This window comes from Terrapene carolina, unplaced genomic scaffold (assembly GCF_002925995.2).
Source record: "Terrapene carolina triunguis isolate 2854851 unplaced genomic scaffold, T_m_triunguis-2.0 Scaffold113, whole genome shotgun sequence".
Lineage (NCBI taxonomy): Eukaryota > Metazoa > Chordata > Testudines > Emydidae > Terrapene > Terrapene triunguis.
Genome location: NW_020664464.1, coordinates 21,483,702 through 21,544,302, shown reverse-complemented (window position 1 = coordinate 21,544,302; position 60,601 = coordinate 21,483,702). Strand labels below are relative to the sequence as shown.

At 41.6% G+C, this 60,601-nt stretch overlaps 1 protein-coding gene across 1 annotated transcript; it reads left to right on the top strand.

Moving 5' to 3' along the window:
- The first annotated feature begins 10,487 nt into the window (after positions 1-10,487).
- On the top strand, positions 10,488-40,956 carry LOC112112877 (cryptic protein-like). The gene is made up of 8 exons (XM_029911697.1): positions 10,488-10,523; positions 10,858-11,000; positions 31,264-31,297; positions 33,363-33,444; positions 34,172-34,318; positions 38,281-38,395; positions 38,498-38,607; positions 40,829-40,956. Exons 1-8 carry the CDS (start codon positions 10,488-10,490, stop codon positions 40,954-40,956), a joined length of 795 nt encoding a protein of 264 aa, XP_029767557.1.
- The last annotated feature ends 19,645 nt before the right edge of the window (positions 40,957-60,601 follow it).

Here is a 60,601-nt window from a genome sequence, read left to right as displayed (position 1 = left end):
ATGATCAGGCCAACTTCCTCTGTTACCAATTCATTCTCTGCTCTTTCAGTTCAGAACTCTAGTTCTCCAATTTAATTGAATCTCACGCCCACAATCCCAGCTGCCTTTTCACCACCATTGACTCATTCCTTAAACCTTCCCCTCCCCATCTCCACTTCTCTCTCTGCACAGGAGATTGCTGACTTCTTCCAAGAGAAAACTGACAAAATATAATGTAACGTTCCCCCTCCCCTTAGCTCACCTTCCCTTTCCCCATAGAATTCTCTCCTCCTTTTCCCTTATCACAGGCACAGAAATTTGTCATCTGCTCTCCTCCTCTAAGCAATCCACTTGCCCCAGTGACCCCATCCCAGCTTCAGATCTCCCTCGTACCCACTCTCAACTCCTCTCTTACTCTTTTCCTTAACCTCTCACTCTCCTCTGGTTCTTCCCACTCACAATACAAGCATGCTCTAGTCTCTCCCATCTTAAAAAAAAGCAAACAAAAAACTTGATCCCACTTGCCTCTGCAACTACAACCCCATCTCCCTTCCCTTGCTAAGCTCACTGAATGCCCTTTCTATAATTGCTGTCTCAAGTTCCTCTCCTCCAATTCTGTCCTAGACCTTCTCCAATCCAGCTCCTGCCTCCGACATTCACCTGAAACCACTGTCATCGAAGTCTCTAACAACTTCTTCCAATCTAAAACTCAGAACAAGTATTCCATCTTCATCCTCCTTGACCAGTCAGCTGCCTTTGACGCAATTGAACATGCTCCTCTTCTCAAAATTTTGTCCTCCTTTGGCTTTTGTTACTCTGGCCTCTACTATTTCTCCTTCCACCTTCATAATCACTCTTTCAGTGTGTCCTTTGGATCCTCCTCATCTATCCTCCAATTTGCTATGAGGGTTCTGGTTCCTTTCTCTTCTCCTTCTACACCTTTTCTTTGGGCAATCTCATCTGCAAACAAAAATTCCGATACCATCTCTATTCTGAGGACTCACAGATCTGCTTCTGTATTTCAGATCTGTCTCCTTCTGTCCAAACTATAATCTCAGCCTGTGTCTGACATCTCCTTATGGATGTCTAGTCATCGTTTCAAGATAAACATGGCTAAAACATAGCTTCTAATCTCTCTCTCTCACACACACACACACACACACACTCTCTCTCTCTCTCTCTCTCTCTCCTTTTCTTGATCACAGTGGGCAATACCACCATCCTGCCTGGCACTCAGGCCCATAACCTAGGCATCATCTTCAACTCAGACCTCTCTCTAGGTCCTTACATCCAGGCTATGTCTAAATCTTGCCAGTTCTCTAAGATACAGCCTTTCCTATCCATCCACAGAGCTAAAACTCTTGTCCAAGCTCTCCTCTCACATCTCAGTCATTGCAACACCCTCCTCTCTGACTTTGACAAGTGAAATGTTGCCCTGCTCATACCCATTTAGAATGCTGCTGCAAAGATCATTTTCCTAGCCCATTACTTTGGCCAGAGAATGTTTGTTTTTAAATTCCCACACTGGCTGCACCGTCTCTATTGTACCAAACATAAGCTGCTTGTATCTATTTTCAGGACCCTTCACAGTCAATCCCCATCCTAGCTATCATTTCCCTGTGATATCCTGGGTCTCAGACCCAGGCCTGTGAGTTCCCAGACAACCGTCGCATCCCAGCCACCAACTGATGTCTGCTGAAACCTGGAGGGCAGAGGAGCTAGCAGGACTATAGCCTCAGCCAAGGCACCACCCTTAGGAGCCGTGATTGGAGGATTGCCTGGCTCCACCAGTTGGTCCACCCATGCTATTTAAGCCAGGAGGTGGCACAGGAAGTTGTCTGAGAAACTAGATAATTCACTGCTGCTACTTGTGCCTGTTTTCTGCGTTCTGCACCCAACTCTGTGGCTCCAGCTCCGGCTCCAGCTCTGACTCTCAGCTTCAATTCCTGACTCTGACTCTGGCTTGACCTCTGGCATTGGTAATTGGCAGTTGACTCTTGTCCAGACCCTCAACTCCATTTCCCAACCTGGATGCCTGCTCCGCCCACTATATCAGACTCCTGGTCTGACCACTAGGCAAGACTACCTACATCCTGGTACCCTATACTCCCATTCAATATTGAGCTATCAAAGCTGACCTCCAGTTGGGGGACACCATCCTCCTTTGCCCACTTGTTACATTTTCAAATACCCATGTTGTCCTTCACACTTGGGAAATGCTCTCTGTAAACATCTGCAGAGCTACCTGATTATGCACATTCCAATCCCTCCTTAAACTCTCTTTTCCCAGGACACCTGCCAAAAAATTTGACAACGACTAGGCTGCTGGTGTGCAGAGACCACAGCCTAACACATTCACCAAAAGTGTCTCATTGTTTTCTTGTACTCCCCTTCTGTCTGTCTGTCTCTGTCTATTGTCTCATGTCTTATGCTTAGATTGTCATTCCCTGAGGGCAGCTAACATCTTTTTGTTCTGTGTTTGTAGAGCACCTACCACAGTCCATGACTAGGTCTCCTAGATACTATGGTAATACAAATAATAATGAAAGAAAAATAATAGGCCTTTTTTCTGTAACAACACTTAGGAAGTTGTGGCCTTGCTAGAGAGAAGACATTCACCAGAAGTTAGCAAGAAGAGCATGAGGTATTGCAGGGGCCAGTGGCCTCAGCAGCACCGGATTTGTAATACCATCCATGCAACATACATAAATTAAGACTTGCTTGGGTTTAGCCATTTCCGAATTCTGGCAGAAAACAACTTGTCGTTTATGCTGGTATAAGGAAAAGCAGAATCTGGACCACTCTTGCCCCCAGTAGTGCTTAATATCTGATGCCTCAGATGAAGGCAATGACCCATCAATTGCCCTAGACCAGAGGTTCTCAAACTGTGGTCCACATACCACCAGTGGTCTGCGAGCTCCATTCAGGTGGTCCATGGGTAGTTTCCCTTAAGGTGTGTGCCTGGGCTGCCGCACACAAGAAAATGAAGAGCCATCCATCTAATTAGTGGAGCCGCACAGGCGTGGCTCCACTAATTAGGTGCCTGGTCCCTGGAGAAGATGCACATGTAAGGTGAGGTGGTGGCCTTGGGGGAAATAGAAGGTACATGGGGGGAGCAGTGGGGGGAGAAGAGGGGGTAGGGGAAATTTGGGACGTGTAGGGCTGCAGTGGCCAGAGAAAGAGGTGACTTTCCCCAGCTCCAGAGCTGTGGCTGCTGGGGAGTGACCCCCCTCCTTCCCAGCCCCAGCTCGGGGGCTGCTGCGGCGCGGGAGAGAGGGCACATCCATCTCATTAGAAAGGTAAGAGTACGGATATTAAAATATGAGTTGTGTGCTTTCATTTGTAGAACAAAAAAAAAGTTAATTATTATTAAGTTTTTTATATATAGCGCTTTTATCCAAAGTGCTTTACAATAGTTAGCTAACGGTATAAACAACATTTGGAAAGATTATTAAGTGGTCTGCCAAGACCCTCAGCAATTTTCAAGTGGTCCGCGGGAAAAAAAAAGTTTGAGAACCACTGCCCTAGACAACAGTACTGTGATTTATACATGGATGGAAAATGCCTTTGTGACCCCTGCAGGTGACTATACTTATACTAAAACAAGATAGATTTAAAAACCTTGTAAAATATTGAGTTGTATCCCTGGATATCAACTTTCTATCTCTGCTCGCAAAGCCCCTTTGTATCTACGCTTTTCTAATATAGGAACTTGAGTTCCAATTCCTTATATGGAAAGGTATTGTTCTGCTGTTGGTAACTATGTTTCATAGAATCAGTGAGATCCAGCCTCTAGCTATTGATCTTCCACTTACAGAAAAGTCAAGGTGTCACTATTTAACTCATCTTGTATTCCACTTGTTAGTCCCAATAATATTACTTGTGTTTCCAAATAGCACTGTCAGTAACATAGTTTTCCTACCCTGGGAGGTATACCTTTGCAAATTAAATCTAAAAATAATCAATGCACTCTAATATGATTAAATCTAAAAATAAGCAGTCATATTAATCTTGTGTAGGAAAAACCCCTTCTAAAGTCATTCCAGCTATTTCTTTCATTGGGGAGCAGTCAGTTTTGGTTCAGCTTGTTTTCAGCCAGGGCTATGTCAAAAATGATTGCCTGTGAGTGAGTTTCTCATTGTTGTCCTTTGGAAGGATTGTCACCAGAGGCTTAAATTAAATCTCTTTCAGTCAGAACTATTGCAGTTATGGCAGGTCAGCTCAGGTCAGTCCTAACTCCTGAGATTTACAAGAGGGCTAGTTGGAGCTCTTTACATACTTTAACAAAACATTACTGTGTACACTTTGTATTACATGCAGAGATCCTGAGTTTAAGCTGTGTTCAGTGCCCACTTCAAAGTCAGTATCTCACTTCTCCCCTGTTCAAAGTCAGTATCTCACTTCTCCCCTGTTCTTCTCCCCTCTTCTCACTTCTCCCCTCTCCTTTATCTGAGAAGTTCTTTTATGTTTACTGTGTTAAACAAGAATTTTTAAAATGGAAATAGATTTTGTATGGAACACGGGCCCAATTTGTCTTTGCTGGCATAAAGGGAAAATAGGGCAGGATTAATGTCCCCCTGCTGAGTGAATAGAATTGACACAGCAACTAAACACCCATGCCCAGCCCATGCTAGCCAATTCGGGCTTGCAGGGCTCGGGCTACAGGGCGGTTTCATTGCTGTGTAGACTCCCGGGCTCAGCCTGGAGCCAGCCTCTAGGACCATGGAGAGTGGGAGGGCCCCAGAGCTCGGGCTCCAGACCAAGCCCAGAAGTCTACTACACAGCAATGAAACAGCCCTGCAGACCAAGCCCTGTGAGCCAGAGTCGGCTGGCACGCACCAGCTGCAAATTTTTCTTTGCTGTGTAGACATACCCATAGAGGGCTTCTCAGGTAGATGCAGATCCACTCCTTGTAGAAGCCCCTGGCACAGGGGCAGCATTCTGGGACAGGCCAGAGGTGGCGTAGCCAGGACATCCCATTGTGCAGCTGAATTCAAATACATGTGCATGTGAAGGACCAAGCAAAAAAAGAGGTCAATCATTTTGGAAGGTTTGGGGCAGGAATCCTATAAGCACGTATGTTAATTGAGGCAAACAGTAAAAGCACTGGAGTTTGAAACAGGTAGGAAGATTCAGTTTTCAAAAACTACTGCACATTCACATGCTAAAGTTTTCAAAGCTCTGGTGTTAAGAAGGGCTGTGAATAATCCTTTTATAGGGCCAGACTGTGTCCTGCATAGGTCGTGCTGCAGAGCTGCAATGCCCAAGCAGCACTGAGCCAGATTCTAGGTTTGTCTAGTTACAGGAATGGGGGAAAAAGCCTAACCGCAAATTAATCCACATTTGAACATAGCACATTAACTGCACTTCAGACTCCAGACTGTTCTAAAATTCCTCCCAGTATTTCTGCACAGAACATCAGGTGACCTAACAGTGACGACTAATGCAGAACCCCATATTGAGCAAGTAAAGAAGTAAGTTTTTTCACTGACACATTAAAGCATGAAACAAAAAAAGAAATAAGGAGATTTTCAAAAGCAACCAATATGTTTGTGGGCATAACTTTTAATCAAGAAATAATGGAGCCCACATTTTTCCTGCAATTAATCCCAAATACAAATGCCAGCACACATATACCTATCAGATTTACTTGCTCAACCTGTCACCTTCAGAAAAGCAACAACCACAGTGAAGTCTTTCTGAAAATCAGACTCAAAATGAAGAGCCCCAATAATTCAGGGGAAATGAGTTGGCAAATAAGGGGGTTTTCAAACTCAGAAACCCAAGAAGAACGTGAACAAAGTCACAGCAAAATCTCAAAAAGAAAATAAAACAATCCCTTCAAAGAGGCTATTTTTGTTCTGAGCTCCTAGTCTCTTTGTAGTATGTCTCACATTTTCTCATAAAACAACTGAATCGCTAAATAGAATTATATAAACATTATGAGCTCCCAGCTTTGCTTTTCATACCATGCCTGGCAGGTGAATGGCAGCAATTTCTTCAAGCTTTTCCAAGCAAGCCTAGGGGACTATTTTACTAGCTCTCTGCAGCTCTGATTAAAATAAATTACGAATAATTGCTACAAATTCACACAAGGCGTAGGAACCCTACATACTTGTTAAAAATTAAATGTTGTGGAAGATGGTTGTAATGACATTTTCATGCAAAACCACATCATTTGGAAAGCAGGATGTATAAGTATAATCTAAAACCCGTTCCATGCTTAATGAAGACAACAAAAGGATATTTTTGGAAATAATGACATTTTCTAGCTGTAACATGGGGCGCAGAGGCATTGCTATTAACCCATTAAAAGTCCCACTGAGAGAAAGAGAGAGAGAGAGATTATTATCTTATAAAATTTGCCCCCAAATTTATTTCTCAGGCTGATGTTGAATGTAAACTGCCTTGAAGGTACAAGATGACTATCAGAACGAAATGTAATAAAACAGACAAAATATATTCAATTAAGATTTTGTTTTGATTTTTTTTAATTAATTCATAGGCTTTTGCAATTTTGCATTCTGTATAATTTCTAACTTTCCCCATTTCTGAGTAAAATGAAGGTAAATGCTGTACTGATTAATGGAAAAACCAATAGAACTCTATCCGTTCAATACTTTGGTAGTGGCCTACTGGAGCCATTTTATGGTCTCTAGTACAAGTTCAACAATAACTCAACTTCACAAGGAATATCCTGCTGTCTCATTCCCCCATGCCGTTATTGGTGGTCAGTAGAGTTTCTCATTCTCTTTGTCTCAGGCTATGTCTATACTAGAAAGGGTTTGCTGATACAGCTATAGGCCATGTCTACACTAGCAAGTTTACAGCAGCACAGCTGTAACGATGGTGCTGCACCACTGTAAGATCGCACGTGTAGCTGCTCTTTGCCGACGGGAGAGAGCTCTCCCGTCCACATAATAAAACCACCCACAACGAAGCTCTCCCACCGACATAGCGCAACGCACACTACTGCTTATGCTGGCGACACGTAAGTCGCTCAGGGGTACGTGTTTTTCACACCCCTGAGCAAATAAGTTTTGCAAACATAAGTGGTAGTGTAGACATAGCCATACTGGGACAGCTATACCAGCAGAGCCTCCAGTGGAGATGCAGTTTATATCCCATCATAAGGCAATCTTTTGACCGTATAGTTAAACCACCTTCCCAGATGACATAAGCTATAATGGAAAAAATACTCTTTTGCCAATATAGTTGTGTTTACACAGGGGTTGCTTGGTGGTTGTTGTTTTTTTTTGCCGGCATAGATATGTCAGTCAGGGGTGCTTATTTTTACACACTCCTAACCAATATAGCTATACTGGCAAAACTTTGTAATGTAGACCTGGCCTCAAGGCTATGTCTACATTAGGAGTACTTTACTGGTATAGGAATACCAGTATACTATACCAGCAAAATGCTCCTAGCATGGATGCAACTATACTGAAAAATTGTTGCTTTGTATTGGTATAGTTACCCCCACGACTCCCCTGAGCAAAAGAAAAGCATGAGAAAAATAGCAATGTGGCCACAGCAACAGTACCCAGGAGGTCAGGCGGGTTTGTGCTCATGCAGGTAACCCATGCTGCTGCATATGCAAATAGCAATGGGGCCACCATGGCCCCACCCATACTGCTATTTTTAGTACATTAGCTCAAGCAGAGCTAGTACGTATCTGTCTACCCTCCCAGCTGCTGTACAGACTTATCCTACTGGCAGAGCCAATGCCAACCCCACAATGCTGCAGGAATACCCCTAAAAGAACCCTCCTAGTCTCTAAAGGCACATGCATGTGCCACTTGTAATAGTTGTCCAAGCTTGCGAGCCCCTGCACTCAACTTGATGGAATTTGTCTGTCGTGCCATAACTTCTGAATGCCACATCTGATCTATTCCAAAATTTCAGGGAACGTTCTAGATATCAATGGCCAGAACCCTCTTCATTTGGAGGGAAATCAGAATGCCAAAAGAGGGAAAAGAGGGACATGTAAACCTCCTGTCATCTCTTGATGGCACCCATTAACCCCTTGCAGCATAACATTTCCCCTGCTCATCTCTCAGGAGAGTTTAACATGTTGACACACTGAGGTTACGTGTGCACTTAAAACATTGCTGCAGCTGAGACACTGTACTGTAGCACTTCTGTGTAGACACTCCCTACAGTGACGGGAGGGGCTCTCCGATCGCTGTAGGTAATCTACCTCCCTGAGAGGCAGTAGCTAGGTCGACAGAATTCTTCCATCAACCTAGCACTGTCTACATTGCGGGTTAAGTTGGCTTATACATGCCGCTTGGAGTGTGGATTTTTCACACCCCTGAGAGACATAGCTATGCCAATGTAACTTTTCAGTGTAGACCTGCCTTGAAAAACATAAGAGAAATAATTACTCTCCCTGCTGGGGAGCAATGGGGCAGATTTCTTAGCCAGCAGGGACAGCCAGAGGGAGAAGAGAGAGAAGGCTTCATTCATTCCATCTTCCTTCCTAATGTCCTGTCTCCTCAGCCTGCCCCAAGTGGGAAGAAAGACGGCACTAGCTGTCCACCCCTTCCTTCCAATCAAGGAGAAAGAAAGGCAGTCTGGGGTGAGGGAAGAAGAAACACAGGGCTTCCCTGGCATGTTGCAGAGAATGGAGGATCATAGCAGGAATGGGGAGAGAGCAATAGGGGAAAACAGAGCCCTAGACATGGTGAGGAAAATGTGGTACCTTGATGGGGGCGGCGGGGGAGGAGAGACACATAGCACCCTTGACATGGTGTAGACTAGAGAATGGGGGACCCTGGCGTGGGCATAAAAGGGATTGGAGGGGAATCAGAATCCCTGACATGCTGGGAGAATGGAAGATCCTGGTGTGGGGGGGAGAAGGGAATGGAGATGAACAGAGCCTCTGGTATAGCATGGAGAATGGGGGACCCTGCTGTGCAGGGATCCACAGAACCATTAGTGGAGAAAACTGAGGGACCCTGGTGCAGGACGTTGGTATGGGGAAGGGAGGCGCACAGAGTTACTGGCATAGGGGAAAGAATGGGGGACTTTGGTATGGCAGGAAAGAGACTGGGGGGCACACAGAGACCCTGGCAGGGAGGAGATTGGGGGAGTTGCAGGAAGTCCCTGAAATAGATGGGGATGGGAGGATGGAACACAGGGAACATGTTGGGAGCATGAAGGAATGCCAGGAGCATGGCCAGCAGAAGCAAAAAAGCATGTAATCCTCTAATATATGTTGTGATTTAGAGTATGATTATGTTAACAAAACAGTAAAGACTATGCAAAAATGGCATCATCTTATTCTATGGGGCCTATCCAGGAAGGCACTTATTTATGTATGTAACTTTAAGCATGGGTACGTGATCCAATACTTTCCATATTCAGGGCCAAGATGTGTTGCCAAGTTATATCTGTTTTATTTTGTTGATTCAGGCCCCAGTGCTCCCATTGATGATTGCACTTAATCACATGCCTGGGCCGCCACAGCCCCACTGATGTTAATGGAGCTTTGGGTAGGCACAGAGGTATGCCCTCATAAAGACAATTGCAGGATCAGGGACTACAACAAGGAACACTTCATGAGGCTCCCCCTGAAGAGCTACCTCGATTCATTCCATCAGGCTGGGGGAAGGTTTTCACTCACCTCAGGTGTTATTGTTCCCCTTTGCCAACCAGTAGCAGATTTTGATTCCGACAGGTCAGTTTCCCATTTGTAGCAGAAACTGTGGAGTCAGGTATTTTCTAGGAGATTTGTTTCCTTACAAAATGTACACACCATCCTGTTTCCTTGAACCAAGATGGCAACACACTGCACAAAGGCAACTGTCTTTTGCATAAACCTTAGCTGAAGCACTGCTCTGCTCCAGCCCCAGATGTAGCTACCTCCCTCCAATCTGACTGCAAAACTCATGCTTAACACTTAGCCCTCAAGAATAGAAACAGCCCTAACCCAAAACTCTTACCAAGAACACCCTGACCAGAAAGGCGAACCCTTAACCCTCCTTTTGTGCACTTGCTTTGCAATACAAAAAGAAGTTCTGAAAGGAATAATAACTATACTGAAAGTGCTTTAACCCACACAATACCCTTATTGGTTACTGCCTGACACCCTTAACTCTTCCTCTGGAGAGTTTCACCAATGTGCAAGTCATTAACATCCTTTGTTACAACATTACAAAATGTATCAATATCAACTACAATCAGTGGAAATAAAGTGGAATGAAAGACTAAGCTATTGAGAGTGCTGTTAATTTCACTGTAAAGTCTTTCGCATGTGGAACTTTGGGGGACGTTTCTATTATCTTTGTATAAATAATTAAATAGTAAAATAAAGACATGCTTGCCTACATCTTGTGGAAGTGTAAAGATACTATGAGGACATACTTGCCAGAAATGGGTTTACTCATTATTGCAGGTGTTAAGATGAACTGGTAATTAGCCTGTTGGCAATTTACTTTCAGAGAAACTTTGGAAAAATCTTACAAATGTCAGTTACTTTTATATTATCTCTTTAACTTATGAGCATGGCACACGCAAAAAGTCTTCATCATTATGCTAAAGTGAGTGCAATAACTTTATCCTGAATTGTGTGCTAAAAGGTCACAACCACAGTTATATGGAGGTGAAAGATATTTTACCAAAGGCACTTTAAGGTGAACAATTAGGAATTGTAATTACTGTAGTACTGCATATACCTCAAGTGCCGCTTTCTGAATGAAGAAGTAGAAGCATGATTCATTCCCATTAAGTTCTTCTTTTGCTTCCACGGTAAAAAGACTGCATGTGAATTCAATATTGTAAAGATCTTCTAAAGCATGCTGCAGTAGCACCATATTCCAGACAGCAAAATAGAAAAGGACCGATAACTGGTCATTTGGGTTTTCTCCTTTACAGAAAATGAATAGTCAATATGTGCGCTTTGAAGTGTTTGGATGTGAAACTGAGGAACTAACAGACTTCTGGGAAAAGACAATTGAAAAACAAACTAAGCATCTGCAAATTGAAAAAGAACGTCAACAGAGAAGTGCTCTGCCAAAGTAAGTGGGGGGGAGGAGGAGAAGGGATGCTTGTTTCTGTGGGTTGATATTGTAATCCTTTAAAAAAATAAAAAATAAAAATAAATAAATATATTTAGTACATGCAATAGATGCCAGAATGACCACCAGGAAATTGGGGTTCTTTGTATAATATACAACAACAAAGCTTCATGCGCTGCCCCTCCCCCCTGTATGCCTCAACCATGACCTCAATGGCTATCTCAAAAAGATAAGAGAGGGTAGTTCATTCTTGGGCCCTGCTCAAGTCACTAATGCTACCTTTACCCCTCACTGTTTGGTGCTGTGTGGAGCCTCAGTTCAACCACAGCAGAGAATCTGGCCTTAGATCATTTAGCCTTTCTAACCTTGTGTTCGCTAGGAAAAAATGTATGTTCGTGTGTTCTTAACTCAGAGTAACTAACGTAACTAACACAAGTTCAATCCCTAATTAAAACAAGGCAGCTGTAGTTTCAACATGTGTAGGCAGGCCAAGGCAAACCCTAAACTCCCCTCTAGTCTTTACCTCAGCCTGCTAACCTGTGAAAACTATAAACTGCCTTGTCTTCAGAGGATCTTAGATTGTGCTGGTTACCCCGAGGTAAGAACACACCTTTTTTTTTTTTTTTTTTTTTTTTCCTAGTGAAGATGCACCTTTTCACATAAGCTGGTCCCAAATAAAGGAAGCGTTCAAAATTCACCCACCCTTTTCCTTTTTTTTTTTTTTGAAAAAAGGTTAAAATCCAACAGCAGAGGAAGGAAGGATGGTGTTGCATTTAGTGCCCTGGCCTAGGGCGTGTGAGAGCTGAGCTGAGTTCAGTTCAGTTCCTGGGTCTGCCTTAGATTTACAGTGTAACCTTGGGCAAGTCCCTTAATTTCTCCATCCTCAGCTCCCCACCTGTATAATTTCTCCTGTCTTTTGTCTGTCTTGTCTATTCGCTCTTCGGGCCAGGAACTGTCTTACTATGAATTTGTGCAGTGCCTAGTACAGTGCCTTGATCCTTATTGCGGCCTCTAGGTACTACTGCACTACAAATAAACTCCCACCTCTCACCTAACCTATCTGGCTAACAAGTAAGAAGCATTGCTCCTAGTAAGAAGAATCTTGTAGATTTAACTGTACACAGTCTCTCCAGTGCTATCAATCTAGTCGTGCCACCCAAAGGAAACTAAGAAAGTACTGTAAGAGGTTGTCCAGCAGGTGGCAGCAGCCAATCTTGAGAAATAAGGGATGACCTACAAAGTAGCTTTGTCAAGCCAGGAGAGATGAAAACTAGAGATGACTGAGCCCCAAAGCTCAGGTTAAGTTTCCTCATTATGCTAGAAGACACTCCAGATGAGCAGGATTTAGTAGATCTCCCACTGTTGCTACTGCTGGTAGAGCAGCACCAATGGTAGCAATGGTGGGAAATGTTAGGAAGATGAGTTTGGTGGTATCTCTCAAAGCCTGGAGATGTGCAAGACTGAAGTCTTTCTGGTGATATCGGTGTTTATGTTTCCTGTCTTAGACTCAGAACTGAATGGAAGGAGAGGTTGGAAAAAAGGATACAAATGATGAAGACTCAAAATGAAGAGCCAGCTAGTTGAAGGCTTCTTACACATTTGGGAAAAGAAGGAAAAATGTTTTGCAGAAGAAAACCATAGTGTATTGCAAACACCCAATTTATTTTTATTTATAAGTTTCAATGAGATTTATTCTACAGTACCATCAACATGTAGGGAGTTCATATGTGAAACCTCTATTACTGCTTATGAGACCTATTATCTATGTGGACCCCTCATTCAGTGAGGAGAGAATAAATGTGTATGGATCCTAAATTGTGGTTCCCTGATCCAGACAACTGTCTGGAAAAGGAATTTAGTATCATTTTAACTAAATGCTCATTGAAATAATCTCCTGTGTATTTTATTAAATACTCCTTAGGTTTCTATACATACTGATATTATAGAGCAATTTAATGTGGTTTTTCTTTGAAATTGTTTAATACATTTTTGTGTTTTTGACTACTATGAAACCACAAATATACACAGAGAACAAATACACTTAAAAGATATTAATTTATTACTAATACACTTTGGGAGCAGGTCCAATTCCTCCTCCTTATAAGACAGATTGTTTCAAAGTGTATCCATCTAACCCCTACCACAAATGTGCAATAACCTTTACTAAAATGGAAGAGTTTCAATGAAGTAATGCTATCAAGTTGCTTCTTTTTTAGTGATTGTTTCATTGCCACAGGAGTAATGCACGGCAAAATGGATTCTTTTAAAACACATTAAAAATCCCTTTCCCTCAATTGCTCAGCTGTCAGTCTCTTGCAATGACATCATTTGACTAGTTCTCCAGTCTCCATATAGTTCCAGGGTAGACAAGATTTTAATTACCAAGGGGGAGGGGGCGCAGAGGGGAAATCAGTAAAAGCAAGATTCTGTTTTTTAAATAGCTTAGGTAAACTGTTATCGTAAAGCATGTTTAAAATGTTCTATTTTCCTTTGTACATCACATTTCAAATATGCCACGTTGGAGAGACCTGAGGGCAAAAAACAAATCTGGCATCCAATAGGAGTTGTGCACATGGAAATGACAGGCTGATTGGGAGCCTGAAAAAAGCAGTTCAAACATAAAAAACTACCTTGGAACACATGCTCAGAAATCAAGTAATCAGAACTTTTGAAAAGAATTTCCCTGTGGGCTGAAACTGCTTAAAATATCCTATGCTCCATTTCTTCAATATGGTTTTCTTACACTGCTTTCAAAGTGACATAAGCTAAACTAGAAAGGCACTCTTATTCCACATCTACATAGGGAGTCATAACAGTATAACTATAACCACATAATTATACCTGTAAATTTCCCCATGTAGACAGGCCTCAAGGGAGTTAGGCACATGGCTCCCATTAAGTTTTAGTAGGAGTGAGCGCCTTTGAAAATCCCAGGCTGTGCAGCTCAATTTGTGCAGCCCTCACTTGTCTGTGCTCAGCACCTACTAAACCCAAGACCAAATTCTGCTCTCAGGGTTGCACTGGATTTTACACTGGTGTAGCAGAGATCAAAAATGGGACCCAAGGATCAAAGGTTATGGCTGCACTACAGTTTAAGTCAACATAAATTATGTCATTCAGGACTGTGAATTAGCCACTCCCCCAAGCAACATAATTTATGCCAATTTAAGTGCCAGTGTGGACAGCGCTATGTCAGTGGAAGAGCATCCCCTGGCAACATGGCTACCACTGGGGGGGCTGGAGAAATTAAGCCAATGGGAGGCCGATGGGAGAGTTCTCTCCCATCGGCTTAGAGCAGCTTTGTTAGAGAGCTTACAGCAGCACTGCTGCATCAGTGCAGCTGCTAAAACATGCAATACAAGAGAGACTCAGACTTACTGTACTGAAAATCTAGGAGTGAGAATTTCACTACAGGATTCAGATGGATTGACTGTTAGTCTTTAAGGTGCCACCAGACTCCTTGTTGTTTTTGTAGATACAGACTAACACGGCTACCCCCTGATACTTGACTACTTTCCATACATATTCTCTTCCAATGAAATGAATCATGGGGAGCAGACCTGTCAGAATCCACTAGGTGGCAAGAGTAAGAAACAGAACAGAGTGCCTGCTTTCCAAAGTATTTCCCCGTGATACTTCAGGCTCCTGACATCACAGGACTTTACTTCAGTGATGTCACAGAATGATACATTGTGGGATGTCTTTAGCAAATTAGGATGTGCCAATAGATGTGAAGAGAAGTGAATAAAATATATTTTTTAAAATAGTAAACTGAAATTTATCTTTGTGCTGAATGCATTCTCCCCAGCCTGGATCCTAGGGGTTCTGAGAACATATTTCTAGATTTAGCCCAGTGTTCAGTTTAGCTTTGCAATTTACCTTGAGTGTTTAAATGAATTATTCTGGGCTCAAGTTTCACAGTGTTAGATTTAGGACTTTGGGTCATGTTGTTATCTTTATTTATCCAGGGGGTAGCAACCCATTTTGATTACTAACTCAATCTCTTTTTCAGGAGCAATCTGACTAGTAGCTTTATAAATTACTAGTAACAAAACACTACATTCCCACAGCAATAAATACAATTTAAGATCAATCAGCAAAAACTAAAATACAATAAAACTGAAATTCAAATCTAAATGTCAAGAAACAAACAATCAGAAGCAGGAGCAGAATGCGAGATGAAAATGTTTGGGGTAAATTGAAAAGATGGGAGTATAAGTCTTTAATTCACCTTGATTGTCATTATAAAAATAAAAAGGAAGTGAAGAGAAAAGACAAACTTTAAGACAAGCCAAAACACTGAAAAATGTTCCTTACCTCTAGAGACTATAGGACTGAAAAGGTTGTGGTTTAGTAATTGATAAAACTACATGGGCACTGTAGGATCATTATTGCTTAACAGAATGAGCCAAAAATCCTCTGGATTATTTATCAGTCGCTCTTAGTAAAGGCAGAGCTTTTAGCAGAGTGGGATGTGCAACCAATACAGTGAGATCTAGGAATTAAAAAAAAAAACACTTCTTCAAAGGACAACTTCATTTAATTTGTTTTTTTCAAACCAAATTTACGCATTGGTTTTTAGTATAACAATGGGATATTTCAACTATGCCAATCCATTTTAATTATTTTTTGTGATTAAAATAGGATACGTTTGCTTATCCTTTCCAGCTTTCATTATTTTACCATTCTTCCTCATCTGGATAGTGTGTTACTAGAAGATGTACTATGTACGATGTACTATGCCTCTTTCATTACATAGGCACGATTAAGAACAACTGTGGGTGTGTGTAACACAGACAAAATCGGAAGTAGCATAGTTTTACCATCATCTAAAACAAACACTAAATAATCTGGATCCAATCCCTCTTAGGCTCTGTTTATGAGAAGTATATTCAATGCTACCATGGGAATGACAGATATTCCATTTTATCTGTATTGTATGGATAAGGTCTGACAACTTTGAAACTGTGTTTAAGGGAGAGTTTAAATACAGTTCCTTAACATTGTTCCTGACCATTGTTTTCCACAAACTAGGAAGTGTTGTTGTGCTTGTTTATGCAGTGCGTTGAACCTGAATGACTTACTGGAACCAGAGCAGAGTTCTTTCTTGCTAATACAGTAGTGTCAATTTTGTCAGCGGGTCCAAATGGGACTGGGAGAACTTTCACAAACCTGACCCAGCACAGTTTCCTTAGGGCTTGTCTACACTGGCAAGTTTCTGCACAGTAAAGCAGTTTTTTGCGCTCAAACTGCAGACGTGTACACACTGCCAGGCCAATCTGTGTGCAGAAACTCCTCAGTTGCAGTGCTGCAAAAAACCCACCTCGACGAGAGTTGTAAGGCTATTTGCGCAGAGGCTCCAACGCTCTATTGCCAGTGTAGACACTTGATTGCTTTCTGCGCTGTAATTGGCCACTGGAGCTGTCCCGTAATGCCTCAAGTGACTGCTCGGCTCATTGTTTTGAGCTCAGCTGCCCTAGAGACATGCGCCCCTCCCCTTTCAAAGCACTGTTTCTGACAGCCCTTGGGTGCTGTACTGATCTGCTCTGGGACACAAAGCAAACCATTAATGTGGAATGCTCATGCTGTTAAACACAGAGGCAGGTGTCTCTGGCTATGGCTACACTGGCGCTTTACAGCGCTGCAACTTTCTCACTCAGGGGTGTGAAAAAACACCCCCCTGAGTGCAGCAAGTTACAGTGCTGTAAAGCGCCAGTGTAAACAGTGCCCCAGCTAATCCCCTCGTGGAGGTGGAGTACCTGCAGCGCTGGGAGAGCTCTCTCCCAGTGCTGGCGCGCGACCACACTTGCACTTCAAAGCGCTGGCGTGGGAGCGCTCCCGCGGCAGCGCTTTGGACTTTCGAGTGTAGCCACGGCCTGTGTGTGTGCGTGTGTGTGTGTGCGAGAGAGAGCGAGAGAGAGAGAGATTGCTGTGTAGAGAGCCCAGAAAGGGAGGCAGGGGCTGATGTCCGGGTTTTCCCCTCCCCACGCCTCAGAACTGGTTGCTTCCTGCCACTGTGTGAACTTACAAGACAGCATTCTGACACACTGTCTGTCCCCCAAAACACATTGTCTCTCTCCCCCCCCTCCATACACACATACACTCCCTGTCACACACTCTCCCCCTGCCCCCACTTCAGTTGAAAAGCAGCTGGCAACGTAGTAGGATCAGGGTCGGCGCAACCCATTAGGCGACCTAGGCGGTCGCCTAGGGCGCTACAATTTGGGGGGCGGCGACCGCGGCGGTATTTTGGTGGCGGAACTTCCACTGCCTCTGTGGGGGGCAGCATTTCGGGGTGGGACCTTCCGCCACCTAGGGCGGCAGAAGAGCTGGTGGCGCTTCTGAGTAGGATGCCCATGGAACAATGGGATTGGGAAACCTGCATCATGTGACGCTGTGCCTGCCCCATGAGGAATTGCAAACCCTTCCCAAAGCACCCTGCGGCCAGTTGCACCATGAGATAGCTACCACAATGCACTGCTGTCTTTGCCGTTGCAAGAACTGCTAATGTGGATGCGCTCCAGCGTCACAAGGAGCACAATGTGGACGTGCAACAGCGGTTTAATCCCAGCATTTTAATGAAAGTGGTATAACTTGTGGTAGAAACTTGCCAGTGTAGACATACCCTTAATGAAGGGTATGTCCAGCTACTGCAGAGTGCCCTCAGACTTTCACAAGTGGAGTATGTCTTCACAGTGACATCCACTGGTGACACATACCATGCCCTGTGTGATTCCTTTGTGTCCTGCTAATTGTGTTTGTTTGGGGTTTTTCTTCTAATAGTGGCAGAAAGAAAGACAGACTGAGCTCCATCCCAGTTCAAAGATAAGCAGGTCACTCATCATCATGAGTCTTACTAGATATTCTATACCGTGTTAAAGTATTGGAGTTATTTGTATTACAGTGGCACACAGAGACCTCAACCAAGATCAGGACCCTCTTTGTGCTGATCACTATCCATACATTTAGTAAGAGACAGTCCCTGCTTCATAGAGATTACAATCTAAATAGGCAAGACAGAAAGAGCAGGAGGGAAAAACAGAGGCAAAAGAAGTGAAATGATTTGCCCAAGGTCAGTGGCACAGCTGTGTTAGCCAGTCCAAGTACCAAGCCCCAATCCAATTTCCTGGCCATTGGATCACATTGCCTCTGTTCATACAACAACCACCACTCTGATAATCCAGAGAAGACCTGAAGCTTGAGATTTGAAAAATAAAACCATTCAGGGCCCAGGACCATCCGAGACTGTGGGATCTAGTGAACATATCATCAGGAGTGAATTGGGAAGGGGATTCTTGGGAAGCAAAACTATGCGGGGAGAGGGGTAAAGAACAAGAAGACTCACTAGATCCAAGCCAGATGACTAAATTTAAAGAAGCAGGGTAGATAATTTTTAGAAGGGCAGTCAAAGATTTTGGAGGGAGGGGTAATATCTGAAACTAACAGGGCTTGGATGTGGTTCATTTGAAGGACTAAGATTCAGGACTAGTGTTATTTTGAACTGGCCCATTCATCCCTACTTATTACACCTGTGTTCTCTGAAAGGCATCACCACTCTTGTGTTGGTCCACCTGTTGCACATACACATTAACGGCCCCATTTTACAGAACTTGGTCTGCAGGATAAAACCTTAAGTCTTTGGGACCAATTTTCAAACTTGGTCAACCATTTTGCATCAGAGTACTCCAATCATCCCTCAAGCATCTGTTTGAGCTCCTAAATGTATAATTGTGCACCCTAAGTTAACTACCGTATATACTCGATCATAAGCCAGTTCGTTTATAAGCCGACCCCGCCCAAGATGGATAAGTAAAAATGGAAAATGTTTATGACCCATTCATAAGCCGACCCTATAATTCAGGGGTCAGCAAACTTTGGCCCCCGAGCCATCAGGATAAGCCACTGGTGGGCCGACATGGTTTGTTTACCTCAAGCGTCCGCAGGCACGGAGGTAAACCTAAGTAAACAAAGTGTCCCGGCGCGCCAGCTGCTTACCCTCGCGGGCCGGGACAGCAACTGATGGGGAAATTTTGGTGGGGGAGAAGCTGGGGGTCAGAGGGGTAACCCCTGAGCCCACCACCTACATGACCCCACCCCTAGCCCGGGACCCCCACACACTCCCCATCCCATCCCTACCCACCTTATCTGGGGAGGGGCAGGGGAGGATGTGTCTGGCTTGGCTGGAGCTGCTCCGGCAAGCTGGGCAGCGCGGCCAAAGCCTGCTCGACCGAGCGGTGCGTCCGCAGCATGTTCCAGCAGGCTGGGCCAGGCGGCACGGCCGCAGCATGCTCCAGTGGGCCAGGTGGCACGGCCACAGCCTGCTCTGGGGGCGGGGCCGAGCTGCACGGCTGCAGCCTGCGAGACCTGAAGCTGCAGCTGCTTCAGAGGCTGGGGGGAGAGCAGCGTGGCCAGAAGCGGAGAGACTCTGGCCCCACCGCTTCCCTTCTGGCTCTGCTGGCTGTGCTGCCTATCCTTGCTCCCTCTGTTGGGGGGGAGGAGGGGCTGTGTCCCACCTCTCCCTCTCTATACCCATTCATAAGCTGACCCCCCTCTCTGGTGCTTCCTTTTTTACTAAAAAAATTCAGCTTATGAACGAGTATATATGGTACCGTTTCTTTTGGGGCATTTTATAATCTGTGCAAGACCACCACTGAGTAGGGTGACCAGATGTCCCAATTTTATAGGGACAGTCCCGATTTTGGGACTTTTTCTTATACAGGCTCCTATTACACCCCACTCCCGTCCCAATTTTTCACACTTGCTGTCTGGTCACCCTACAGCTGAGAGCTACACAACACCCCAGTGAGCATTAAACAGCCCTTATTTTGATCAAACCTTCTCACATCCTGCAAACAGCACTTGTTAGGACAATGCCAAAGATTCTTCTGGGCTGATGCAACAGCTTCACATGGGGCCTGATCTGAAGCCCATTCAAGTCTATGGAAAGATGACAATTGACTTCAATAGGCTCAGAATTAGGCCCATTGCACCTAAAGGGAAAGTCTCAATGCAGACAGCTGTGCTATGTGTAGCTTACAAATATTATGACTTGTTGTCTGTGTACAGCACTTTTACATGTCTAGAAGTTTGCTGTCTGCAGCTGCTGGCAGCCATTTTGAGCAGCAGAGTTCTGTGCAGTCTGCCACAGAGAGGACACACACAGTGTGCTCTCACACAGAGATGTTACTTTTGTTCTCGCTTGACTTGCTGTTTCTCAATATAAAGTAAATGTCATCATGATACAGTTTGCTCTTTGTTTATGAGTAAACATAACCACCCTTTCCACCACTGCTTATTACTGCAATCCAGCCAGTTTACCCCCCAGGACTTTCCTCACAAACCCAATCTCTCCTAACCATTTGCTGACTTACTTGTGAAAACAATGTGCATGGCCTTGGCTCAGCCTGCCTAAAGAATGCCTACACCTTCCTGAGAAGTGTACTTTAATCCCCTTCTCCCTCCTGCTTGAAAACAGGATGCTTTATCCCATCATTCTTCTGTCCAGGAGAGCTGAGTGAAGTAACCTTGGTAGCAGGAGTCACTGTTAGGTGAAGTTCACTCTGGGAGCTGAGTGCATTGTTTCTCTGACCCTCCTGACCCCTCACTGTCTAGGAAATGAAAGGCACAAATCCACAGAACAGTCTAATAATGACCTGTCAACATTCACTTTGGAAAATAAAGCTGTTTTTGAATTGTAGGAGTGGGGAGCACTTTAAGGAACTGAGTTCTACCATTTTAAAACTCAGACAGCATCTCAGAAATGGCAAACAGTAATCAAATGTTTAAAGAAAAATTCTTCTTATCCTGGGATGAGACCTTAATACCAAATTCCATCACAGAACAAATTTTTATGGACAAACTATAAAGCCCTTTGAAACTAGGGGCTTATAAAGGGAATGCTGATACGGACTTTTCCATGGCCAGGGAAGAACAGCACTGCTATGATTACTGAACACAATCTATAATCTGCATGGCGCTCTGAGTCAAAAGGAAAATGAGAGGCTTTGCATAATGTTGAAAATCAATCAGGGCTTTGATGTCGCTCTAATCCTACACTATCTCACAGTTCATTTCATGTCCAAGTGATATGTCATGTCATTTAAGATTATTGTAATTAGAAGGAATGGATCAGAACCCAACAGGAGAAAGAATATGCTCTTTATTTGATTTGATTTACTTAAATTAAATACTGTTTTTTCAAAACATATAAGCGGCAGCTACTGTTTTAGTTGGTGTTTTTAAAGGAAGAGGTGGGAAATTATCAAGTAGTCTATTCATAAAGAAAAGCAAACAGAAAGCAGCTTGTATAATCTTTGTACTGTTTGCAGGTTATTAATATGCAATGTATGCATTGAAAGTCAAATCCTGGGGCAGCCTACATGCCCACAGAATGCCCCAAATTAACTTCAAAGCCCAGGCTCAGCTGGGCAGGAAGCCAATAGCAGTGGAGATTCTGTGCTGTGGGGCCATGCACCATGCTATGCAATTACAAATGACATCTCCGTTGATAGCCTGAGCTTCCACCACCAGAAGGAGCTATGTGGACAGGCATGCAATGTGATTGACCAATGGGGCCATGCAATACTTATTTAGATTTAAAATGAAGTCGTCTAGTCAATGCTCCAGGCACCCTAATGCATCATCAATAATACAATCCCAGCAGCATTAAAGTAATCATTTCAAAAGAAACTCAGCCAGCCAGAGGCCTACTGAAACTCCTTTTTCCCGCTTCATCTTTACCGGAAACTACAGATGTATGGGAATACTAAGATTCAGTAACACAAAAGCCCTACATACAGTGTAACAGGGAGCATTGGCTATTCTTCTCAATGGCCTGCATTGCAGCCTGCGGCCTGGGTGTGCGGACGGCTTGGCTGCTTGTAAACTAAGGATTCTCTTCCCTACCCCCTGATATTTTCCATGCCTTGCAGGACTCTTATTCACAGGGCTTTGCCCCACTCTTAGGTTTCACTCTGTGAAACTTCGCAGTTTCAGATTGCAGAGATCAGTGGTACAAGGCTTTTTCTTAATTTTAGTTCACACAGGTTCACAACCCAAGTCTTGGGTTCAAATGAACCCAACAGGACAGGTTTTCTAGTCTAGCCAAGCTGTGCTCATACTAAGACCAGGAACAGATGTGATTATAAGCTACCTGTGTGCTCCCCTGATAGCAGGAAGCCTAGCTACTCCAACCTTATGCCCAGCTGCTCACAGCCTAAACAGGCAATTCTGGCAGTCAAAGATCAACCAGTGACAGGGGTGTCCCAGCAATGGCCCGTTTGCCAAATCTCCTACATCATCCCCTGTAGACCAGTGAGTGGGGTAGAGGGAAGATATAGAAGCCAGTACAATGGCTACAGAAGAATTGCCCTATTCCGGCAGATTTCTCACAAGCGGGGTTAAATTGGGTTTATAGCTGCTTTAAGCTGCCATAACAGTGCCTAGCACCTAATTCATATAGGTTATTTAGGTCCCAAACTCCAAGCAAACATCAGCTATGACCACTCCACCTGGCATTCCCCACCCCTCAGCTGAATCAATCTAAAACCACCTACTTTAGCAAGCTCCTCTCCTTCTCGCCCCCCAGCCCTTGAAAAGCACAAATCAGCCCAAGCACAGTCAAAAGTTAGCCCAGGCCTTGCAAAAACATTTGAAAAAATGTAGGCCTTGTCTACACTGGCAAGTTTCTGCACAGTAAAGCAGTTTTCTGCACTGTAACTCCCGAGGTGTACACACTGCCAAGCCACTTAGTGTGCAGAAACTGCGCAGCTACAGCGCTGTAAAAGCCTAACGAGAGGCGTAGAGCTTTCTGCACCAGGCGTACAGCGCCACGGTGCCAGTGTAGACACCCTGGTCGATTACAGCGCTGAGATTGGCCTCCGGGAGGTGTCCCACAATGCTTGTTCTTGCCTCTCTGGTCATCGGTTTGAACTCTACTGCCCTGCCCTCAGGTGACTAACAATCATCCCCACCCCTTAAATTCCTTGAGAATTTTGAAAGTCCCCTTCCTGTTTGCTCGGTGATGCGTGCAGTGGTCTCAGCGCATCTTTCCAGGTGGCCATACCTGCTCCATGCACCAGGCGATCCCCGACTTGGAGCAATGCCGAGCTGCTGGACTTCATCAGCATTTGGGGAGAGGAGGCTGTCCAGTCCCAGCTGCGCTCCAGCCGTAGAAATTATGATACCTACGGACAGATTTCATGATGCATGACAGAAAGGGGCCATGACCAGGACACATTGCAGTGCACGGTCAAAGTGAAGGAGCTGCGGAACACCTACCACAAGGCGCGGGAGGCAAACCGCCACTCCGGTTCTGTGCCCACGAGCTGCCGTTGAAAGATGACGCCGAATGTGGACAGAAGCACAGGGATTGCTGGGATGCAAAGCAATGCATCACGGGGCTTTGGGATAGGACCCAGGATGCCCTGCGACCCCCTCCATCTTCCCACAACGCTTAGCAGCAGAAGAAGAAGAGATGCTCTGTGGGATAGCTGCCCAGAGTGCACCACTCCAAATACCACTGCAAGTGCAGCAGTTTCCCTTCAGCGCTCTCTGATCAGTCCTGTAATTGCCGGTGCTGTAACTCTGCCAGTGTAGACAGACCCTTAGTGAGCTTGGCAACAGTTTTGGGTAGGTAACAAAACCAAATTGCACAGTTCTAATCGCTATGCTTACGCAGTTAGTTATTTTCCAGACACTGTTTTATGGGACAATAATATTATTAATAAGACTACTTTTTAGTCATGGGTATTTAGAGTGAAAGTCACGGACAGGTCACGGGCAATAAACAAAAATTCATGGCCGTGACCTGTCCTCGGCTTATACCTGTGACTAAATCTTGGGAGGGGGATAGGACTGTGGATGAGGAGGGGGCACTGCGGCGGGTGCATCCAGGGCGAGGGGCACCTGGGGCCCACGGCACCAGCTGCCTGGGGCTGCAGGGCCAAGGACGCTGCTGGGGCCGCCTGAACAGCGGCCGATGTGGCTGGCCCGGGGACGCCTGAGCCACAGCGACTGGCTGCAAAGCCTCTCCAGCAGTGGCCGGCTGCAGAGCCGCTCCAACAGCGGCCAGTGTGGCTGTCCCTAGGGCCATCTGAGCAGCTGGCACTGGAGCCAGCTGCTTGGACGGCCCTGGGGTCAGCCACACTGGCCACTGCAGAAGTCACGGAGGTTGTGGAAAGTTACAGAATCTGTGACTTCCGCGACCTCCATGACAGACACGGAGCCCTTGGGACAGTTCTGTGCAAAGCAGCTAAATAAACCCACCATGATTTATACATTTAGAAGATATATGGGGACTTATACACATTGATCCAAACTGAATCTGCAAAGAAGACTCAATGTAGGCATCTGTTTGGGGAACTGAGTGAAAATTTTCATTGTTTATTATCTTTTGCCAAGCCAGTTCACTCACCCCAATTATTTTCATGCTAAATGGATTAAATCAGGAAGCAGTTATCACTGGGCAGAGCCTGTTTTATGCAGCCAACTAAACCATCGTCCTTTACAAATAGGTTATGGACACCACAAATTATTCTTATAATTAAGCTGACCTTGATCTCCTTTTTTATAACTTCATTAAACTCAAGCTCAAGGGAATGCAAATAAAAGTCTCCAGCTCCTCAGTACAAATGAGTTAAGACAGACTTGGGTCCATCTGGGCCATACCTACGCTAGAAAATTTTACAGATAGCACTTTTGCCAGCACACAGCTTCCACCATTGCAATGTCAGCCAGGAGAGCATTCAGAGTCACAAGTCAGGCTCAGCATGGAACCAGAAAGCTCAGAGTGTGGCCAGACCAAGAAGTGATTTACAAAAAGAGTTAGTAAAATGTTTCCTGAATCTCACACAAAGGATTTGGCTTTGCACTCAAATGTGGAGGTAAAGGTTCTTATTTTATCCAGATTGTTTCTCCCGCAGCTACTTGGAACTGTTGAGTTTGCTACCACTAGACTAAAGGTTACTCTATTTGGTCAGACTCACATTTACAGAGGGGAGCAGTCACCCCACATCAGTCTCATTGAGGGGACTGGAGTTGCTTCTGTGCTACATTGGTTAGTCCTAGAGCTAACTGGAAAGTTGATTTATTTATTTTTTAACGTGGAAAATTTCAGCTTCTCACCAAAGCCCCAATGCCCAACTTCAGTTTTTGGTCAGAAAATTGAACAGTTTTGAGGAAAGGAGACACTTGGGGTGGGATGGGGGGGAGAGTTAATTGAAAAGCCAATCTTCCATTGGAAAAAGTTTTGCTGGAAAATTTTCAACCAGTGCTAGTTAGAGCAGCTGACTCAAAATCACTTGATTGGCCCATAAACTTAGTCACAGCCAGAGCGTACACCTGTTAGTAGAGGAGATGCATTACTGAATAATCAGCCCATTTTCCAATTTCAAGGTATGGGAGGAAATAAATGGTTGTCGCACAATGTTCACAGGCTAGCTGACCAGCCGCTACATCTTTTAAATATTTATTTGCACTAATGGCCAAGATTTTCAGAAGTGACTAGTCATTCTGGATGCCTCCATTTTTGGGTGGCCAACTTGAAATACCTTTAGAAGGGTGCTGATAGTCAGAGGATGCTGAGGTGCTACGTACTTTCTGTAAGTAAAGGACCTTTTAAGGAATCTCAAGTTGAGCACCCGACAAATGAATCACCCAGAATCACTATGAAAATCTTGATCGGTCTCTTTTTAAAAGGTAAATTTAGTGCTTATGAAGGTGTGGACTTGAGAAGCCTGAAAAATAAAGTTCTTTCTCCATAGAAAAGTTAAAGCATGGACAGCAGCCCTCCAAGTTTCCATGCCACACTGTCGATATTCTTAAACCCTGAGTGAACAACCCATCGGCACAAAAGGGTACCTTCATTTCCACATCCATTTAGTCTTTAGCCTCTATTCTGAGGCTGGCAATAAGAATACCCTGGGCCATCTTGGCTTCTGGCTTGGTGATAGGGACACCTGCCCACTAAGGAATGATACAAAAAAAACCAACCCAAAGATGATACAACACTTCAGTCACTGTCCCGTGACCTAAAACCAGAAGGTCTCCATAGCTCTTTGCCAGTCATATGAGCCAGGATGCCTGCCAAAGCCCTATGTCGCCAGCTCCAATGACAATAACGTAAAACTTCTATGAAACCATGTCAGTCTCGGGTCACTCTCTTTTCAAAGATTCCACATTGTTTGATTTGATTTGAAGACTCGTGTCAGACTAGCCAATAGCAAATTACTTCTTAGTCCAGCCCAATCCAGTGCAGTCCTTACACAGCAAGCTGTAACAGGTAGAGGCAAAATGTGTGTTGGAACAAGCCACCTCTAGCAAGTCCTTAGTCACATGAGCAGTTCTCACTCACACAAGGGTTTCTATTGGCTTCAGTAGGACTCCTCATGTGAGTTTGCAGGCTCAGATCTGTTCTTTGGAACGACTGAATATCAGACTTGCCATTCAGATATATATCCTTCCTCTCAGCCCAAGATGAGACTAAAACTCAGTGGCTGTGTTTGGCTGTGGCCCAGTCTCAAAACCTGGTGAACATCAGCCACAAGAACTGAATGAAGCAGACTTCCCAGAGATAACCGGGAGGGGCATGACTATTGCGACAAGAACTCTATCCGTGCTGGTATCAGTCCCTGGCTCCCGCATGTGCTGCTGAGGCTCCCTCTGTTGCTTTGCTGCAACTGCCTCGGATACATCCAGATTGTTTTCCGGAGTGAGAGTTGAGCATTCATCCTGGCATCTCTTCGGAGAAAAGAACAGGAGTACTTGTGGCACCTTAGAGACTAACAAATTTTGAAATTTGTTAGTCTCCAAGGTGCCACAAGTACTCCTGTTCTTTTTGCGGATACAGACTAACACGGCTGCTACTCTGAAACCTGTCTTTGGAGAAAGTGGCACTTGCTTCAGTGACTTGTGGTACACTTCTCTAATGCAAAATACACCCAGTTAGGATGGAGGGGCCTACACTGTAATATTTTACATTGTTTGAACACGACTGTGAAGAATCAAGTTAGCTGACATGATGTTGTGCATGATTTTTCAACCAACACAGACCGTTAGGGTTTAATCACAATTAGCTGACATGATATGGAACATGACTTTTCCTGGTCTATACACAAAGTTGTGGTCAGCATCATGTCAACTAACTCAATTTTTAACAACTGTGATCTGTGGGTAAAGTTTTATAGTGAAAGACTACACACACAAAAAAGACTCAGTGACGTAGGTGATAGATGTAAGAGTTAACGACTTTATATAATGCCTTCATTTCTTCTTTTCCTTCCTCCTTTTCTTCCTCCCAAAAGTTTTACAGTTCACCTTTAGAAACTAATTTTAATTAAAGAGGAAACTACAACTTTTAATTAATGTAGTACTCCCCATGATGGTGCAGTAATAAGGAAAGTAATATAATATAATGTTCTGACATAATCTGCCTCTTTAGGACACTCTAATCCTTTTTAATTGCTTTGTAAAGTGACTATGACTCATTGACTCACTTACTTTAAAAGGCAATTAGTAAAGTAGAACCCAACGGTGAATAACTAGAAGGTTCCTAATGCTACAGGCTAAATTATGCCACTCCATTGTGAGTTTACTAGAGTGGGGAGGGAGTACACACTGTCACAAGGACCAGGTACAATTTCTCTCCCCATATTGTGGAGTGGGCTAGTGATGGGTACAGCATTGACTAGCCCCAGAGAGAGAGAGAGGGAGAGAGAGAGGTGCAGCTTAGCACATCCACCTCACCATCTGAGGACACCCACTACCTCTAGTCCAAGTAAACCCCTGCCAATGTGCTGCTGCTCTTTCCCCAGTTCTTCTTCCAGGCCTTCTCACATGGCTTCAGCTGAGCCTTTCCTGTGCTTATTCCCTGATTCTCTCTCAACAAGAGATTGCCCAAGCCCTGGTCCCTATAGAATTTCACCCCCTTTTCCCTCTCCACCAGGTAGCACTGCTTCCCTCTTCCCAGCAGGCTTTGGTCCCAATTTATAGCGAGTTACCTGATCGCTGTACTACAAGTCCAATAACCTGGGAGGAAAACTCAGATGGGTGCTAAGCCTGATTTTCCTTTAAAGATCAAGCCCTCCATGTAACAAAACATTTCTGGGTGGCCACAAGCTTCCCCCCTTCTCTACACACTGGAATGGTTGTACTGTATGTTGGGCTTGCTACTACTTTTAAAGGCATAGTGCCCTCCCTACTTTGCACTGTGCTCCATCAGCCCACAGGAGGCATTATACCTGTAAAAGATATGCCTCCAAGGCACCATTGCTAATATGATGTGCCCTTCTCTCCTCCCCTCTGTTTCTGCAGAGGCATAATTGAGCCCTATCCCAGTGGTCTTTGGGCAATGTTTCCTGCTCAATTTCCTGAATTTCATTAGCAGGAAGTTCACTCATTTTATTTTTTGTCTGGTCCGTACATGACCTCTCTGTAGCACAGTCAGCTTTTGAAAAACAAGACATTTATACCTTCCATTGGAACTTGACTAGTATATTTATTATTCTGATCAATGATTAGTAAATATTCAATTAATTTTTGCTTGAATTTGCATTGTCCATAAAGCATCAACTGATATTTAAATCGCTGGTAAACATCGGCTCTCCCAGAGAAAGTGAATGGGGTTTACCAGCTTTTCGAAAAGGTAAATTTAAGAGACCTAAACAGCTTATGAGCTAGATTTTTATAAGGGGGGGGAGGTCGCACACAGAGGCTTGCTATGTGAAAGGGGTCACCAGTACAAAAGTTTTTTGAACCACTGATTTATACAACTTATTTGCCAGCTACTGTTAATTTATAGATTTCTCTAACGATGCACATCACTTCACATACATTAATGACACTTCACAATACCACTGTGAGGCAAGCAAGCATTTTTATCCAAGTTTTACAGATGGGAAACTGAGGTACAGAAAAGTGAAGTAACTTGTCCAATGTCAAAGTAGAAATCTGTATCAGAGCCAAGGACAGAACCCAAATTTCCTAAAATTCAGTCATAAGATCATCCTTCAATAGCTTGATCTTTTTGTGTTCTGTAAGCAGGGGCATGTCTTATGATTCTCTAGACACCAGTTGACATATTCAGAACATGTTCCACTAAACTTCCTTTATACACTATGCTTTCATGCAAATAACTGGGTACAGCATGCAAAGTTTATGATTATAATGCAGCTAATAGAGTTTACATTTACATTGCTATTAGGCTGCTATTCCATAGCAATACACTGAATTGATAGTGTCCTTGGTAATAAATCCACACTAAAAAGGAGGGGGAAGATTAAATACTTTCTTAAGCAGTAAAACTCATTTAAAAAGCAAGTGCATTAAGGGAATCTGTTAATTCATACTGATGGAGCTGAAATAATAATGAATGAGTTAACTATTGTAATGTAATTCTCTTGAGATTTAATCTATGCCTCTGAGAAACCACACTGGTTTCATACAACCAAGCAAATGGCAACATGATAATAGACCCCAACAATAGCAAAGTCAAGGGTTCCTGGTGCTAATTGTCTTGCTAGTCCCAGGCACACCTTAGAGCTATTAGCTTTTAACGAGCTGCTAAATTGTACTGAACCCCTCCAGAAATGTCAGCTTTCACCATGTTGCTGCATTTAAAATCAAATGTAACATAATTCAGAAGAGAAAACAAGGAGATGCATTTTTCATTCTAACATCATCAGCAGCATCTCCAACAAATCCATCAGTGAAGTTTTTCAATTTTATTTTTATTAAGCTTTATAATAAATGTAGATATCTGAAAACAATGTCTGATCAATTGGCCAAAAATGAATAACCTTCTGGCACTGATCTTAGCAAACTTAAGCTACAAACAAAAGAAGAGAAAATACAAAAAAAAAAAAAAAAGTTTCATCTATGTAATAAATATCTGGAACAGTCAAAGTTTATTCATTAGCTAACCACAACCACTTCACATTAACCATTCCATTAACTATATGTTGTTGAGGGCTTGTGATGGTCACTACATAATTATTTTGCATCTTCAAGAGTAGGAGATTCAGGGCTTGTCTACATGGGGAAATAGCCCAGAATAAGCTATTGCAGAATTCCGCCACTAGCTTCCCGTGTGTATGCTCTTATTCTGCACTCAAAATGCCTTTTGTGTGGTTTAGTTTAATCTACTTCTAAAATGCATTAAGTTAAACCACAAAAAAAGGGACTCAGAAGCCAGGTTACACTAGAAAACTAGGTCGGTTTAACTATGTCAGTCAGGGGTGTGGAAAATCCATACCCCTGAGCTGAATAGTTAAACCAACCTAAAGTCCAGTGCTAGGTCAACTGAAGAATTCTTCGGTCAACCAAGCTACACCTTTCAGGAAGGTGGATTACCTATGCCAAAGGGAGAATCCCTCCTATCAGCGTGGTAGTGTCTACACTGAAGCGCTACAGCAGTGCAGCTGCAATGGGGAAGCTGTGCCACTGTAGTGTTTTAAGTGTAGACAAGCCCTCAGACCTTCTCTAACATTAGAAAGTTGTACCATCAAGGAGTTATTTCAGTATAAATGTGTTTTATACTGGTACAGTTTATTTCAGTACAGGAAGGGAAACAAGCTATTCTAATATAAAATAGCTTAATACTGATCTAATTGTGCCCATATTAGGGCTTGTACTGGTATAATTACTTCAGTAAAAAATCACCCCCTCATTGACATAGTGCTGCAAAGACTGAGTTCTGGTCTACACTTAAAACTTAGGCCAACATAGCTTTGGTGCTCAGAGGTGTGAAAAATCTACACCCCTGAGCGCCGTAACTATGCTGACCTAACCCTGGGTGGAGACGCAGCTAATTCGATGGAAGAATGCTTCTGTCAACTAAGCTACCATTGCTTGGGGAGACAGAGTTTCTACAGAGACGGAAAAAACCTTTCCTATGCGTACACCATGAGATTACAGCGGCATAGCTATGGTGCAGTAGCTATGCCCTGACACTGTAGTGCCCGTAACGTAGACATGGCCTCATGAACATGCTTAACTTTATACGCACTGTTGAACTCCTCTGTATGAAAAGTTAAGCATGTGCTTAAGTCTTTGCAGGAGACTGTTCACCTTATCTGTGATGATTAATCCCATTGAAATGAATGGAACCACTCACATAAGTGGCCCATAGTTTGAGATCTATAAATATCAGGTACTAATTATTATTTACCATCATTATCCTGAGTCAAAGTTCATGGAAATAAATACTACTTCAATTTGCAAGTCTTTGACTCTCCTTAGGCTGTAAACTTCTTTTTTTTAAATGCAGAAAGCTAATGAAGATCATTGTTTATAGGCCACTTGTATGTGTGTGAGAGAGCAGGATCATGGTGAGAGAGAGGATCAATTTTGGGAGTCAATTAGGGAGGGAATCATTACAAGAAAAATGAATTGCTTTGTGAGATTAGTGAGTACTGTAAATTTCTCCTTCCTTATTATACCTTTACATAGGTTCTCTTTCACCAGTGAACTCTGAAGGCAAAAACAAACTGGACAAGACTGTCACACCAGCTCCTGTTTTTAACAGAAATTCAATGGCCCCGTTAATATTAACTAACTTACTTGAAATGGAAAATTCAGAATGTTTGGTTTATTTCTGAGGCACAGTTGCAGAGTTTCTACTTCTTGCAATTTTACTGCACACCTCATGATGTTTGTGATTTTTGTTAAAGCCTACGCTCCTGGATAACGTGAGAATTTTAGCCTTCATTTAATACAAATTACGTTTCTAGCCTTTGTTGTTGCAGAGAAAAGTTGGAAAATATGAACCTTGAAAGCTCAAACACCAGAAAGCAAAAAAGAGTTCCAAATTTATTACTGTTTAAAATCATATGATTTTTAAAGCAAATCTCTCAATATTGGGGTCTGAATTCATGAATGATAAATGCTTCGGTTGGCAATACTGCAGCTGAAATAACAGGAAACCACTTCAAGATAGGTATACACCCAATAAGTGCAACAGGCCTCCACTAATATAGAGCATGGAGGGTCTTCTGCAAACACGCTTGCACTCATTTAGTCAAACTGGTGCAAATCCCTGTGTGGAATTATTTCAGTTTCATTCAAACCTATTCCTTAAACTAAACCAAAATAAAGCATGGTTTAAACAGAAACAAGTGTGTCTACATGGCCTTTTGCACAAGAGTAACTAATCTGTTTAAAGCAACAGAGGGTCCTGTGGCACCCTTAAGACTAACAGAAGTATTGGGAGCATAAGCTTTCGTGGGTAAGAACCTCACTTCTTCAGATCTGTTTAAAATCACATCTTAAGTTAAACCCATGACACTCTGCATATAGACAAGCACTTATTTAGGGATATGCACATTTTATAATCTAATAAATAATACATTATTATTGTAGCACTAAGATCTGTCCCTTATCTGTCAAGGTCCTTATCGGACTGCACAGTTAAATAATAAATTGCCAACCATTAAAATATTGTATATAATATTTAAAAGGCCCCAAACAAGGTAGCATATTACACAAAAACTAACATACAAAAACTCCAAATATGGTCCCTTTGCTGGTTCCGGACTCATTTTAATTTTTTCTGGGCTCTATATCTTGATCAAAAGATTCCAAATTTGCACCCTATCATCCTGCATCCTGATGATGCACAGAAATTTTCAAGACAATCTGAGTGTGCATGTGGATATTAGAGCACTTTGAAAATTAGCTTTTAACTGAAAGCTCAGTTAGTTCAACCTTAACTATGGTGCCCCAAGGCCACCCCATAATGGGGCCTGTATAACATCATCCCTCTGGCCTCTTGGCAAATTGCTGAGTTAATGAGAAGAGGTCAAGTGAGGAGGTGGGAGGAGAGAGTAGGAAGGTGCTAATTGTAAGTGACCTGCTGCAGGGAGCCAGGGAATACATACAGTGTCAACTCAGTGTTAAAGCTCAGGGGGATAAGCATTACCCTGTGAGCTGAGGTGTGCAGGGAGTAGCTTTAGTCTGCCTTCTGTCAGAAAGAGTTCTTCATTCTATGGACTGTGGTGTGAAAAATACATCAGAGGGATTTCAGGTGTAAGGAAAGGAAAGAAATACAGACTGACCTGAGGAAAAATGCTGCTTATTAGGTAAGCTAATGCTACTTTATATACATAGAGTCAGTCTGGAAAATGCCAGTGTTCATTCATTCTAGTGAAGTGTATTGACATTTTATAAAATCTTATATTTAAGATCCTTAACTTCAATTTTATCTTTCTCTATAGCTATCATTGTCTTTTGTACTCATCAATGTAGTAGTAAGTAGGTGTTGATTTCCCTTCCTCAAACCCTATATTGCTCCAGGATTGTTGAGCATAATAAATGCTAGGTTTATTGCTCCTTTGATGGTATAATTTAACGTCTTTTTAGTGAGATCAGCATTCCCTTATATGTATCATTTTGTGTTTTAGGTGTCTTTTAAGCTTGGCACTATCTTTACAAGTAATCCAATTTGGAAATGGTAAGAGAACTCCTTCTCTCCCCCTTCCAACCCCCGTTTTGCTTTTGCTGGTTTTCTTAACAAAAAAATGTATTTTTCTGTGCACTTTGAATACTTTTACTTGTAAATAGCTAGCATACAAAACAAATACTGCTTTTACCCTCACCCTGCAAACACCTACATATGTGAATAATCCTAAATGCTTCTATTCATGTGAGTAACATTAAGCATATACCAGATTGTTTACAGGATTGGGGTCTTCCATTAACACTGCACCCTGAATCAGTTGCCAGTTCCACTCTAAACACAACTGAGGACAGAATTGTTGTCTCAGGATATCAGTTTTTTGGGGCAACTTTTAACAATGTGTGTACAGTGGCTAGCACAGTAGGCCTGGATCCCTAGTTAGGAGCTGCTTGATACTATTGTAATACATACTGCTAAGCTTCAGCAAGATATTTCAGAACATTTCAAAAAACCTTTTTACCTGTCCAACTTCTCACTGAGAGCAGGCAATGAGAATTAGATCAGGCCCTGAAGCAGAAAAACAAACAGACAAAGGTACATAAAATACTGACCAGCTTCCATACCACGATGGGATAATATCTTCACCACCACTTCAAACTTCCATGGGAACTTTATCTGAACACCATCTATTGCAGCTATCAAAGCTAAATCTACAGTTTAGCCATCACTGAGAGTTTGACCTAAATTTTTGTTGTTGTTTTTTTAATATATATATTTAAAGGCTGTGAGGGGGAGAACTGTGATGATAACCCAGACCAGAAAAATCCAAACACTTCCTTAACCATCTTTAATGATATAAATAATCTCAATTCTGAGAGGAGAAGGAGGAACCCCTCTGAAGTCTTACCTTTCATTGGGCTTACAGATGGTAAGTTAATCATTGTATTGAGAGGCAACAGGTTTTTCATGTCCAATGTGAACTACCTTCTCAAGGAAAAACCCTTTCACGCAGGCACCATTGCATAATAACCTGACTTTGTTATATTAAAAAAATCAAGGGCTACACTTCTGTGCCCACCTGTTGGATGCACACAACTCTGTATTTGCATACCCAGTGATGTTTGTATGAATAACCTGTGTCATTGTATATAGAAATATATACTTGCATGAAAGACCCTTTGTATTTAATAGAAATTGAATCTAAATTCTGCAGGAAGATATGGATTCTACAGTAAATTCCATGGATTATGTTGTGCATTCATCCCATATGCACTCAAGATACACCTTTTGAAATGCATGTTTTTGCACACATAAGGAGTGTATATACATATTTTTGCAGATGGACCTTGCTGCATGTGGCCACATTTAAAAATTGGCTCTAAAATCTTAAGCAGTTACACAGAATAAATGAATAGCAGACAAGTGCCCAGAAAGTGGGAAACACTCAAAATTCTGGTTTATGATCTGATTAAATGCTGTCTTGAAAACAGAAAATTGTACAACAGATTAGAGTTCTTTTAAAAAGTAGAGCTACCCACAGGTGAAAATTAAATATAAACCATGTGGCCAACTCTATGCCTTAGAAATGAGAAGGCAAATAAAAGTAACCTATTTTGTTTTTTAAATCTTCTGATTTGTATGCTACTCATGATGTTTTTGGTGTGACACTTCTGATTTTTAAATACTCAGACTTGGCAATACTGTATAAATCTGACCTCGATCTGTAACTTGTCAAAGTGTTGTATGGCATTTAGCCACCCAAAATCCCATCAAAATATGCTGTGACACTTGGAAAATGTAGCCCTATGGATAATCATGAAATGCTGCTAGTCCATTTCAGCACTAATGCTGTAACTGATGGAAAGGGTTAAAGGTGATACATCATACACCTCATTTTGACTTTTGCTGGTTGCAAACAGATGAAGGGGAAGTTGAGAAAGTTGGCTGAAATCATCTCTTTTGATGGGAGCATGCCATTAGGGTTTTGTTGCCACTTAAATACTGATTGGTACATGATCAAAAAAATATTCTTTTCTATGCTCACAGTTATTATATTTGCATCCTAGAAGTGGGGGGAAGGGGAGAAGAGTCAAACTTCACTGTATACATGATCCAAATTGAACTATTTTTTTTACAATAACTAAAGAAACCTTAATTGAAGAACTGCAGGCTCCAGTGATGTCCAGACCTTTGTCCTCAATTGCATTACTTAGGCTATGTCTACACTGCACAACTTATAGTGGCACAGCCGTGCCGCTAAAGCCTTGCTGCTGTAAGGCATGCAGGGCAGCCACTCCCTGTCGCTGGAAGAGAGCTCTCCTGCCGACAAAATACAACTACCCTCGAGGATGGGTGGTAGCTTTGTCACCAGGAGAGCATCTCCCACTGACAAATCACTGGTGCTTTTTGTCATTAAAACTTTTGTCCTTCGGGGTGGGGGTGGGAGGTGTTTTTTCACACCCCTGAGTGACAAAAGTTTTAACGATATAAGTGCAGTGTAGACATAGCCTCAGTAGCACAGCATATAATCTAGTCAGGCACTGTAGCTAAATTTTTTTTAAAGAGGCTGCGTAACAGTGTAACTTAGCATGCATATGCAATTATAAATTCCAAGATAAAGAATCATTTTGCACACTTCTGGGCATGAACTACGGGGCTGAGAAGGAATCTCTCTAATGTACAGTACAGCACTTCAAAACTGCTTAGGTGCACTACGGAAGCAGGCAAGACTTTGTTCTCTGAAACATCAGCAATTCTCATTACCAGACAGAGGATACCACACTAGGTGGATCAGTAATCTGATCTGCCTTGCAAAATCTCATGTTTCCAGGTTAAAAATAGAGAAGCTTGAACTGTATGATATAACTCTTAATTGATTTGTTCTGTGTTTGTAAAAGGCCTAGCACAACGGGGTCCTGGTCCATGACTGGGGCTCTGAGCCATTACACTAATACAAATAATGAATAATTTAAGAATGCTGCACATGATGTAGCTTATGTATGCACAACAGTCAGTCATAAAATTCACATCACACAGTTAGAACTGCTCCATGAAAATAGATATGCCCCTCTGCATGGGGCCATGCTTGAAGTGTACAAATCTGAGAAGTGAGAAGAATTCAGAAATAAGTGCTTCTCTGGCATATGAGAGCCATTGCAACTCACATTAAATCTTCTTATGAATTCTGTTCTTCCCAGAAATGTTTGCTTTGGTTTGATTGTTATTAAGGCAACTAAAAAAAGACCCCCACACACTATCTAAATATGAAAATACTCTTCATTATGTGAATATCGAGGGAGCTGTGCTGAAAGCTATTGCCATGATTCAGAGAGCACGTTCTTGTAATTATTCTTATACTTCCCCACCTCTTTAATGGAAAACATACTATAAAGAACTCTTCAGAGGTCAGGCTTGATGCATATTAGTGGGTGTTGCCTGTGCTATACCCTGTTCTGTAGATAAACAGGACTTAGTCTCCATTGTTTTAACCCAGCATATTTCAGAAGCCCTTATATAATCTCTGTACTAACACACATTTTAGATCTTAAAATCTGTGTAATATCTTCCTACCTCTGTTATTTCATTTTGGAATCCAGTCCTATCAGAGCTATCTGATCTACACTTCTGTACTTTTTTTCCATGAAAGATCTCTAGCATTCTGTTGTAATTTGGCACAGTCCATATTCTCTCTGTCAACCAAACTCTTTTATATTCTCAATAATTCACATGTAAATATCTTACCAACAGATGCAAATGTTTTGAAACACTTCCTCTATTTTAAGCAAGTTAAGTGTTTGTGAAAGGTACTAGATTAACACCTCTGGAGACTGAAGTCCTCTACTAGCCACAGAGCAGGCAAAACTGGGCTCTAAAAGGTACCATGTCTGTGAAGAGACACCCCCAAATTTTTTCAGATGATAGGCACAATGCAAGGTACCTCTGGGGGTTCCAGGCCAAAGTTTCTTCTTCAACAAGACTCCCATCCAGAACAAGGAAACAAAACAAAGTCACCCACCAAGACCCATCACTGGGCCCTAAGTAAAATCCCCTCATGTCCACTTTCCACCCATGGCTCCTTGCTGTACCTCTCCCAGACAGCTCCCCAACACAGGCACTCACTGCAGCTCCCTGAGCAGGTCTTGGGGCTGTCGCTGAGTGAATCCTGTGGGCGGGGCAAGGCTCCAGCAGGTGGGAGGGGTTGCCGTGACACAGGAGCTAGCCCCACAGCAATGACGAGGAGTAGCACTAGTCACCGCACTGCCCATTCAGGTTTGGCACCCACTGCCCTCTGTCATCACAGGGAAGTAGTGGGATCAGACTTGGGAGTGACATCGAGACCTGGTGCATGGAAGTCACAGCGACGCTCATGTTTGGCCCCATGGCCCATTTGTCATAACCTGAGCAGCAGCGCTGCAACCCCCGTGTGCCAGGTCGCAATTCTATTGGTTTTGGCTCTGGTGCTCCTCCGTCATGGCTGAGGGTTGTGGGGCCAAATTTTAAAGAATAATGGGGCAGCCAGTGCTGTTCCTCCTCACCACTGCTGTGGGGCTGGCTCTGCCCCTGACAATGGTACACACCATGCATACTGCTCATATGGCTGCAGGCATCATGGCCTCTGTGAATGTGAGGATAATCAAACCTTGATTTAGGAAGAAATCAACTTCAATTTTAGTCTTTTCAAATAGAGCAAACAAGTTCAACCAACTGTAGTGGGTTCTTCCCACTGGACAGGTTTCTTCTACAAAGAACTGGAACCTAAAAGCCATCAGATGGTAACTCTTTACCAGACAGATTCCTAGTGGTGACCTAGCTGTGCATGGCAAGTCTCTCTGTTTGACCGTCTAGTTCCTTGGATAACTTCCTTTCTGCTCTCTCTACTTTTGACTCAAGCCAGAAAACTGAACAGAAGCTGCTGTCAGAATGGAGGGACCTGTTTCCTGGGGAGTTTTTGCATATGTCCAAAACACTTTACTGGCAGACACTGTGAACATGATAAACGGATCAGGTAAGCAACAAACAGGGACTATCTCCCACTGAAGGAGAAAGAGGAAACTCAATTTTCAGTCACAGCACTCCTGTTTATGGAATCTTTTTTCTCCTCCTGCAGTAGCTGCGGTGCCATTGGCCATGGAGAGTGGACCCAGGAAGGATGTTTGTTCTGCCAATGTGTTTATGGGATTCTGCACTGTTTCCCTCAAAACCAGGAAGATGGTTGTGGTAAGAAGCATCATTATTCCTTTCTAAAGCATAATTCATGTGCAGTTATCATATGACACATAATTCATGTGTCACATCTCTAGTGCATATTTTTACTATTCACAGCTCACCTCTGTTCTCATATTCAGTAATCAGCTATGAGGGGAGTAAACACTTGGGCAGAGTCAGGATTATTCAGAATCGTTCAAGAAGCAGCCCCAGGTTTCTCTCAAGACAGGAGGTCTGACTCAATGAAAGGGAGTCTCTTGAGTTCTGACAAATACCAATACTGGGAATAAAATGAAAGAAATGAGGATTCCAGATGTACAGTATAAGGGGAAACTTAACACTTTGCCTGGACCAAACTTAAACTTGGGGTCCAGCTGAGGTGACATTCATGGTCAATAGGGATGAGTGTTGGACTGTATTAGAATGAGTTTGCTCTCAATCCAGAGGCCAAAGATTACACTGGCATCTCTACATTAGCCTTCTTGACAGAAAATTTCCCACCAGTGCCAACAACACTGCACCCCCACCAGTCGTGGGAGTGCTAGGCCACGTTTACATTATGGGTGCTACAGAGGCACAGCTACAGCACTACAGCTGTAACACTGTAGCATAGGCGATTCTACAGTGACAGAAGGGTTTTTTCCATCTATGTGGGTAATCCACTTCCCTAAGCAGTGGATAAGAAGTTGACAGAAGAATTCTTCCATTGACCTAGCCATGGAGGTTAGGTCAGTTTAATTATGGGACTCAGTGTTGTGAATTTTTCACGCCCCCTGAGCACCATAACTACGTCGACCTAGACCAGGCCCTACTGTATCCTGCCCACTGGCAGTGTAATCATTCTGTCTTCTAATCCTGCGCAAATCAGATCTAGTTGACACTGTGATTAACACATTGACAGTTGCTGGGGTCTTGTTTACGTTGGAGTTCTCACTGTTGCTATCATCAGTGGAAACCCACCAGTGGTAGCAATGATGGGAAATTTTAGAAAGATAAGCGTAGGGACTTGCCTTTGCTAGAGGTGACCCCTCTAGCCCCGTGTGGAGGCACATTGTCAGGATATTATAGGAAAGTCTGTACAATCTCTGACCACAATGGACTTGAACAGTGGATAAATAAGAGATTTTGTATGTCAATACCTTTCAACAGCGCTAAGTTCATGTTAATATTTTTGGTTTTTAAAGATTTGGATAAGAGTGTGGGGTGAAATACTAAACTTCTCGGAGAAAGTTAATGGAGTGAGAGATGATGTTCAAGAATTCCTCAATTCCCCTAAAGTCAGAGGTTAATATTTTTTAATTTAACAGATCTCTCTGAATTGAGGGGGAGTTGCAGGGTATACTTCTTTTCAGATTATATATAAATAATTGTGACCTATATTTTATATGCATTATGTATACAAAATGTTATATATTATAAAAATGCTATATTATATATGTGTAATATATATATTACACACACACACACACACACACACACACACACACACACACACACACACACACACACACACATAGTGAAAATCTTTATGTAGCACATAATGTAACAGAAAATTGTTCCTTCCAGATTCCCTTTAATTTAAACAGAGATCTGCTAAATTATAATGTATCTGTGTGTGGAACAAAAGAGAAGATCTCTCTTCATTAAATGTTTACCATTTTAAGCCCTTAAGAAGTTAGAATCAAGGTAAACACACGTGGCCAACATTCTGATTAGCAAAATCCAATTAACCTGGAAAGACCATTAAGTGAATTAACAAATTTGATAATCTCTTTAGAAGGAATTTTTCCATTCAAGTTCCCTGGAGGCTTTTATTTACAAAGGAAAAACCTGAAAGCTTTTAGTACTCTGACATTTTTCTTTCACATTAAAACCAGTTTCTGGGTCTCTAGAGGAAACATTACCTCCATCTACTTACTCCATATGCACTTGGAAAGAAAATATGGCAGTACTTAAAAGCAACATTCTGGCAAATATCTGGGATTTACATATGAATACTTGGAGGTTTTCTCTCCTGAGTGCCATCAAATCTCATCAGTCATTTCTTAAATGTTCTCTGAGTGCTGCCATTCACAACTCTTTCAGAACTGTAAACACTCCCTTGAAAGAGACTCCATAGCTGGGTGATCAGCTGAAGCCTGAAAGGAAGTACTTTGGAGCAATGAAGTACATGCAAATCATACCTTTTTCTGTTTAATTTAAAGGAATTTAAATTCAGGCTTTGTTCCTTCAGGTCCTACAAAGAAAAATATGCCTGCTTGGATTCATCTTGGAATGAGTTCTGAAGGACCAAAACTTCAACAGACAACAAACATCCCTATAGTTTCATTACTGTTTCCTCTGCTTTGTCAGCTCCTCTAATGAGTAACAAAGATAAGAAGCAAGAAAGGTAGTTACTTTAACAATGAGAAAGTAACATGAATATGAAGCCTTTTGTTTTATCTTTAATTGTATAATGGCAAGCAGCAGGAACTGATTATCTGCACTTGATATTAGTGTTTCCTGGATGCCAACTGACTGCTTTATTAGATGGGTGGTTAGGAAAAGAACAGAATTTTTATTTTATCCTACAACAAATCCATCTATTCCTGTGCATTAAAACAGGAGCTATAAATATGTCTCTTCTCCACCTATTTTGAAGTGGCCCTATTAATTGCTTTCAAATATTGGCTTCTATGATGTTTAATATTGAAAGATCAGTTCTTCCAGTGGAAGATGATATATTTACACCTACTTAGGCTAAAACAGCCATAATTGTATTGTAAATATGATTTTGCTTTAAATATCTAATTTTAATAATTTATTGTCATCTCTTTTGGCTATTTCAGCTGTTGAAATGACAAAAAACTAAAAGTCATTAATTAATGGTTTTCTTGTCAATCTGGGTTGATTTGTTTTCCCACTAACTAAATTAAAACTTTGAAAGAGCCATTCTAAAGAGACCGAGTCATTTGTATTACAATAGTTTCATACTTGAAGATATTGTAAAAGTTATCATTTCAACCACTATCCCAACACGCAAATAAACTTTATTTTAAAACATTTAGTCCAAACACTTAATTTTTCAGAGGGTACAATTTTTCAAAAGGGCCTTTGTTGATTTGACTGAATTACTTTGGAAAATGTGTTTCCAGAAAGTGGATTATGTTCAAAAGACGTTTCCTAAACACATCACTAAAGAGTATTTAGTCAAGATTATGGATGCTCATCCACTGTGTTCATTTTGTTAATTGTCCCTCCCCCATCTTAGACTGTCTAGAATCATCAGCAGATCTGAATGGCATTTGAGGTTCTACTTCTTTTCCTTCCCATGCCCTCTCACTCAATTTCACTTTTGAAAACCAATTTTTGATGTTTCACAAGTCTCAATAAGTCATGCATTGTGCGCTTCAATGAGTAGTATCCAATTCCAAATTGGATTAAGTATATTACGAAATAAGAGTGTTCATACATGATATTCAGGAATAGTTATTCCAGAACATTTATTCCGAAACAGCTATTCTGGAATAATTCCATATGTAGAGTATCAGAGGGGTAGCCGTGTTAGTCTGGATCTGTAAAAAGCAACAGAGAGTTCTGTGGCACCTTTAAGACTAAGCTTTCGTGGGTGAATGCCCACTTCATCGGATGCATGTAATGGAAATTTCCAGGGGCAGGTATAAATATGCTGGCAAGAATCAGTCTGGAGATAACGAGGTTAGTTCAATCAGGGAGGGTGAGGTCCTCTGCTACCAGTTGAAGTGTGAACACCAAGGGAGGAGAAACTGCTTCTGTAGTTGGCTAGCCATTCACAGTCTTTGTTTAATCCTGATCTGATGGTGTCAAATTTGCAAATGAACTGAAGCTCAGCAGTTTCTCTTTGGAGTCTGGTCCTCAAGTTTTTTTGCTGTAAGATGGCTACCTTTACATCTGCTATAGTGTGGCCAGGGAGGTTGAAGTGTTCTCCTACAGGTTTTTGTATATTGCCATTCCTGATATCTGACTTGTGTCCATTTATCCTTTTACGTAGTGACTGTCCAGTTTGGCCAATGTACATAGCAGAGGGGCATTGCTGGCACATGATAGCATATATAACATTGGTGGACGTGCAGGTGAATGAACCGGTGATGTTGTAGCTGATCTGGTTAGGTCCTGTGATGGTGTTGTTGGTGTAGGTATGTGGGCAGAGTTGGCATTGAGGTTTGTTGCATGGATTGGTTCCTGAGTTAGAGTTGTTATGGTGCGGTGTGTGGTTGCTGGTGAGAATATGCTTAAGGTTGGCAGGTTGTCTGTGGGCGAGGACTGCCCTGCCACCCAAGGTCTGTGAAAGCGAGGGATATTGCCCAGGATGGGTTGTAGATCACTGATGATGCGTTGGAGAGGTTTAAGCTGAATATGTAGACAAATCCTCAGTTATCAATTTATGCAATTCCTTGCACTTTAGCGGAGTGGATTTGATTTGCATAATGTCTGTATGACTGTTTCTCAATAATTGTAAAGTATACAAATGCAGAGCTTCTTAATGGCCCTTAGCCAATCAGGGCAGAGGGATTTGCATAGTCACTGTATTTTTAATCACTAGAGTCATTTTTAATACCCATACACGATTATACATGACTGAAGCTAAAGTTCTAGAACTCCCCACACATATGCCATCCACAAACATGTCTGTTAACTTCTGGCTCCTCTTCCTGCCCAGCCAGTTCACTCTTATTTGGAGAAAAGAGAGGGACTGAAATTACTATCCCATCCTCATGAGCTAAGGAGGAATCACGAGGGAAGATATTGCAAAGGCTAAATTTAGATGAGGCCACAGGATGTGGATGGGATCAGAGGCTGAGGCTCTCGCATATGTTGGAAACAGCTGGGTGGGGAATTGCAGGGGAAGTAGCCATTCTGGATGTAGGGGCTACAGATGGGAGAGCACAGTCTCCACCCACATATCCCTTAGGGAGGGGGCAGACACAGTGTAGCTGGACAGCGAGTGGAGCCTCTGCTCCACGTTAATGCCATCTTCTCGTGGGGGAGGGTTGAGGGCAAGGCCACTCCTTCATTAACCACATCACTGGGAGGAGTGCACTGTACAACTAGTCCCAGGTGGGGGAGCTGCTGCTGCTGCTGTTGCGGCAGGTGGTCACCGGGAGTCCTCATGAGCAATTCTAGCCAAGTATGGAGAACTCTTCCCTATAGCTCCTACTACAGCACAGCTTCTGTGGACAAAGCACCTCTCCCTGTGATTGGAATATGGTCTGTAGCTTCAAGCCATAGCACATTCTACAATGATTAGAGAGCCTAATATTGACGGTTGTTGAGCAACCAGTTTTCCTTAGTGACTTGTGAATACTCAGCACCTATCAGGATAGGGCCCATGCCTGTTAATTCCTAGTTATTATGGGACACTGTGGACAAAAAACACGTAGTATGTCATCATTTATGATACAACCAAGGGTCTCAGTCAAGACATGGGCACCACTGAGCCAGTCCCTGCCCCAAAGAGTCTGCAAACAAAAAGATAAGTGAAATATGTAAAGTGGGGGATAGGGATATAACATACAAGCATGTGGTCATGGTGGTGAGTGGCACCAATGGCAGTGTTAGGGGAATGGCAGGATTGAGGAGGGCAAGACAAATTTAATGTCACAACTCAGTGACCTGAAGTCCATTTAGAATCCTCCCATGAAGGGGGAATTAAGTGCAAGGAGCAGGGGGCACATCCTTCCAACCACTCAAAACTCCAGGATCTACCAAGGATTCCCATCCCAATTCCAGAGAACTCAAAGCATCAATATGGAGGCCATCCATGCCCAGTATTGGACTCCCATTTGGCAGCACACTTAGATCTGTGCCTATGACACCATTGATTCTGGCTCAGCTGCTAAGCTGAGTTCCACCACCAACTCAGAGTGCAGTCGAAGCTGCAAAGAAGTAGTTGTTGCTACCTGCAGCATTAAAGGCTTGGTTGTATTAGAATTTTTTGCACTGATGCAGATACACTGCAGCACTAAAGCGAAGCCCATTTTACACCCCTGCAGTGCCGCTACACTGATGATTTGCATTGACATGGATTTTTGCTGCTGGAAAGAGCTCTAACCTAGACAAGATCTAGGGCTAGTCTACACTGGCAACGCTAAAGCTCTGCCACGGCAGCGCTTTAACATGCCTTGTATGGTCACGGCGCAGGTTACCACCTCAGTAAAGGGCGTAGCTCCCAGCGCTGGGGCACTGTTTACACTGGCACTTTATAGCGCTGCAACTTGCTGTGCTCAGGGGGTGTTTTTTCACACTCCTGAGCGAGAAAGCTGCAGCACTGTTAATTGCCAGTGTAGACAAGCCCCTAATAATTTGTACTTTAACTTCTATTTCAAACTACGTTTGAACTTTGAAGGAAGCATTCCACCTATAACCACTGCCACCTGGTTCTACACACCCTAACCCTTTTCAACAGCCTTGGAGACCTACATTCTAGATGCTTATCTGAAGCAAGATTCCCCCATCAGTTTGCAATATATCCATTGAGCCGTAACAACCTAAATGTTAAACCGTACTGATGTCACCAGAAAAACGGAAGACCCAATATCCAGTCTTACAAAAATAAAAACTACAATATTAAAGAAGTCTTTGAGATTGTACATTCCTGTCATACAAGTCACACTCATACTCTTCTCAGCTGTATTTCTTTTGGCAAGCCTGGGGAATTCACACATACCAGAAGTGTTAACATACAAAATGGTGTCTTTCAATTTGAATGGTATACACTCTGAGCCTTTGTACAAGCAGTCGTGTTCCTGCATTGTGGAGCTGGCATTTCCTGATCTTTCTTAGCTTTGGCAGATAATTTCCTGAGTGAATTGCTTACTTTACACTTTAAAGGGTTTCCTTTTAAACTACAGAAGTGCCAGAAGGACTCAAAATTTAGTCACATCATATTTACATTATATAAGAGTCAAAAGGGTCAGAGACCATCATTTACTGTATGTTTATAACAGTGCCTGGCATAGTGGGGTTCCAACTGGGTTGAAGCCTCTCGGCACTACCATAGTATAAATGTTGATTTATTATTATTTTATTCATTATTTAAGACTCTTTCTTGTAAAAAGTAACTTGGTTTTTCCACATACCTTATAACTGCCTTGGGATACAAATGTTTCTGTGGTGGATTTTATATTATTACTGTCTACATAGAGCACACCATATGTCTTAGGGCTGTACTTTTTAATCAGATCTGAATATGCTGGGTTCTGAATTAGTTATAGGGGTTTGACAAATGTTTGTAGAAGTAAATATAAATAGTATAAATTATTTGATTTGGGGTATTAATCAGATTTTTCCAAAAGTATTCTTTTGCCCCCAAGAAGAGCTTCCTACCTGATGGAGTGAGATCAAAGGATGTTGTCAAGGCTGCTTGTATATCTTAAATCAGGAACATTTAAGTATCCCTTACAATACATTATTTCCCAAGAAATCTCTAGGAGAATAGACCTAGATGTTTCCTGATTTGTATGCATCCAGCGAGATAGATACACAAATAACAAAACATACCCTCCACCCCCGCCAGGTATCCATTGAACAAGCAGTTGCATTTCCTAATGCACACACTAACTTTGTCTACATTGAGGATTTCACCAGAGCAAACCACCATTTACCTAGTCCTTGTCTACAGTGGGAAGAGGAGCTAACACACATTTTATCTAGCATGACATTAGACCCTATTGTGCTACATGGACATGTTTAAAAATATGTGAGCTGAACACAATAAACACAATTTATCCCTGTCTGCATACTAAGTGCTATATCGTGTACAGTATCAGTTTAATTAAAAAAAATTAGCCAATACATTTTCTAACATAATGTGTTTTCTCACTGTGGATATACCACTTAATGTTTTCTGTCCTCTTCATTAGGAAAGCTTAACTGATAATTCCTTAATTCTTTAAAAAAGCTCTTCCAAGAAACCAGAAATAGAATAGATTTTTTCATTCTTTTAGGCTATTGTAGAAATAGGATAACAAACTCTGAAATGCAGTTGGCATAATTACACAAAAATACAAGTGGCAAATACCTGTAATTTTTTTCATTTAAGTGTTGACATTTATGGGGTGGAATTTCATGTATTTTTTTCTCTCAGCTATCTACAACTAACTTAAAATAAAGAAAACTAATTCTTTAATCCGTGATTTGCTATATGTGGGTTTGAGAATGAGAGAGTCCAGAGGACCCCAATTAAACTTTGACATCTCTCACTTTGCAAAGGAGGTCCCCTAGCTATCAAGTACACATAATGAAAATATACCTACCTGCTTTAATAGTAATTAAACTGGATTGACATATTATCCCACTGTGGTGATGATCACTAGTTTTCATTTGCCAGAAAAAGCAGGGGGAGGGCGTTGGGAAATGTTAGCAAAAAGAGAGCATATATTTGTATTTCTGCTTTTCTGATTGAATCTACACTAGAATCAGTCCTCATTCACATGCCAGTTATCCAGGTGACTCATCACTCTTTCTAAACTCAGTATTTTTACTCAGTTTATTTTTTAAAAATTGAGTGTTAATTGTGTTTGAAGACAGCAGAGTTTCTACTTTGCCCTGTTTCACATTCATCCTCTCTATCCACCTTTATGGAGCCCTAAGTCGAGGCTACATGAACTGGCAAAATTTCACTGCGATAGAGAAGACTTTTCTCCCCAGTCAGACATGAAGTACTTGCCCTGTCCTCACTAGCATGTCAGATGAGGTACTGATCATGCTCTCTGCTTCCCTAGCTGTCATCCCTTACAGCCTGAGTGCCATAGCTGGTGTGGCAGCATCACAAACTCTGCCCCTGGGAATGGGGAGGATTTTGGTAACCATATGTTGGGATGGATTAACAGGGAATGTCTGATGTAGATGGAATAGTGTCCGGGTATAGGTGTTGTTGGTGGCCTGTACTATGCAGACGGTCAGACTAGATGATCTAGTGGTCCCTTCTAGCCTTAAACTCTATGTAAGATATAGCAGATACTTCTTCTGCAGTGCTTGACATTGGTGAGGCCTCAGGTAGAGTACTGTGGCCAGTTTTGGACATCAACCTTTAAAAACAAAAGTGAGATCAAATTGGAGAGAGTCCAGAAGAAAGAAACAAAAATGACAAGAGGTTTAAAAAACGTGACTTATAAGGAAAGGGTGAAAGAACTGGGCACGCCCCTTCTCCGAGACCCCTCCCCACTCACTCCATCCCCCCTCCCTCCATTGCTCGCTGTCCCCCACCCTCACTCACTCGCTCATTTTCAGTGGGCTGGGGAGGGTCCCTTTTCAACAAGGTGTTCCGGTTGAAAACCAGACATCTGGCAACCCTAATATTTAATCTAGAGAAGAGAAGACTGAAGGGGGGACATGATAACAGTCTTCAAATGTGTAAAATGTTGTTATAAAGAGGATGGTAATTAATTGTTCTCCATGTCAGCTGAGGGTAGGACAACAGGTAATCAGCCTAATTTGCAGCAAGAGAGATTTATGTTAGCTTTTAGGGAAAACTTTCTAACTATAAGGATAGTTAAGCACTGGAACCAATTACCAAGGAAGGCTTTGGAATCCCTCATCATTAGAAGTTTTTAAGAACAGGTTAGACAGACATCTATTGGGGTGGTCTAGGTATACTTAATCCTGCCTCATTGATCTCCTGAGGTCCCTTCCAGCCCTACATTTCTATGATTCTATGCAACTATCTTTATCTGGCTGCCTCCTGGCAATTGCTTCCCCCTTGGGTAATAGAATAGCAGCTACTGAGAAGCCCAGGTGAGCCATGTATTGCCTACATAGCCATACAGTGTTTATGGGGTGGGACTGGACCGTCTCAGAGTTTTATAAACACATGCATTTTATCTGGAAATAAACTCTAGCCATCACCCAGCAATCTAACTGGATGACATTTATTCCATCTGAGGAGCAATGAAACCACTGAAACTTTTTGCAAAGAATTAAGTCCCTGAGAAGAAAAACTGTAAAACTTTGTTCTGTGAACAGGGATCTTGCATGATCAGGTTTTTGGTTCTTTGATTTTCTTCATAAACTCAACAGTAAAAAAATCTGAGAAAGTCATTTGATATGCCACACTTAGAAGTCATGTCTCCTGTTGTATTTTTAATGTGTGTCAGTTATAGCTGCCCAGTGCTGTGCTGTCACTTTTCAGATCCACCTCTTCTACGGAGTACAACTACAAAGAAGTTAGCTAATTCCCTATGCCAGGGTGAAGGGTTGGTAACAGTAATTTCTTTGGCCATCCACTCTTCTAACTTTAGATTGTGACTTTGCAGTATCGTAGCAATGGAAATAATTTTATAACATTCATAAAAGTAAGACCCAGTCTTAAGGTCTCCGTGTACCGAAATCCCATGTCCTTGAGTTCCACAAAAGGACCATTTGCAAGATTAGCCTTTATATTTAATTTCATTGTTATATATTACTTATATTACAACCTCATTGTGCTAGATACTGTCCATGCAAGCCTGAATGAGCAGATGCTCAGGTGATGATTTTGAGGTGTGCTGCCGACCTTGCCATTTCACATAGTATTTCAAAACTTTGTTAATATTTCCTTTTAAAAAAGTAATCTTTTTAACACTTACTAATAACAACTAGGGCTGCTCATTTGGATTAGACAAGAACCTGAATGAAGTCCAGAACAGCAATAGGTAGATAAGATATTCAGCTTCATTTGGGTTTACTTTATCATAGGCTTTTCAAAAGTCTGAGGAAGATGCTACACGGATAATATTATTTATATAGCAGCATAGTGTTGGTGTTTCACATATAGAAAGAGATACACAAAAAGAAAAAGCTGAAGTCCTTCTCCTGAAGATATTACACAAATTTTCAAATTCCTTGTAAAATCAGCATTTCTTATGCTTTAATTTACGTGTTATATATCAATGTTTGATCACATAGTAGGAAGCACACTCCAGGTTTAAACATGCATATTAGAGCTGGACAAAAATACAAAAGATGGTTTACAAATATTTTCACAAATAAATGTGATAAATTTGCTACACTGATATTCATGTGTCCACAAGAATTGTCCACAAGTCATGTGTCCACAAGAATTTCTTATTACTGATTGTTTTTGAATCCTGAAAGTTTCACAATTTTTAGCATGATTGATTACCTGTCTAAAGTTTTGACTTTGTTATTCACTGGTCATTTTTCCCCATTCCAATCAAACAATAGAAACAATACCATGTGACTGAGATGACCAATCACAGAATAAGAATAATGATTAGTAAATAGCCAATGACATCTGTAATATCCACAAATCATGAGCTGAAATTTATTCACATAAACTATGTGGATTTGGGTTTAAAAACTGATAGCACAGTCTATCCCTCTATATTTTACGGAATTTAGTCATATTTTTCCTGAGTAAAAGCTGGGAGGTTCTTGTGATATCAGCCAGCCAGTAATGTGTAGGTTGCCAACTGCAGTGAAATCAAAGATCTCTTTCAAAGTATAAAATTACCACCAGAAAAACTAGTGTCACAAACCACAATGCTGCCAGAAACATTTTGGCATTTCTCCGATCAACAAAACTATATATACTCATATTGCCTTTCAAAACCAGCCTACACTGGTTTAAATGATTGGCAGCATCTCCATGTCAGCCCCTAAGGACTATGATGCAGTCTTGTGACCTGTTGGACACAAGGATTCATTCTGTTGTCATGTTTTACTATAATTAATTGTCTGTTCAGTCATTTATAGTAAGACTGAAAACCCTGACTGAAACAGTGGTACAGGGAACCTAGCCTTTTCAAGTAGTGCTTAATGTAGTACTGACAAGACATGATACTTAGGCTCCTCAGTGTACATAAATAAAGCACTCACTTCTGTTCCTCTACTTCATCTATCAGAGTGTTTTCCTCCCACCCCTTCCTTATTTCCTCTCCCTAGTTTAGAAACTCTCTAACATGCACAAAAGGCTCAGTTTTTTAAATCCTGGACACTCAAACAAGAGGAGGGTGAGCAAATTCAAGGATATATATCTATCCTATGGAGGCTATCCCAACACAGCTATGTTAGCATAGTTTTGCTGACATAGCCCTGTGGTGTAGATGCAGCCTATGCTGACAGAAGGGGTTCTTCTGTCAGTGTAGGAACACCACCCTGAACCAGTTAGTTACATTAATGGAAGCCCTTTTTCATCAACACAGCTGCAGCTGCACTGGTGGTTTTGTTGGCATAACTACGTCTGTACATGCGGATATAACTTTTCAGTGTAGACCCAGCCTTATTGTCTTCTCCTGTTCCTTATACTTGTGGCTGGATGTGCTTCAGCAACTGGACTGGCTTGATAAGTCCACAAGGCTAAAGGCTCTTGAGCCAGTGCCTCATCCCATTTCACATAGCATTCAGGGGCAGGAAATCCCAAACCAACTGAGGCCTGGTCTACACTTACACCTTATACCGGCATAGCTAATGTCTGTCAGGGATGTGAAAAAACACATCCCTTAGGCTAGGTCTACACTACGGGTGGGGGAGGGTTCGACCTAAGATACGCAACTTCAGCTACGTGAATAGCATAGCTGAAGTTGCGTATTTTAGGTCGACTTACCTGGCTGTGAGGACAGCGGCGAGTCGACCGCTGCCGCGCCGCCGTCGACTCCGCTTCTGCCTTTTGCCGCGGTGGATTTCCGGAGTCGACGGCAGAGCCATCGGGGATCGATTTTATCACGTCTTCACTAGACGCGATAAGTCGATCCCCAATATATTGATTGCTACCCGCCGATCCGGCGGGTAGTGAAGATGTGCCCTTAGTGACACAGCTGTGCCCAATATAGATGCAGCTATGCCAACAGAAGAGAACTAACGTCCTTCAGGGAGATGGTGTTCCTATACCAGCAGAATGTCAGCAAACACTGCACCTACAGTAGGGGATTATGCCAGCAAAGCTGTGCTGATCCCAGCTCTTCAGTGTAAACATATACCTCAGACTATTGAATATAAGATCTAAATAGGACAGCCCCGCTGACTAACATGGGAGTTGGATCAGACCCTTAGTTTTTGTTTCTATGGCTAGATCTACACTGAAAAGCTAAGTCAACACAGCTATGTCATCCATGGGTGTGAAAATCCACACCCCTGAGCGTAGACAGCATTAGGTTGACAGAAGAATTCTTCCATCAATCTAGCTACCGCTTCTCAGAGAGGCAGATTAACTATGGTGACAGAAGAATCCTCCAGTCGCTGTGGTGCGTGTCTACACTGAAGTGCTATAGCAGCACAGCTGCAGCACTACACCTGAGCCGCTCTAGCATTTCAAGCGGAGATTAGCCCTTTGTTTTACAGAATCAGAACCCTTAAATACCATCCAACAAACAAGGACCAACACATTATAAAAATGAATGATAAGCTATGGTTTGGCTAGAGATGTAGAAATGACATAAGCATATTAAATTGTCACTGACCAAATGCTAACACAGATTCTATCTGGTCTCTAACCAACATAACCTCCTTACTTCTTACAATTCCAGGCTTTTTCCTCCTCTTTTACCTCCTTCATCCCTTGGGATACAGGATCCAAATACAACATTTTATCATTTTACCAACTGTTTTCTAAATTAATGTTTACATGTTGCTAAAATGTTATTAAACAGTTGAAAGAAATCTGTTTAATTGTGAAATTTAGCTTAAGAACTTCTGCAGTATCTGGGCATAAAAGAGGATTGAAAGAAAAATATAGCAGTGGGAATACAAGAACACCGGAGGGATAGCTCAGTGGTTTGAGCATTGGCCTGCTAAACCTAGGGTTGTGAGTTCAATCCTTGAGGGGGCCACTTAGGGATCTGGGGCAAAATTAACACTATGAGAAGAGTAGAGTGATCCTGTAATTTGATATAGTAGGTCTTTAAAAGAAACAGAATGGCAAAAAATTACCCTTTTTGCCTGGATAGAACTTTACTTATTGTTTTGTTTCCACTAAAATAAGAAGAAGGAAGCTTAGAACAAATGCTCTTCAGATGAGGAAAGCTGCCCAAAATTAAGGTGTGCTGAAGTGCACTCTCATAAAAAGAGAAAGATTTGTACTTGGAGGGCTAAATTTGAAATGGATACCAGAAACACGACTCCCCTGAAATGGAACCTGAATGGCAGCTGAAGTCCATATGCAAACCTATTGTATATGACATTTCAAGCTTCTCAGCACTTTTAGTTATACCAATAGCCCTATCCCAATGACTGGGAATCTTAAAAAGATAAAGACTACCCCTTGGTTCCTAGCAATTGGTGCCAGCCAAGTCCTGCCTGCTCATTCTTGGCCACCAAACCCTGAAATGGAATAACTAGCCCAACCCTTTTTTTATGAACTGCCCCCATTTGATTTGGCATATTGCATGCTGATAACATCAGGTCTCACTCCAAATCAGAAGAAACTGATTGACACACATGTCACTGGGGGAACCTGAGCCACTGAAGAACAAAGGGAAACATAAGGATTCAAATTTTCAATACGGTGTGTTTCAACAAAAAGGCTCACAAAGAAATACAATTAAAAAACAAAAACAGAGTGAGACCAACAGAAGACCTTAAGGACTTAGCCTATGCCTACTGCTGGGCTTCTGTAGCGCTTCATTTAATACCTCTGTACTTGTAGGACAAAGGAGGGTTAGTAGGCAGCAGGTTGTGTTACAAATTATGGTAATGAGCCATAAAGCCACTGTCTCTGTTAAGTCCATGGTTTTCAAGTGTCTAGTAGAGTTATGAATTTAAGTTCCCAGGCTTGTCTTTTGAAGAAGGTGTTGTGCAGGTTTTCTTTGAGGACAAGGACTGAGAGGTCAGAAGAACAGAGGGAAACATAAGGATGCAAATTTCAGTACAGTGAGTTTCAACAGCAACAACAAAAGCCTGCACAACACTAACAGTAAAATATCATAACACTCCTGGAAAATATGCCCTGTCCAAGAGGCAGAATAATGTACATATCCAAAACAGGGACCCTATCTATCATTATGTAGATTTAAAGCAGATATGGTACACAGTGAAAGAAAAACGGAGAGAGAGATGTGACATAGACAAAACAGTGGTAAGATGAAAGAATTGTCCAGTGATTAGTGTGGCAGCCTGGGACTTAGGAAAGCCGGTTCAATTCATTCCCTACACAAGTCATTTAGTCTCTCCGCCTTGGTTCTCCATTTATAGAATGGAAATAATTATACTTCCATATCTCACGGGGATGGTCTGGGCCTAAATATATTGAAGATTGTGAAAGCTGTTGCATACTACAGTAATGGGGATTATATATGTACCTAGGATAGACAGAATTGTTAATGTCTGATCATGATAATGCAGAAAATAGTGGGGGGGGGGAATTCAGTCAGAACAGAGAACATTCCTTAGTGAAATATCCACGTTAGACATGTTTACAGAGCTACTGAGGTCTTACCATGACAGCAGACAGATTTCTCACACTTCCTGAGTTTATCTGCATTGAAAAATACCACAGAAACATCTTTTCTGTAACATTTCTGCTTTTCCTTTTGTGGCCAAAAGAAGAGATGCAGAGATAAGTGGGGGAAATAGTTCACCAAGTGATTACGAGTCTCAAAGAATGTTCAATTTATGCATGAACTAAAGTAGGTTCAGATCAGTTACATAACAAATGAAATCTAGTCTCAAGTCTGCTGCTGACCTGGTGTGTGACTATGGACAAGTCACTTCAACGCTCTGTGCCTCAGTTTCCCCATCTATAAAATGGGAATAATTATACTTACCTTCTTTTGTAAACTGCTTTGAGATCTATAGATGAAAAGCACCATTAACAAACTGAGCATTTATTATTATACATTGTTAATCCCTCTGTCCTTGATCTCCCCTGGTTTGTCCAAAAAAAAGGCATGCCTCCTGTACTAATTCTTTCTCACTGTTCATGTGTTTGGTTTATCATTTGAGTTGGAATATGGTAGTTTTGTACCTTAAAAGTCAGCTGGCTAGATGTGCTCAACAATTTTCTTTTAATACTTACAATGTAATTGAAGCTTGTTGGAAAATTTGTTCACATACTGCTGGCTTGGTATATGATTTGCTGGATATTACAAAACCTAATAAAAAAGTAACAAAAATATTAAGTTAAGAAAAATATTATATAGATGCCAACTGCTCCCAACTTGGAGTCACAGTTCCTATTTTTCAGCAAAATGTTTCTTACATCCATTCTGACCCACCAAAAATAAATAAAATTTAAAAAAATAAAAATAAATTGATTCCAGTGCATTTCAAACGGGAAGAAAAGTCCCTCCAAAAATCCTGATTAATAGCTTTCAGAAACTGACATCTATGTCCTTACATAACTCACAAGTTTTCAAAACATAACTAGATTGGAAGGAAAAACAACAGCTGAGATATTAGAAAACTCAACCAATGTGAAGTGCATAATAGATGATGCTCCATATGGCACTTAGTAAGATTAGGAAAAAAAGCTTCTCTTTTCCTGTCAAAAGAAACCTGACCTAGTTTTTTCAGCAGGCAAGGAAATCAGAAGATACACAGCTTGAAAGGAACAAGGTCTTCACTATGGCAGACTAAAAGGGACATCTTTAGATAGGGTGGTTTGCCTCTGAATGAGATACTGGGCCAGATTATGTTACATCAGTATAAATTTGGAGTACTTTCTCCATTGTGTTCAGTGGAGTTATCCTAGATTTACAGTGATAAAACTGAGTTCAGAATCTGATCTACTCTCTTGTATTTGTTGATATCAGACATGAAAAATGACATGTCTGAAGTAATTACTAATCTAGGGACTAGACTCATAATAAAGAATTTGTAAATTAAAACATCAAGCAAACTAACATCATTTGATAAACAACTATGTTGTGCATGAGGATTACAATTTTAAGGCCATTCTAGTAGCTTGATTATAAAGGACAATTACTGCATTTATAGTAGGTTGGGCAGAATATGACTAGATTCAAATATAAATTTTAAACTAAACAAAATATAGCATAACAGCAGCAAAAGAACACACAATACAATTTGTTTGGTACCCAACACATGGCATTCTTTATTCTTAGAAAAATCTAGTTTTGCAATATAGTTTGTATTGTGACATTTCACATTATTATTGGATTTTCCCATCTGTACTTTCTAAAATGGTTGCAACCATTTTCTTCTGGGGTGGACCTACAGAATGGATTATTGCAATATGCTATTAATGGAACTATGTCTGAAAAATTCCTGGAAACTTCAGCTCATGGAGAATAAACCCAGCTGGGTATATTTAGTAGTGTTCTCTCAGCAGCATATTACACTGATTTCTGTGCTCTGCAGTGGCTCCTACTTTGTTTTCAGATGACTTCAAGGTGTTGGTGCTGACCTTTAAAGTCCAGGTCCTGCTACTTCAGAGATCACTTCTCACTGCAAATGTCAAATTTTCACATAATCACCTATGGAACTGGAGCTAGCAGTTCCTTTGTTTAAAGAGGAGCCGGCTGGTGATTTCAGGGAGAAGGGTTCTTCACTGTGGAATTCACACTCCTCCCTAAATCCTCCACTTGGTCCAACACAGCCAAAATTTGCTGACCTCAATGGTAGACTGGAAATCATTTTATTTCCCATGCTGTTGAGGGCGTGTATGAAAGGGCTGAAAATAGGTTCAGAGTGCTTTTATGTGAATATTGATTGAACTGAATTGCTTTGGTACGTGATTTCATAAAGGTTAGGGAGGCATATTCGATCTAAATAAAGTTAAAGACCAAAAGAGAGAGGATTATTCAAAAGAATCAGACCATAGAGCTGTAAATGACCTACTTGTTCACTTTGTCCATCTCTCTGAGAAATATAGAATTGTTCCCTACTACATTTTGCTAGTGCATTGTCCAGCCCAATTACAAATATGTGACACAATGAAGCTTTCATTCCACTTCCCTTGGGAGAATGCTTCAGAGTTCTATTTGACCCCACCTGTAAGGAATATTTTCCTGATTTTCAGCCTTAATTTATATTTTTCTAGAGCTGACCAAAATTTTAAAACAAGAAGATTTTTTCAACAGAAAATGTCAAAAATGATATTTTTCATGAAAAATTGTCAACATTGCCAAAATTTAGTTTTTCATGAAAAACTTCATGCTTTTTTCCCCAGTCTAGATTTTCTATAAATGAAACATTTCTATCATGCTTTTTATAGAAATTTATGTGGTAAATAATTTTTTAAAATTTGAAAAATGTTAAAAAATAGAACACAAAAAATTTTGTTTCAAACATTTTGATACAAAAATAGCTTTAATTTTTGCAAAAAAAACAGGTTTTTATTTTTTAACCAGCTCTGTTCTGTTTGTAGTTTTATCCCATCACCAGAAGGCCACCATGCTGTCCTCAAGACTCAATGCCTAAAAGAAAGAACCAGTTAATGATGGCTTGAGGGACAGATGGAATTAGTTGGCATTTTCTTTATTTATAATTTTGTTTAAAATAAATACTAGTAAAAAATTATGTACATCTCATAACATCCTTCCTATCACCCTTCATACCACCTTCAGATGCTGTTTTGCTCAGCTATACATATTTAGCTCTTTTAACATTTCATAAATCACTTTCTTCCGGAGATTACCAGGTATTGTTCTTAACTATTTGATAATTGGGACATAATCCAAACTAAATGTTTTTTAAGAATACAAATTGCATACTATTTCTAAGTAGAAAAAAACCCAAACAGTACATAGCCAATATTTACAGAGACAATTAATTATGATACAACTGAAAATATGTACATCACAATCTCAGAAAAGAGTAAGCCAGTCACAGCAAATGGAGAGTGTTGCACATGCATAGTAGTGCAAAATCATGCACATTTCACATCTGCAGTATATAGTCATCTTACATGAAATTGGAAAGGAGGAAAGACCTAGCAGAAACAAACCTGTTGGGCTGTCAGACAGATGGAAGGAGGGGGATAGATCTTTAATTAAAAGCTCTTGAAGATTCCAAAAACAGAGTCAAGACAAAGGAACTGCACAAAGCCCATGGAATCTACTGACAGAGTCAACCGTTTCTTAGATCAGGATATGTAAAACTCACCTTGTGTAGGATGCAGATGGAGAGGAAAAGGGATGGACTCCCTCAGACACAATGGGCTTGTCTACACTTACAGCACTGCAGAGGCACAGCTGTGCCACTGTAGCACTTAGTGAAGATGCTACGTACGCTGAAAGGAGAGCTTCTCCATTCAGCATAGGTACTCCACCCCTTTGAGAGGCGGTACCCATGTTGATAATAGAAGCCTTCCCATTAACATAGCGCAGTCTACACTGAGGGTTAGGATTTTCCACACCGCTGAGGATGTAGTTATACCAGTATGAGTTGGTAGTATAGACCAAGCCAGTGTACTACTTGCAGCATATCTGAGACTTAAGGACCCCTTCACACCCTTCTGGATATACTGCTATGTGCACCTCTTTGTGGGTGCTGTTGAGAGAGGTGGAGAGGGATTGAGCACTTATCAGGTCAAATTCACTCCTCTGGCAAATTTCACACTGCAGACCTGGAGGTCTCAGCAACACAAGCCATTTTTCAATTCCTGCTCTGCCCGATGGGACCAGAGCTAGTCAACACAGCATACAACATGACCATGGCCAGTCAGGGACCAGACAGGACAGGACATCCAGGCATCATGCTAATTAGAGCTGGTCAGAAAATGGGGGGAAATTTTGAATTTTCATCCAAAAACAAATTTGGGGCAACTGATCTCCGAAGCAGTTTCCATTGCCAGGGATTTAAGCATGTCTCGTAGGTGGTGTTTTAAGCTGCCATTCCTAGCGGAGAGAGGACAAGCTCCACTGCCTTCCTTCCCCCTTAAGGGTGAATCCCCTGCTCACACTAGCTGTCCCATCGCATCCCCTTTAGCTAAGCATGTTCATGTTTCAACCTCTTCTCCCCATAAGCATAAAGCCCACATTGTGTGGAAAAGGCATAATCTAAAAAGAAAATAAACACAATTGTCAAAATAACACATAGCTAGGAGAAGATAAAATTCCATTTTCTATTCCAGAGATCCATTTCCAATTATCTCCTAGCAACTTGTTATTTTGACTTTTGCATATATTTTTGCAAATCTGGAGGAAGAATGAAGTTAAAGGTGGGTGGACAGTGTAAGTCAGGGGTAGTCAATTTTTTCCGTCAAGGTCCAAATTTCTTAGTCAAGATATAGTCAAGGTCCAGACTACAGAGAAAATAATAATAATAAAAAAAACCCAATAATTATAATGGTAATAAGTACATTAAAAGATTTCCGGGTCCATTCAAAAGCATCTGGCGGTCCAGATTTGGCCCACGATCTGCCTATTGACTACCCCTGGTGTAAGTCATGTGGAGTGATTAAGAGGTTTATGGCACTGGGAACTGATTAGACCTCTTAATGCTTCATTACCAGACTTCTTAATACTTTTTATGGGGCAGGGGAGAGTTGAAGTTGTAGAAACTGTGTTAAAATTCTCTCTTATTTGGGAACTTTGTTAACTACTCCATTGAAACACATTTGCAAGATTCAGGAGGCCCAGCTACCTAGAAGATGTTTCCTCATTCCAGTTTTCAAGGAAGAGTTCTGATTTTCTAGAGGATATCCCAGCTGGGTCCTGCAACCTATACATTCAAATGATTAAGACATTCTAAAATAACTTTGGAACTGATGCAAAATCATAATGCTAAGATTTAAGAATTTTGTCCCAAAGGTTGTAATTTTGAAAGTGACAAGACATTCCATGGACCCGGTAGGTAGCTACCGAGACTGATTTTGTCTGCACGGACCTTAGTGGCATAGGAACACCATTCCAGATCAAACCTTTCATCCATCATGTCCAGTATCTAGCCTTAGTAGAAAAAAATCCGTAATACACCTACCCAGTAGTGTAACACTAGACTCAGAAAAAAAAAAACCCTTCTTGTCCCCTGTGGTGATGAGTTTAAGTCTTGAAGAATGACTTTTTACTTCCCTTATCTTAACATAGTAACCACAAATAAGAGGAATAGAACACAAACTAAATGGAATATGGAATCATAAAAATCATAAATGGAAAAAACCTCTAAGGTCATCAAACCCATTCCCCTGCCATTTCACGATTGTCCCTTAGAGTATATTTTGTAGTGCTTTGCCTTGTCTAATTTAAGTATCTTAAATGATTGTGTTTCCGTCACTTCACTTACAAATAGAGGCTTCATCAAATGTCAGGAGAAATTACTCCTGCACTGTGTATCGGATTGGGTGTTATTACACTTTTCTATTATTTGGTTCATCTCTGCCTGCCTTATTGTAAAATTAACAGTATAAAAAACCTCATATATTTCTAAAGCTCTTATCATTCCAATATTTAAGCACTGGAAGGAAGGGTAAGTATAATAGATTAAATATTATTATAACCTATAGATCCCAGTTAGGATCAGGGCCCAATTGTATTAGGTGCTGTACAGAGTAAAAGATGGTCTATGCCCTGAAGAGCTCACAATCCTATTAAAACAGGATACAATAAATGGGTATAACACAAATCTACAAGGATGAGATGACAAGGGAAACAATCATGAGAAAAAGCTCTCTGCATATAATCTACAATAATCACTTAAAATTCTGTTTTTCAAAACTTTCCTGCCCATAAACTCATTTGCTGGAATATTACCAGCTAGTGAACATGAAAGAGTAGTGATTACTGTATAAATTATCAGAGGGGTAGCCATGTTAGTCTGGATCTGTAAAAGCTGACATGCATCCGACGAAGTGGGTATTCACCCACGAAAGCTCATGCTCCAATACGTCTGCTAGTCTATAAGGTGCCACAGGACTCTTTGCTGCTTTTATTGTATAAATGACATTGCTTAAAAGTTTAAACAAAATATTAACAAATTCTGTGTATCATTCATCCAGCTTTCTTTGTGGATTAATTAATTAAGGAACAGGCAAAAAATGCTTCAGTGGAGTAAGCTGCATGTTTATAATGAGTTACAAAATACTTACTTGTCCTGTAAAAGTTAATGTGGATAATGAATTAATCTGGGAATTAACTATCCAAATGGAATTTCT

What these genes read in the sequence shown, in the direction of transcription:
- LOC112112877 (XM_029911697.1), top strand. Translation starts at nt 10,488, where the DNA reads ATGGCACACGCAAAAAGTCTTCATCATTATGCTAAA. An exon ending in AGTAATCCAATTTGGAAATG is followed by an intron (nt 33,445 to 34,171) that starts GTAAGAGAACTC and finishes ATATATTTAAAG; the next exon opens with GCTGTGAGGGGGAGAACTGT. An exon ending in TTTCATTGGGCTTACAGATG is followed by an intron (nt 34,319 to 38,280) that starts GTAAGTTAATCA and finishes TTTTGACTCAAG; the next exon opens with CCAGAAAACTGAACAGAAGC.